This window comes from Orbicella faveolata, unplaced genomic scaffold, assembly GCF_042242905.1.
Source record: "Orbicella faveolata isolate gen_17 unplaced genomic scaffold, um_ofav_v1 contig_13, whole genome shotgun sequence".
Lineage (NCBI taxonomy): Eukaryota > Metazoa > Cnidaria > Anthozoa > Scleractinia > Merulinidae > Orbicella > Orbicella faveolata.
Window position 1 is genome coordinate 23,591,432 of NW_028301540.1, and position 72,089 is coordinate 23,663,520.

At 39.4% G+C, this 72,089-nt stretch overlaps 4 protein-coding genes, 1 long non-coding RNA gene and 1 pseudogene across 5 annotated transcripts in view; 1 reads left to right on the top strand and 5 right to left on the bottom strand.

The window, feature by feature from the left end:
- Nucleotides 1-2,815, bottom strand: part of LOC110040479 (uncharacterized) — a 79,932-nt gene extending 77,117 nt beyond the window's left edge. The window contains exon 1 of the mRNA XM_089285853.1: nucleotides 1,977-2,815. The gene's annotated coding sequence lies outside the window, so the exon portion shown is untranslated. The remainder of the gene's footprint in view (nucleotides 1-1,976) is intronic.
- Nucleotides 2,816-17,368: 14,553 nt separating this feature from the next.
- Nucleotides 17,369-17,797, bottom strand: LOC149115691 (uncharacterized). The gene has a single exon (XM_089285712.1). The coding sequence runs from the start codon at nucleotides 17,795-17,797 to the stop codon at nucleotides 17,369-17,371; it is 429 nt and encodes a 142-aa protein (XP_089141838.1).
- A 38-nt stretch (nucleotides 17,798-17,835) lies between these two features.
- LOC149115692 (uncharacterized) lies at nucleotides 17,836-18,255 on the bottom strand. The gene has a single exon (XM_089285713.1). The coding sequence runs from the start codon at nucleotides 18,253-18,255 to the stop codon at nucleotides 17,836-17,838; it is 420 nt and encodes a 139-aa protein (XP_089141839.1).
- Nucleotides 18,256-20,663: 2,408 nt separating this feature from the next.
- LOC149115693 (uncharacterized) lies at nucleotides 20,664-21,548 on the top strand (annotated as a pseudogene).
- A 2,317-nt stretch (nucleotides 21,549-23,865) lies between these two features.
- Nucleotides 23,866-40,783, bottom strand: LOC149115694 (uncharacterized). Its single transcript, XR_016206242.1, has 3 exons — nucleotides 40,617-40,783; nucleotides 33,942-34,152; nucleotides 23,866-25,587 (listed from the first exon to the last, which is right to left on the bottom strand). It is a non-coding gene; the product is annotated as an uncharacterized LOC149115694 (long non-coding RNA).
- Nucleotides 40,784-51,989: 11,206 nt separating this feature from the next.
- The window catches only part of LOC110058678 (uncharacterized), a 27,044-nt gene continuing 6,944 nt past the window's right edge, over nucleotides 51,990-72,089 (bottom strand). Inside the window, exons 3-7 of the mRNA XM_089285874.1 lie at nucleotides 70,981-71,253; nucleotides 68,284-68,364; nucleotides 66,116-66,601; nucleotides 63,002-64,321; nucleotides 51,990-54,444 (exon numbers count right to left, since the gene is read on the bottom strand). Of these exons, the coding sequence (XP_089142000.1) occupies nucleotides 53,930-54,444; nucleotides 63,002-64,321; nucleotides 66,116-66,601; nucleotides 68,284-68,364; nucleotides 70,981-71,215 (2,637 nt within the window). The 5' untranslated portion in view covers nucleotides 71,216-71,253 and the 3' untranslated portion in view covers nucleotides 51,990-53,929. The remainder of the gene's footprint in view (nucleotides 54,445-63,001; nucleotides 64,322-66,115; nucleotides 66,602-68,283; nucleotides 68,365-70,980; nucleotides 71,254-72,089) is intronic.

Genomic DNA, 72,089 nt, shown 5'->3' on the forward strand with positions numbered 1-72,089 from the left:
TCTAAAAACTATTTAAAAGACTATCTATTTAGCTAATATTTAGAGAGCTTAAAACATATCTTGCAATACAAATGAGCCAATAAAAGCTAGCACGTGCAAAAAACAGGTGTCGAACTCTGCAAATTACACGCGGATAACAGCGGAAACCACGCAGACCTATGACCTCTAACGTCTCTACTCTGGTGAAATGTCCTCCTAAAAACAGGATTACTGCTTAGCGAAATATTCAAAGATCCCCCTATTGTACCACACAAAAGGGGCAGATCCTCAAGAATATACTACTTCGAGCAAAACTCTCAAAGCGGCTATTACAGGTGGATAGGAGTTGTGTAGGCCTGTCACCCCATTGTTATCACGGAGTTATAGTGTTGCGTGACATGAAGCTAAGATCACGTTTGTCGAAAAACAGATGCTTATCTTGGGATTTTTAGCCATTTTAGGACTTAAAGTAATAGGAAAGTGCTTGTGTAATTGTTTTTGATTCGGTTCAGATAATCAGGTGTCTAGATAGCCAAAGTGCGTTCCAGATGTTTACTCCATACTAGACTCTATAATTTTGCACGGAACATTTCGACGAATATCTCAACTTTGGGACAACGCACGCACCTTAAACTTGAAGAACTGTCTTCTTAATTTATCGTCTATAATATCAAAATTTCTTGGCTTTATCCACTGAATGGTTTTTGATTTTATTTTTTATTGTGCGACGATAAATACACTCTATAACATGGTAGCTGGTATACATAGACCTACGTACGTACAAACATACATACATACATACCTACTTTATTTATTTCAACGCGTTAAACTCTTCAATGAATTATTATTTAGGTCTTATTAACCGTACCGAACAAGAGGTCTGTGTGGGAGAATCTTGACCAAGGTGAAATGAACCCAGAGTCACATACTCTCCAAACAAACTATAACGTTGTAACGTCTTCAACGAGAAACACCGAAATGGAAGCTTTAATTCTGTCGACATTTCACCAAGGCATTTTTCAGTGAAAATGAAAATGTTCACAGAATTTCACTTGGGCAAAAAGAATGTAGAATCGAAAAGGAAAACTGTGAGTCCCAAACTGTGCTGACCGGTGAACTACGAGAGACTCGTGGGCAATAACGCTTTTCATGCTAATATCACTTCCGCTTCCCTCCCATTAGCAATAAAGCTTTGCTAGACGTGGTATACAAAGACCATTCCTCTTTAACGTTAAGCTTAAAAATTAAAATTAACTTACTATGAGCTCTGATTTTTATTTATTTTCTTTCTTATCGTGAATGTAAAGGCTGTTTCAATGTTTCTATCTATTGCGTAATCACCGGTAACTGATCCGTCCGAACTGATATTTTTTGAAAGCATACACAACTCTTCATAATCACTTCGCGTGAGTTTAGCCAGCCAGAAAGTGTTAATTGCCTAAATGCCAAATGATTTGACACGGTAACCAAAACAGTAACTTCAAACATAACATTACAAGGTCAGCTGGTAAATTTTCATTCATGTTGTATTTTGAATTCGGCACGTAGGAATGTGTATTTAAATAGAACCAACTAAACATTAAAGCTGGGAATTCGTTATTCATATTTTTCTTCTTTTTTCAAGCTTTCTCTTTTAATTAATTTGACTATTTGAGATCTTGGCGCCGGGCTTTCGCGCGGCTTTCGTCTGTGCGCTGGTGCACAGCGAAGTCTAAAAGTGCCCTTATTGTTCCCTAAAGGAGTTTATCCTGCGCATATCAAGTGTCTTCTTCCTTTTTATGCATCACGTCCATTGGTCCACATTTTAACTTTCAGCAGAGAAATAGCACTCAGTGTTCCCTATCTTTGGGAATCCTACGATATGAGTTCTGAGTTTTACTGATAACTGATAAATAGGCTCACCTAGGCCTCCTATAGCGTGCATCGCCTCTGCAACGGGACTCAATGCAAACGCAAATTAATGAATGGTAAGTCGAACACATCTGACTTAGGCTTACCTCCAGCTAACCATGGAACTACGGCCTGTAGACTAGTGGTAAACTAGACTGTTCTAGTACACTCTGTGTGTTAACAATTACGTCTGTATGCTGGGACCAGTTTCCCCCAGTCATTGCCATTAGCAATAAAGCTTTTGCTTTAACAGATCTTTAACAGCACGAGAAGAGCATTTGGAGAAGAAACGCTTTAATGCCAAAAAGATCCTAACCGTCGCGTTACATGATACAACTGACGGCTAAGGAGGCATAAATTACGACATACCTATTCATGCTCTTATTCGCTCATGCACATTCTTGTACGTGCATTCTTGCACGTTTTAAACATAAATTAGCACATTATCACACCTTTCTGCCTGGTATAGACTGAAACAGAATTCTTCTTCCTCTTTTGAAAATTGAAATCAACTTAGAATTGCAACTCAGCGAGATCGTATCGAATGAAAATCCGATGAGAGCGGTTAAATTCTTTGTGGTTTAGAAGTGCAATGAATCGAGTCAACATTTCACTTTTTAACTTCCTGAACGTTTCATCTACATTCTTCGTAGTTGTACATTCACTGCGAACAAAGCTTTCCATTCAACGCCAATAATCTGGAACGAAAGAAGGTCATTATATGTCGAATCACGTCTAAACACACGTGAAAAAAGACTTAGGCAGGAAAAAAAAAAACAAACAAACGTGAGCGGACAAAACCGGGAATGGTGATAAATCAAGTAATCCTGCGATGATGAACGAATTACACAACATGAAACCTTCCTCTCCTTCTCCACCTAAACCAAATTCAGATCTACGAACTGAACTTAAATACACCAAAGTGCCTACGAATGGATGTTCAGCACGCTGGGCCGACGTAAATGTCTTGTTTACGCAATCAAAGCCATCACAATAAACTCTGAGCTTGCGTGGAGATGCTTGTCCGGGCGTAAAGGAACGTTTGATTAATCAATCTAAAACAGATCTTAAGGAGTAAACACCCAAATGATCTGGAATACTTGTCTGAGTATGTCGTTAGCAGTGGGAGCCACGTACAGTATCATCATGCTCGGCAATTGAAGTTATTGTGTAGAAAATATCGCACAAGTACACAGCCTAGGGTGAAAAAAACAAAAAAACAAAACAAAAGCGCCAGGAGAAACTTAGTACATGGAGCTAAGATAGATTGTCAGTACTTTAGGTGACCATGCACGGCTGCCAATGGCTTTAAGCTGTTCGTACACGCAACCAATCGCAAATTCCGTAAGTAACGACTTCCGAAAGTAGGGAGCCCACCCCCATCCCCCGAAATAGAGGGACTAGGGTTCAAAAGTACAATCAGTTTTCCAATCAATAACCTGAATAAAGTACGATGAACTGATGACGATTCAACAAGGGAAGGTATCGTTTATGCCAGGAGGCGTCATGAAGCGCCCTGGTAAAACAAACCCTGCAAAATTTTCATCAAGTAACAAGAACGTGCTAACAGGACGTTTTCTTCAAATTAAAATTACTAAAATTGACAACTTTGCATCATTTTTAACAGGAACGCATTAAAAGAACGTTTAATCAAATTAAAGTTGAAAACTCGACCAGAGCAGTTAAATATTTATAAAGCAGGCTAATATAGCAGCGCATTATGAACGGTAAAAATAGTTTAAGGTCTCTCACATCACGGTTGACATATGAAGTGCCCATCCATGTGCCAGCAACATAAATTTGAACAGAAACGAAGATTCAAAAACGATTTATAAGAGCTCAGTGTTTTTTACAAATTACACCCACAGCGTCAAAGGAATGCAGTCCTGTTCTCATAGAATTTGATTAAAAAACAAAACAAAACAAAAGAAAAGAAAAAACAAAAACAAAAACAAAAACATCAAGATAGCAGCGAGTTCCGTGTCACTAACGCCAAGTAGAAAAAGAGTCGCCCCTGAACACAGGCTGAAAAGTTTAGTTATTTAGAACGATCGGCTGTAGTGTCGCAATTGATGTGCATTCGTTAGAAAAAATGCTAAAAGCTGCCTCTAAGATGGTGCGTTTTTATCCGAGAGTGAGAGCAGCTGAAGGACCGTCTTTCAGACCTGTCCCTGCTGATTTTGCGAGACTAGACACCTCAACTAACGCGCATGAATCAAACTGAACTTGTTTCTATATCGTATGTTTGTTTGTTTGCTTTTGCAGAATGTAGCCATGAATAGATTGCTTAGGTCGTTGGGTTTCTAATTCAGAGAGAAAATAGATCCGTTTGACTGTACACATATGGTAGTACATGTTTCAATGGCAAAAAAAGCCGGCACTGCCACGTTAATCGTTTGGCTTCTTGTTATGGCGTTTTCTAAAGCCAATATGATAATTTAAAAAATATACTTTCTTTATCTGTTCATTTCAATCGTTTTGTACATCCTGATCGTGCGCGTGAAGTGAATTTCCCATAGGGATCAAAGATTATATTTAAGGACAGTGCCTACTAAATAAAAAAAAGTTTTTGCGCCAGGTGAGGACCACGCGGAACAAAGTAGATCTTTGTAAGAGCTATTGGAACCCACAAAGAAAAAAGGGGATAGGCACGCATTTTTTTTTTTTTTTTTTTGAGATAATTAGCCTTGAATCTCAACGGAAATGCTGACATCAGCATTTTTCTAAAAATAGAAGGAGAGGATATTTCTTCACAGATTTCCATGAGCCTCCTAAATTTAAAGCAATTAATCAACGAGCCCTCAAGGATCACCCAGACCTCAAGAACTTTAGTCGATTTAATCTTCACTCTTTTGCCCGAACTCTATGTATTTGGAGTTTTACCGATCGGCTTCTCCGATCACTCGGCTATATTTGGAATTAGGAAACTTCACAGAGTCCCTCTTCCACCACCGAGAATGATTGAGATCAGGAATTATAAACACCATAACCCTGCTCTGTTTTGTGACGATTTAAAAAATATCCTTTGGGATATTTTGGAACTTGAACAAACTCCCAATGAGGCGTGGCTATTTTTCAAAGATCTGTTTCTAACAGCAGCGGAAAAACACGCACCAATTGTAACACGCCGTGTTCGCGGAAGATCGGTGCCCTGGTCAACGCCTGAGATTAAAGATGTCATGAAAAAGCGTGATTATAAACATAATAAAGCGATATTAACAAATAGTGAGCTACATTGGAGTAATTACAAAAGATTACGCAATGCTGTCAACACCAAAATGCGTAAAGAGAAAGTAATTATTATTCCAACAAGCTCTCAGATGACCAGAATTCTAAGGAAATGTGGAAGACTTTAAACAACATCTTGTTTAAAGAAAAGAAATGCGCAAGCAACAATAACCCATCAAATCTGTCAGTGACAAAGTTCAATGAGTTTTTTACATCGATTGCTAGAAATTTAAGACTCTGCTTTTCCTAAAATTTTGGTCTCCAGAGTCGAGAGGGACCTTGCTCTACATGCTGTTAATACCAGTTTTGTACGCAATGAGCTGGCAAAACTAAAACTGTCAAAGGCTACTGGACTCGACAAAATCCCTGCAAAACTCCTTAAAGATGCAGTCTCCGTTACATCCAAGCCGGTCACTTATCTTATAAACCTTACTATATCGTCGGGTGAAATTCCATCACAGTGGAAGGAAGCCAGAGTAACTCCAATTTATAAGACTGGGAAGAAAGATGATGAGAACAACTATCGTCCAATTTCAGTTCTCCCTCTGGTTTCCAAGGTGATGAAAAGTGCGATTCAAGTTCAACTATTGTCCTTTCTTGATAAAAACAAAGTTCTCTCAGTTTTTCAATCCTGTTTCCGCAAGAAACATTCCACTGAGACTGCTGTCGTTTACCTGGTTGACGATATTTTAGAACACATGGACAAGCAACAGTTAACGGGAGCCGCATTTATCGATTTGAAAAAGACCTTTGATCTTGTTGATCACCACTGCCTTCTTCATAAGCTACAACACTATGGTGTTTAAAGGACGCAGTCTCGCCTGGTTCAGAAATTATCTAACTATTCGTTCGCAGAAAGTTCAATATGGTAAAGACTTATCATCCAGCCTTCCTTCAGACTTCGGCGTTCCGCAAGGTTCCTTACTTGCACCATTATTATTTGTTATTTACATAAATGATCTGCCTAAGTGTCTGATGCACTCGGAAATTAGCATATACGCCGACGATACAGTCATCTACTACACAGGGTCCCATGTAACACCATCAGGGAAAATCTACATGTACAAGAAGATCTGAAACGAGTTGAGCAGTGGTTGTCGAGTAACAGACCAATATTAAATCATAGCAAAACGAAAGGACTACTCTTTGGAACAAGGCAACTATTGAAAACCTCATCAGACTTTGTACTGCAGATCCAAGGAAAGGACATAGAGAGAGTGAGAAAGTTTTATTATCTCGGGGTTATACTCGACGAACAACTTTACTGGAAAGAGCATATTGACGCGATTTGCAACAAAGTCAACAAGAGAATGGGAATTTTAGCACGAATAAGATCTTGCTTTACTCTTAAAGCAGCGAAGTGTGTCTACAACACACTTATAGAGCCAATCCTGTGTTATACGGACACTGTGTGGGGTGAATTGTCAGCCACCTCCAGCAAAATTTTACAACGGTTACAAAATCGCGCTGTCCCCATCGTTTTAAGTCGTGACTCTTCCAAAGACACTTTTAATGTTTTAGGGTGGGTTGAGCTAGAAACAAAGCGAAAAAGACATAAATGTACCTTAGTATATAAATGTCTAAATAATCTACTACCTAAATATTTGAGTGACTTTTTGAGTGCATAACTACAATGCTCGCAAAAGAACAGATTTGCATCTGCCCAAACCCAAACTTAGCCTTGCAAAACGAACCTTTGGATATTCGGGCTTAGCTTGTTCTAACCTCTTACCCCGTAGCATTCAGAACGCCGAGTCACTTTCTTCTTTCAAATTTACTATTGACGCCTACAATTTTTAAATTATATATGCACTAGATTTTTATAAATCATTGCATGCTTGTCTATACTCTATACTTTTAATTATTAATTGTAATTTAAATTTATATCTTGTATTTTTTAAATTTTATCTTGTATTTTAAAACTATCACGATGTCTTGAATTTTTAATTATTATATTTTTAGTCCAGGGCCCCTCCGGATATCAGCCTCCTCGCTGAATGGGCCACCCTGGCTAAATAAAGTTTACCTTTACCTTTTACCTTTACCTTAGAATTTGCCTTTACATACAGAAAAGCAAACACTGCTACAACGATTTGAAAACTGAATGGTAAATGGTAACATAAAAATCATTTTTGGGATGTTCTTTTTCATAACAAAATTGTGGTAACAGCGCTTTTAGGATCTCTGACAGTCTTCTTCTGGTTCAGCTAAAATACAGTCTAAATACCTTTTGCTCGCAACCAGAAACTAATCACTTGCTGAATAGGCTTGGTACTTCCATTTCATAACATAAAACGTAGGGGCAACCACGCGTATTTTAAATTTATTGATCCTTTTTGAACTTTTCCCGGTGCCCGTTACATTTTTTCGTGTCGTCTCCCCAGCAAGTAAAACATTTGCGTATCTCGCACTTTCGACAGATAACAGGAAGTTTTTCAGCTGGAAGACGTTAACAGTTAGTGGTTAGCGACATGCTGCTATTCTGGTGTTCCTACTTTAGGTACAGGTTCATTAAACTTGAATTGGTAAAAAAAAAAATTGCTTTCATTTTAGTCGTGTACTTGGAAGGGTAGATGACTGCGTCATGTCAACCCAGCGTGCGTAGCGCTTTGTCGCTAACCGGCGTGGATAAGAAAGTATATCTTCATTCTGAGGTCAGTGGGACAAAAAAAAAAAAAACACGTGTAACGATAGCACGATAGTGGTTTATTCATCACGTTATATTAACTTTAATGTACTGACAGCGTTGTCTGCTTTCATTGGATAAGTTGTCTTTGATCATAACATTTTTCTGTTTTCATCCAGTTCAACAAATCAGAATTCATCATTGTGCAACATAACAATCTATTTGTCCACCTTGTGCCAAGATTCTTGGGCCCTGTGGAAAATTAGTTGCCATAAAATGATATAAGCATTTCTTGGTTACAGTTCACTAAACTGCCTTAAAGTAAAGCAAATTAATGCTGTTGCTGGCAGGACATTAGACTCTCTTCGTTACTTTACACTCCTTGATGTGCCACCTTAAAGTGTAGCCAAAATATGTTATTGCTGGAAATTGACATTAGACTCTCTTGGTTACACTACACTCCTGGGTGTTCTACCTTAAAGTGTAGCCAGATAATGTAATTGCGGGCATGACATTAGACTCTCTTGGTTACATTACGCTCCCGGGCGTGCCACCTTGAAGTGTAACCGAATAATGTTATTGTATGCATGACATAAGACTCTCTTGCTTACACTACACTCCTGGGTGTGCCACCTCACAGTGCAGCCGAGTAATGTTCTTCCTGACATGACATTAGACTCTCTTGCTTGCACTACACTCTTGGGTGTGCCACCTTAAAGTGTAACCGAATAATGTTATTGCGGGCATGACATTAGACTCTCTTGGTCACACTACATACCTGGGCGTGCCACCTTACAGTGTAGCTGAATAATGTTATTGCGGGCATGACATTACACTCTCTTGGTTACACTACACACCTGGGAGTGCCACCTTAAAGTGTAGCCGAATAATGTTATTGCAGGCATGACATTAGACTCTCCTGGTTACACTACACTTCTGGGTGTGCCACCTGAAAGTGTAGCCAAATAGTGTTATTGCAGGCATGACATAAGATTTTCTTGGTTACACTACACACCTGGGTGTGCCACCTTAAAGTGTAGCCAAAATATGTTATTGCTGGAAATTGACATTAGACTCTCTTGGTTACACTACATTCCTGGGTGTGCCACCTTAAAGTGTAGCGGAATAATGTTATTGCAGGCATGACATAAGATTTTCTTGGTTACACTACACACCTGGGTGTGCCACCTTAAAGTGTAGCCAAAATATGTTATTGCTGGAAATTGACATTAGACTCTCTTGGTTACACTACATTCCTGGGTGTGCCACCTTAAAGTGTAGCGGAATAATGTTATTGCAGGCATGACATTAGACTCTCTTAGTTCCACTACACTCCTGGGTATTCTGCCTTAAAGTGTAGCCAGATAATGTAATTGCGGGCATGATATTGGACTTTCTTGGTTACACTACATTCCTAGGCGTGCCACCTTAAAGTGTAACCGAATAATGTTATTGTAGGCACGACATAAGACTCCCTTGGTTACACTAGCTACGCTCCTGGGTGTGCCACCTTACAGTGTAGAACTACACCCCCGGGTGTGCCGCCTTAAAGTGTAGCTAAATAATGTTGTTGCAGGCATGACATTAGACTTTCTTGGTTACACTACACTCCTGGGTGTGCCACCTTAAAGTGTAGGCGAATAATGTTATTACAGGCATAATATTAGACTCTCTTGCTTGCACTACACTCTTGGGTGTGCCACCTTAAAGTGTAACCGAATAATGTTATTGCGGGCATGACATTAGACTCCCTTGGTTACACTACACTCCTGGGTGTGCCACCTGAAAGTGTAGCCAAATAGTGTTATTGCAGGCATGACATAGGATTCTCTTGGTTACACTACACACCTGGGTGTGCCACCTTAAAGTGCAGCAGAATAAAATTATTGCAGTCATGACAGTAGACTCTTTTGGTTACTCTACACTCCTGGGAGTGCCACCATAAAGTGTAGCCGAATAATGTTATTGCAGGCATGACATTAGACTCTCTTGGTTACAGTACACTTCTGGGTGTGCCACCTGAAAGTGGAGCCAAATAGTGTTATTGTAGGCATGACATAAGATTTTCTTGGTTACACTGCACACCTGGGTGTGCCACCTTAAAGTGTAGCCGAATAATATTATTGCAGTCATGACATTAGACTCTCTTGGTTACACTACACTCCTGGGAGTGTCACCATAAAGTGTAGCCGAATAATGTTACTGCAGGCAAGACATTAGGCTATCTTGATTACACTACACTTCTGGGTGTGCCACCTTAAAGTGTTTTTTGGTGGTCGGGAGGGGAGGGGGTGGAATTTTACTGTCGCAATCTTAATTTTGACACTCGTCACAATATTGATTGCCTGGAACAGGCTTTAAACATTTTTTTTTTTTTTTTTTTATCTTTCACGCAGTCGTTTTGCTTTACTGAAAAAATTCTTACTTTGGAGGAAACATAACCAAGTATCTTACACATCTCAGTGCTATTGCCTAACAGATGGACCTGCATTGATTTTTTTTAGGAAAAAAATGTTCAGGGAATTGTCAATTTTATTTATTCATTCCCCTTGAATCCGGAGTAGTGATTCAAGGTTTTAGCTATAATTCTGTGAGAGGCCGTCCAGTACCAAATATGGGGCCAAAGAGCCTATTCCGCTAAGGGGGTCTCGGGGCATGCACCCCTAGAAAATTTTGCAAAATTGAAGCGTTTTTGGTGCATTTTCCACGATTTTCAGCTGATAAGTTTAATGTATCGATTAGACTTGAATGAGAATGCGTCGTTTACTTTGTCGAAAACCTAAAATAGATTGAAACTGCCCATACTAAACGCATCAGTTGTGTTATTAAACTCCTCAATGATTGTCTTTGATTGTTCTGACGTTTGTCAAACAATCTCAGCGGCCATCTTGGGGGAAGTGTTGTGGTTCGCCATGGGTGTGCAAATCTGTGCCCACAATCGTCATTTATACATGTCAGTAGCGAAAATCACTCCAATATGTCGAAGATTTTAAAACACGATATGTGCTTAATCAATTGAAAACGAATCAAGCAGGATGGCTGTTTATACCACATGGCTTTTTTTTATCACTTTTAAACAATGGTTATCCATAAGGGTTTTTCTGCAAGGGTTTTTAGCTGCCAGTTTCCATGATGAGGTTGATGCGCACATAATGTATCAGCCTTGAAATGGAAAAATGTCTGTTTTCCTAATTGTAGAGAAAACCAGGTGAATGGGGATTACACTAGCACAAAGAAATTAAAACTGCAGTATAAAGTGGCTACTAAGTTGCCCTTCAGGCGAATACAGTTTGTAAGCCCGACCGTGCAATTCACTCTGCAGGAATTTTTTTATTCACTTCTTCTTTGCACGATTTTTTTTTTTCAGTCACCGTCCCTTGCATGAATTTTGTTTGTTTGTTTGTTTGTTTGTTTGTTTTTTCCACCACCGCCCCTCCTCCCCCATCCCCATCACTTTTCTAATGGTGCGTCTCTAACCACGTAGCAAAGAGAATACAATGATAGTACACATTAATAAACAACCATCAACTAGCAACAGACCTTATGGTTAGTGATAAACCAACCATAGTATGGCCTGCTGAAAAAATCAGTTGTAACTTTTTAGTAAGTGCTTCATTAAGTACAAAACATTGTCTATTCTTAACCTGGAAAAAGTGGTGAGGTCAAATTTGAAGGAACCTCTTAAATGGATCAAACTACTATAGCGAAATTAATACATCTACATCATCATCATCTCTGTCATTATTGATAAGCTGTGGTTGAAAATGACTGACTATTACTCTTCCTGGAAATTTTCTTAAAACGTTAGGACACTCTAAATGAAATATATTTCAACAATCCAAACTGGACTGACCTGAAATTGAACTGACAAGAAAATGCCTGAAATTTCTAGTTGTCGACAAACTACTTTGTTTTAAGTCTTGAGCAAGCAGTCAGCAAAATTAAGTTGCGAGAGGTCCGTCTAAATCACTTGGTTCATGTTGCAAAATTCAAACTGTTCAGGGAGTCAGTTAGCCTCGTAAGCAGACGCATTTGAGCTCATCACGTAATATCAGAGGGCAGACGATTGCGTGATGAGCCCAAAGAGCATCTGCGCAGGAGGCTAGGAATCAGCCAGGATTATTATTTTCATCACGGGACTAGTCCAATTTCCAAAATGACTGATATTGTGGTCCATAATACAGTCCAGACATTTCAATCAAAAGAACATACCGGTGTACGTTAGCTGACCCTGACCCTACTCCAGCAAAATCCACCCAGATTCCCTAATGACAAAAATTAAATTCAAGCGGGAAAATAAACTGAGATTGATCTCTCAAAGCATAAAGGCAGCACTAGTCAGGCTGGAACGACCATTGCCATTGAAAGGGCCCATTTAAAAATGGAAGTTATTAATTCCCCTCGGGATAAATCAGCTAGACTCAAGTAACATTGTCGGTAGACTTACCACCGTTCTTGACCACGTCCTTTTCGAATGGTGAGCAACTTCAATCCAGGCCGTTCGAGAAATTATTCAAGCGACCAAGTTTTTCATCCTTTTGAAGTGCGCTCTTTAATATCAGGATATTGGCTTAAGAAAACGGCCAGCAAACCAAACTCCAGATCCAGAGCATGCTTTGCTCAATTTGCCACGATAACAGGAGCTGTCGGCAAGGCAAAATGATCGAATTTCCACCGCGCTTTTCTTAAAATACTGCATCGGACTTATCAAACACGTTGGGTAAGGGTAGGTTGGTTGAAGAGATAAAAGCTCTCCCTTGGCGCCATCTTCGCGGTGAACTCGCTTCACGAGGTGACGTTGCGCTGTCACAAGAAAGAATGCTTAGGTGAAATAAGACAACGTTTTCCAGATGCCGACCGTAAGTGAGATGACACATGAGTGAAACCGCATGCGACAGATTGTAACGTTTTCCACAACCGCAAACCAAAAATCTCGGCGGGAAGAGATACTTACAGTAGAAGTCATTTGCGTCCCCTCATGATCCAGACATAAGTTGCAACTGTAAAGAAAATTCATTTTGAATCCAAAGAATAATCAAATCCTCCTCCTTTGTGCCTCAGTTTCGAAACTGGGTTTGATTTGCATGAAAATGAACCTGTAGACGGAAGTCATATAAATTGTTTCGCACTTAGACTCGTTTTGAAACAGAGACAAAAGGCAACTCGGAAATGGCCTATTAGATTAATGTAGAAAGGCAGTTGAATAAAAAGAGAAGAGGAATTGATCATTGTAGAGTTCTTCTTGGTACTGCAGAGAAAAACAGGAAAATAAACATCTATTGGTGACATGTGATGCATAGGTTCTGATGTTTAAATTAATATGGTTGCTTATTGAAACCCTTTATGTGGCTGAATTCGTTCTTTGGTAAAATCATTCTATAATAAATCATTATATATTACATATTTGAAATAGATTTCAACAGAGCACAACAACAAAAATCAAGATGAACACCGCTTTTGATAGGAAGAGTTTCTTTCTTATTAAGTCCACTGAAATACTGACTGCCATAATGAGGCACATAGAAGATTAGAGTAGACATTCTAGCCCACAGTCTCCTATGCATGCAGAATATATATTTTGTATTAACTTACAAATTGCCGCTTTTCATGTGACGTCATCATTTTCCAAAATAAGAAATTACCAATCCTTGTGAAGTTTTAGTTTCATCAGATGTAAGACTCTCTAATTACTTGATGTTTTGTAGCGTTTAAGCTCGACAGGGTTCCTCATTTTGAAATAGGGTACGTTTGAATTTCCAAGTTTATGCGATGCGTGGCATTAAAATGGCGGCCCAATAAGGCTCTCGAGTGGTCAAAAAGATGAGTTATTGCTCAAGTTTTTGCCAATTAAACAGTTGCTGCTCTATAAAAAGTGTTAATTTCAATGTTTCGGAGCTCTAGAGTAATAATTTTTTGTTTCAATTGCAAAACTCGATGACAGATGTTTCTGTTACTTTACGGCCGCCATGTTTGTGTCCCTCCGAGGGGCACAAACATGGCGACTTCATACAAAGCTCTATAAATTTGAGTGAAACACTTCTCTGAATAACGGGAGAATGAAAAACTGCACAGACCTAAATCTTGGCGAGGTTATTTGTATATCAATCATCTTTCATATCCCAGCTTCTTGACTTAATTTATTGAATAGGGGACCGTTCATTTTTTATAAGGTAGGGGGGGGGCTGGTGGGAATTGGGGGGGGGCCATGCGAAAAAAAATGGCTTTCGAGGGGGGGCCATCCCAAAAAAACAAGGGAAAAAGGGGGGGTCATGTGAAATATTTCAGTAAAACTTTAAAATGGCGTAATGTTTGAATATCAAAAAAATTGCTATAGAATAAACATAGAAGGCAGGATACAAATTTATTACAAACTCTCCTTCTGCTTTAAAAAAACGTTTGGCGACAAAAAGCATTTGTAGCTACTGAAAAGAAGTATTTAACACTTATTTTCGAATGCAACTTTCACTGGCACTCATCTTCATCTTCGCTGTCGTCGAGTTTTTCGTTGCCGCTTGTGCTGCTATGGGAGTCTCTTTCACCAATGCTGCAAGAAGCAGCAATGCTTTCCGTCAGAGTGTACTCTTCAGGGTACATGAAGGTGTAAACATAATCTCTGACTTCCTGCTCAAGGTTTGTGGTGATTCTGCTGCTTGCAGCATTGGTGAAATAATTCCCTTCCAAGAGCTGTGCGATGTATGGGCCATCTCTTCTAAATAACGACGTGGCAACATCCACAACTTTAATACACTATTCCGGGACGGCCGTTCTAGGAGGGTACACAAGGCATTTTGGAATTCATTTCCTAGCAGGTTTCCAACACAGATTCCATAAACTCGTTGGACGTTGTTTTCAGTCCGCTTCCTCTTTCTTTCATTTGACTTTCTGCGGTTTTCTTTTTTCCTTCTCCTTTTGTTGATGTGCTGTTTGAGTATGCCCTTGAATATGCTGTTATAATTGCTCTTCTTATTTTCTAGTGCTTCCACGTCCTGCGTGACCTTCGTCAACTTAGCTTCTATACGTTTAACCTGTTTTACATTAAAACTGTGGGCAAATTCTTCGCCCTACTTCAAAGCAAGCCAATTGGACTGAAAGAGTGTGGAATCGTGTTCCTTTACATCTTTCAATATGACATTCAACTTTTCCACCATTGCTCTGTGCTCTTTGATGGAGAAGTTCAGTTTTCGTCCATCACTGGGCTTCAACTGGTACCCTGGCATGGAAAACTCACTCGCCCTTTCTGAACAGCCTTCCGCACTTAGAAAGATTGCTTCTTTTGCTTGTAAGATGTCAAACTGCCTGGATCGTTCAGCTGTAAACCTTTTCTTAAACGACTCGTCGCTTTCGCCATTATTGCGCATTTTGGAATGAGCCTCTTTCATGATGCTCATGTAGTAATGCACTCTTTTCCCGATTGGAAAAGCCCTTCATGGGTATGTTATGGTTTAAATTTAGTTTTGGCTAAAATTTTCAAACCAATTGGATTTCCATTTCTCTTTGTTCTGAATCATGACAATGAACTTGAGACATTGAAAATTAAGAAATTTTAAACCATAGATAAATTTAAACCATAACAAGTATGCTAAAATTTATAAAAAGTAATCCACTATTTGCAAGATTTGAGAACACTCATAGCTTTTTGTTCTACCTGCACAGGGCAACATTTATACATGCCTGTCATTAGAGTAGAGGGAAAAACTTTCCAAATAAAGACATCTGTAAATTAAATGTAACAATGTGTTTCACACAACACATCAACAGATTTCCAGTTTTCTCACAACACTTTGTACTTGGTTCAGTATCACAATGCAGGAGCAAGGAAAGACTCTGTTCCAGGCCACTGTTACTTCCGTAAGATTGAGAAGTTTATGAATGAGCACTATGAGGAGGGGGAGAACTACAGGGAGTTTCTAAAGTTGTCCTGTCAAGAAAAGGAAGGAGAAATTTGTTCTCTTTGTTGTGAATGGACTGGACCACCCATAGAAAGATACCCTAAACCAGTTCCTGGCCATTCCTGCCTACCGGAATACCACTACCTCTCCTACCAGAAGACCCCAAAAGAAGGGCGTGATCCAGATGACTGGCAGCTAAGGGTCCAAGCGAAGAAAGAGCATGGAAGTGGCAGGCTGGTTTTATCTGACCCAGAGAGCGTTGCTCTATTTGCAGATAAGTTTATTGTCAAATCAAAGTTTGTGGTGGATTATCTTCAGCATCTTGAAGTGCTGGAATTAAAAAGGAAAAAGAGAGCAGGAGAAAAGGCAAAGTTAAGTAGGGACGCAAAGGATAAATCACAGGAGGATTATCCTTGTACTGAGTTGTGCGAAGATCTAACCAAGCTTAAAAAGCTCCGTGTTCCAGAACTAAACAAGTACTTGAACCACCACGGGCTGAAGCAGCATTTGAAACGCAGCAAGAGTGAGAAAGTAAAGGCAATTGTAAGACATTCATGCTTGCAGCAGAAGAGTCCTCTCAGAGCTGGCCAACCAACACTGAGAAATGCCAGGATATTGACACAAAATGACAACAGGGCAAGTGCTGACAGCAGTGAAACGGATGGAAGTGACAATGATGAGTATGACAGTGATGCCATTGACTCTGGGGGAGAAGATGACTCAAGTGACGTCATTCTTGCATTCATCAATTCAGATGAGGAAGATGCCAATGAGAGGCCAAATGCCACACGCTCAGGGCGAGCCATAACTAGGAGATCCGAAATTGACTTCTCTTTCTTTTGATTTGTTTTTTTAAACAACAGCTCCCTGTAGTATAAGGATTCTAATTTTGTCTTCATAGTGAGCACAATAACGTGAAGTAGGGGGATAATAGAGAAATATTAAAAAAGTTGAAATCTAAATATTGTTTGTTCAATTTTTTTTTTTGGGGGGGGTCATCCCAAAAAATTACCGCTATAAGGGGGGGGGGCCATATGAAAAAATTGGTAAGCTGAGGGGGGGTCATGCGATTTTTAAATGGTGCTTCCCAAATCCCACCAGCCCCCCCTCCCTCATAAAAAATGAACGGTCCCTAGTTATGATTTTTATTTTTGATGGCGTGACACTGCAAACCAGCCATAGCATAATCTTCACGGCAGCAGGACACACATGTAGTAGAAGTACACCATGATAACAGCCATATTAAGAATTGAATGAAATTCAACAGGTATAAGCTGGAACAGTTAGGATAGCTTATACTTCAAATAAACATTGCAGATTTGTATTTAATATTATTAGAGACAGATTAACACATTTTTGTTCCTTACTGATGGGCTGTAATAGTTTCATTTAATTGTGGTCCCAATATATAGACTGATGTTACTCTACATGTATATGTTCATGTATATGAACATGATGTGGAGCTACTAATTTTAAGTTGAATTTGTATTTCTGTATTCCACTGTAAATCATTTCTGAGTTTTGACACATGTAGTGAGTTCAGGTGGATTTCACTTGTTGACATTCTTGACGTTAAGAAACCTACATGAAGTTCAAAAGTGTTACCGACTCTGTAATTATACGTGCAGTTTTAAATATATGCTTGTAACCGATGTCTTTCGCAAAGAATGAGTTTCAAAAGCTCAAGTGGCAGCTGACACAAGTGTTGAAAGTATCTTATTCCCTTTGTAAGCAGGAGTATTCAATACGTATAGCATCAGTTCCTCCTCACCTCCTCATCCTCATCTGGCTGATGAGGACTCTTTAGGCCGGCCAGAAGATCACGCCACCCATCCCGGTTTAAGGCCGATGCAGCAGCAGCTCCCCATGTATGCCATCCGACCTTGTTCCGTTCCCTCTCCACGGTCCTTCTCCACGTCTCTCTCGGTCGACCTCTCCTCCTCTTACCTTCAGGTGCCCACGTCAATGCAGTCCTCGAGATGTTGTCAGGACTTTTCCTCAATCCATGCCCTAACCATCGCCATCTTCTCACTCGTATAAGGACTGACACCGGCGTACTCCCTGTGGTTTCGTACAGCCCTTTGTTGCTCAAATGGTTGGGCCAGAATCTCCTCAGCACTCTCCTAAGGCATGTGCGGTGAAACACATCCAGTTTGTTGAGATCAGTTGCTGTCACCCTCCACATTTCGGCTCCATACAACAGCACGGACACGACGTTCGAGATCAAGATGCGCAACTTGGTCTTCTGGCTGAATCTCCCTGACCTCCAGATAATCTGAAGTCTGTGAATGCAGTTCTCGCTAGTGCTAGTCGCCACTTGATGTCTGCTTCTGCGCCGCCAAGTTTGTCAAGTACTGAACCTAGGTACACGAAGGATTCCACATCTTCCACCTCCTCTACTTCTATCCTGATGTAGTCCGTGCATCTGTGGTTCATCCTAAGCGTCTTTGTTTTGCGCGGGTTGATCTTAAGCCCAACAATGCCGGCGGTGGCTGCTAGCCTATCGGTCTTCTCCTGGCGATCAGCATATCTGCTTGAGATTAGAGTAACATCATCAGCATAGTCCAGGTCTTCTAGGACTGATGTGAATTTCCTTCTCAAGCCGCGTCTCCTATCATTTGTGCGCCGCGTGCCCCAGTCCATGATCAATACAAAGATGAAGCCAGACAACACACACCCATGCCGCACGCCACTCTTTACTTGATTACGGAAACCGAAAAAATAGCATCAGTTGTGGTGTTGTTAATATTAACATCTGCTTACTGTCACTTGCATATTATGTTGTAGTTGTTACTGCAGTGTTCATCTGTTATTTACATATGCACAATAGTACAACTTCACCTGCAATACGAAATAAAGATAATAGTCACATATTTTAAAAGGGTATAAAATGAATGCAGAAAAAATTATACATGTATGTATTTAATTTGCTGCCCTTTCCCCTCCCTCCCCGCCAACCAGCCCCAACAAAAATAAGCTACAGCTGTACTTACCTGAATTGGTGTCCGAGTGATATTTCTTGCTTTTCTGAAAAGGGTTTAAGAAAGAAAATGCCAGTTATAAATGGCATGCTTTGCTTTAAGAAACATTGGAGCTAAAATAATTTCTTTAACCTGAAAAAATTATCCTTATGTACAACATCTACAAATCTGGCAGAGTTACATGTAATTTTGAATCTCTATGAGGACTAGGAATTTAGGAACATGAAAAGCATAGGAAATTCAAACCATTCATTGTTTCTGCTAATAAATGTTCTGACGACTGTTTTCTACATGTGATTCAAATAGTTGCTTGATACATTTAGATATTTATTTGGTATGTAAAATTTCATATTCAGCTTAATTAATTATAGTGATCTCATATGATACACCTAATGAATTTTTTCTAACAAATATTCCTACATATATGGATTGATCACTGTAGTACGTAGGACTTAAGTGTACCTGCTGATTGTACACATTGTGGTACATGATCTGTCTGTGTAGTCAGTAGTATACTGGTTAATCAACTGGAACCATTGTAAGGTATTTTGTTAGACCTTTTTGTTCTGTATTTACCTGCATTAGATTAATATTGAAATCCCCAAGCAGCGCAGTTGGAATTGTAGGTTCTATATATACTGAGCTGTGAAGATGAGTAAAAGCATCAGTTAACTGTGAAATTGTTACTTTAGTTTTCGAACAATAGATACCAATGTCCAATGACATGAATATTTGGAATTGGTTAGCTTAAAACCATAAGAGTAATTTCCAAATTATTCAAGTTACATCTGAATGGAATTTTAGTACAATTTATTCAAATCATTCGTAATGTACACAGCAGTTCGATAGCAAGTTCTTACCTAAGACTGACTAAAGTCATTTCTGTAAAGAGCAAATTCACGAAGCTGATATGCATCATCTCTATTTGACAAGCAAAGTTTTCATTCAACAAAAATGTTGACATCAGTTTCTTGAATGTTGTAATCACTTCGCACATCATCTATGTGGGGTTGGAGAGATCTAACATTCTGAAACAAGATTGTTTTTGTTTGGGGTGAATTGTCAGTCTGTAACACTGCTAAAGGCACAAGGCTTGCTCTTAGTCAGCTCATTTCACTTTTAACTCACTCACTAACCTTTATTTTGTTTTCATTCAAATTAAGCTGAAGAATACATATGTAGTGCAGAGCTGTTTTTGTTCTTTTGCAGTTGTTCAGCATTTGGTATTTGACATTTGTTACTTGGTAAAGATTATTTGACATTCGTTTGGCATTTGTTTGATAAGTATTTGACAGTTCTCTCTCAATCTAACTTTCCACAATTGTAGCATTTAAGATAAGATAAGATGAGAACTTTGTTAACGTGTCGAAGTCGCTAGCATAAAATGTATACTAATTGGGGACACCTAACTACGATTACTTATCTAATGATTAATAAAATATGAAATACATGTACGTATGTAAGTGTTTTAAAATATATATAAAGCAAACAATGATATATGCAGTAAGATCAAGTGTTAGTTTTTACATAAAGAGCAGTCGCTACAAATACTGTCCAGCAGGCTAGTGAAATCAACCAATTTGATGCGCTTTTTAAAAGTATGCAATGATTCAGAAGATCGAATAGATTTGTCGAGTTTGGACCAAATGACAGAACCTAAACAAGTCAGGCTTTGTTTGCCATGAGCAACTGTCCGAAATCTGGGTATAGTGAAATCAGAATATGGGTATGGTGAAATCAGAAATCAGAAGTCCCAACGAGAGGGGAACTCGACGTAAGCTTCTTCGAAGCTACACGAAACTACACGTCTCCTGGGTTGCGATAATGCTTTTGTCCCCGAATATCACAGATAGCCCAAGCTCCTTTGGGAAGCGTCAACATGACATTGCGTATCTGCGTTATTATTAGAGTCTATGTGGGAATATAACGATCCTACAAAATAGTTCAAAATAAGAGGGGAAAACGTAATAAAATCGACTTACCTGTCCTGTTATTTGTATGACTGTTTTATTATTATTATTATTATTATTATTATTATTATTATTATTATTATTTATTAGTTTTTTTTTAATGGCGTTTGGAGGGGTTTCAGAGCGATTTAAGTGGGTTTCAGCGTCTCTGTATCCCTCTCCCTATAAAGAGAGACAAGGTAGGGCACTCGAGTGACGGAGTCCAGCAGATCGACCAAAGGAATCCAACCATAAATTCGCCCTAAAGGATCCGATCGCCTCGAGATTCCGCCAAGAACAACGCTAGTAGATGCCCTAACCATTGCTTTTCGTCTCCCTGTTTCCCCGATGTTTTACCTTATGTCCAAGAGGTTTCGGAGTCTCTCAGCCGCTGCCTAGAACAACAAGGCATTCGCACCGTCTTTAAGTCGGACCCGACACTTCGGTCACACTTACTGCGACCAATGGACACCGTCAACCCGGCTAAACAGGATGGTGTTGTCTACAGGATTCCCTGTGAGTGCAGCAAAGTCTACATCGGGGAAACAGGGAGGCCCATGCAAGAGAGGATCAAAGAGCACGACAGGGATATATGACTCCCCCGTACCCAGACCTCCGCCGTTTCTGAACACGCCCACGAAACCGGCCACTATCCTATCTGGAATAAGGTCAAGTTTATTGATCGCCCCCCACTGGTACACACGTATGGTCAAGGAAGCTATTCACATAAGACTTCACCCTAATAAAATCAACAGGGATAGTGGAATTGACATTCCTGATGCGTGGATGTCCACGATCAAAATACACAATAGGAGAACGGTACAACAACGGACTGCTGAGGGAACATCTCCTCGCCGGAACAATGGAACAATAGGAGGATCGAAATGCACCAATCACAGTCGACCTTTGTAATATAAATGATACCGTGCAATCAGTCGACCTTATCACCTGAAGACTAGCAGTAAGCAGTCGAAACGTCGCGATCTACATCCCAAGTGACTACATCGTGAGACAAATGATAATACACTTTCTTATATTATGTATAATTTGACAATTGTTGCGATGGAAACCATTCAAGGATAATACCTATAAGTCATATATAAGTTATGATTATTGGAATTGGGTCTGCAAACTTCGTTTGAAGTTTGCAATAACTAAAAATCAGCGTATGTAACATTTTCAGCTTTGCGTTTAACTGTCAGTAGGCATCTTCTTACCAACCAGAAAACTCCAATGATTCAACGGCGGTTAGATTATTGGTTGATATCAAATAATATACAGGAAGAGGTTGATAAGGTCGATATTATCCCTGCTATTAGATCTGACCATTCCGCCATTACGTTGTACATTAATGGTATAGAGAACTCAACCTATGGACCGTCTTTTTGGAAATTCAATGCAAGTTTGTCAGAAGATAAAGAATATGTAGACCTAATTAGAAACAAAATCGGTGAATGGGTAGACGAAAGTAGAGAAATCGAAGACCCGCGGGTTACCTGGGATTATTTAAAATATAAAATACGCTATGAAACGATTGGTTATAGTAAGAAGAAAGCAAAAGAGAGAAGGTCAGAGCTGGTAAATTTGGAAATTAGACTAAAAGAGTGTCAGCGAAAATGTGACGAACACCCAAGTGCTGAAAATCTCTGCGATTTAGAAGTTCTCAAATCAGAATACGAACGCCATTATGATTATATAACACAAGGAGCAATCATAAGATCTCGGGTGAGTTGGTATGAAGAGGGCGAAAAGAATAGCAAGTATTTTTTAAATTTAGAAAGTGCTAAAAAGAAAAAGACATGTATACGGAAATTATCCGTGGATAATGATTCATATATAACAGACCCAAAAGAAATAATGAAAGAGATTCATGATTTCTATGAAAAACTCTATGATAGAGACTCGTATAATTTAGGTGAGAATTCAATTGATCGTTTCCTTAATGAAGTGGATACTAAAAAATTGTCTGATGAAGAGAAAATGACTTTAGATAAACAACTTACTAGATCCGAACTGTACGAAGCATTGAAGACATTTCCGAAAAACAAAACACCTGGAAGTGACGGTTTAACTGTGGAATTTTACTTGGCGTTCTGGCATGTGGTTGCAAAGTATCTCGAAAAGTCTCTAAACTTCTCTCACCAACACGGGCAACTATCAACTTCGCAAAAGCAGGCAATGATTACCCTATTGGAGAAAAAAGATAAAGATAGACGATTTATAAAGAACTGGCGACCTATCTCACTGATCAACGTAGATGTTAAAATTGCATCCAAAGCGTTTGCTAGAAGGCTGGAGCCAATCCTGCCAGAACTTATTCACCATAATCAAAATGGTTTTATCAAAGGAAGGTCTACATTTGATGCAGTTAGAACAATCGATGATTTACTTGAATTGGCAAAACTCACAAATACAACAGGTATTCTAATGGCAATTGACTTTGAAAAGGCATTTGATTCTCTGGACCATACATATCTATTTAAAGTATTGGAAAAATTCAATTTTGGACCGTATTTTTTACAATGGGTAAAAACATTTTATACAAACATATCCAGCTGTATCTTAAATAACGGCTTTACTACAGATCTTTTCTGTATCCATCGTGGTGTACGACAAGGTGACCCTCTATCACCTTTATTATTCATCTTAGCTTTGGAAGTTCTCGCATGTCAAATCAGGCAGGATAAAACCATACAAGGAATAATGGTCAAAAACGTGGAGATCAAACTCACGCTTTTTGCAGATGACATGACTTGTTTTCTAAAAGACATAAATGCATATTCGCGACTTTGTACAACTTTAAAGGTTTTTTCATTGCATTCTGGTCTCCGAATTAACGACGATAAAACAGAAGTTTTTGGTATCGGCCCACATAAACTAGTACAAAATGACTTTACTCACAAAGTGCGAAAATCAATCAAGATATTAGGTACCGTTTTTGACTATCACAAACCATCACGAGACAAAGCAAACTTCGACTCAATATTCAAATCTATTAAAAAAACGCTGAGTATGTGGAAGTGGAGGGGTCTTACCCTGATTGGTAAGATTCAAATAGTTAAGACCTTCATTATTCCAAAATTTTTGAGTAAAGCGACTGCAATCTCAATATCAAACGATCTTGTCAAGGAGATAAACAGACTGATTTTCGGTTTCATTTGGAAAGGTAACGATAAAATTAAACGGACCGCGCTTATCAATGATATTGAAAATGGAGGACTAAAAATGCTTGATATTGAATCCATGATATCGGCTCAAAGAGTGATGATCTTAAAAAAGTATCTAGGAGAGAGCAACAGCACTTGGAAAACTATTTTAGATGATTTCTTTTTTGGAAATATAGGTGGAAAACTCATCCTGTTCTGTGATTTTGAAACTAGTAAACTACCGGTTCATCTTCCAATATTCTACAAAGAGTGTCTAGAGGCATTTCGTAATTTAAAGAAATCCAAGGTAGCCACCTATGAGGATGTTGTAGACCAAATTATTTGGAATAATAGGAATATTGTGATACACGGAAAATCTCTTTTTGAAAAACATTTGTTTACTAAAGGAATTGTTAAAATTGGTGACTTGTTATCCGATACGGGTAAATTTCTTGAAAGCCCTAAAGTGTTGGAAGCGAATCTATCTCCAATCCAGTACTTCAAATTAATAGGAATTGTAGATGCCATACCAAAAGAATGGAGATTAATTATCAAAGAATCACATATTCAACATCAGCAACTATATCCTCAACAGCATTTGGATACAGTGTATATTTATATCGACGAAACCAAATCGGATCTGTTAAAAGCCTCTTCAAAACTTTTGTATAAAGGATTTAAAACAAAGAAACAAACTCCTCCAACCGCCAAAAGGAAGTTGAAGGACAAATATCCAGAGGTTATAGAAGACTGGAAAAAAATTTATTCTTTACCATTCACTGTCACACTTGAAACAAAAATTAGAGAGTTCCAATATAAATTATTAAACGATATAATTTTCACAAATGAGAGGTTATTCCGTTTTAAAATGATTGAATCACCAATGTGCACCTTTTGTTTGAAAGAGGTCGAGTCCCTCGAACATTTGCTCTTTTATTGTGATACAACAAAAGACTTCTGGCGGGCTTTTTCTTCTTGGCTTTCAAACCAGAATGTATCTTTGGACACTTTGACATTTGAAAATATATTGTTTGGAGTGTTCAACAACAACGAAGACTTTATTATCCTGAATCACTTGATACTGCTAGGAAAGTTTTTTATTTATAAATGTAAATTAAATAAAATTAAACCAACATTAACAATATTTTTAGCAAAGACAAAAACCGTTTATTACATTGAAAAAAAAATAGCTACCAAAAATAACCAACTTTATAAACATTACAAAAAGTGGGAAAAACTAATGCCATCTCTTAATAATAGTTGAGCTTAATTTGTAATTTCTCCTTCTCAGCATGTCACTAACTTACTTTCTTTTTTTTTTTTTTTTTTTTTTTTTTTTTTTTTCTGTATTTGGGTAGCTGCACTATTGTAAACAACGCATTGTATATTCTTTAGGTATAATTAGGCTACGATTAGTAATTATAATTTGTTGTATGTAATCTATTGTAGTTATGACGTATTGTAAGTATTGTAACTAGTGTTATGTCTTGTGTTGTATTGTATGTATTATAACCCAAAATGTTGAAAAAAAATAAAAATTACAAAAAAAAAAAAAAAAAAATCTTCTTACCAATTCTGCTTATTTAGACTAACCAAGTGACGACATTTAATCACATTTAATCCTAGTAAAGCTACTCATTTGGCATGGTTATTACACACCAAAATAATCTAGAAAAATCAATGTTGTCAAAGTGTTAGAGTGATAGACTTTGTCCCTCGTTTTGGTACCAAATGGCTCTTTCCAGGGTCCTGCCCCATGGACTACGTATACTTCGCTAAATCTATACATTAGAGTTCCAGCTCTTTGCTCTAAGCTAAGCGTAATATCGCGAGCCATACGTCGTATTTTTGCACTTCACTTCAAAGGGCGGTGTAATTCGGTCTCTACTACTTCCTTTCCTGTAGAGATAGAAACAAGAGAGTTTTATTTTCTATATGCATTCATTTGTAATAACAGAAGCTTTTTCTTTTCTTTTCTTTTTTTTTTTTTTAACAACTATTTGTTGTTATTTTTTCACTTGTTATCTATCTAGCCTGCTCTTATTGGCTGCAATAGATCACGTGGCATATTCTGCTAAGAGTCGCAATAGAGAGCTAAGATTGACGTAAACGGCAGAAGGCAAAACTGCGCACAAAAAAAATTATATATATTTAATTCTATATGCATTCATTTGTAATAACAGAAGCTTTTTATTTATTTTTTTTTTTAACAACTATTTGTTGTTATTTTTTCACTTGTTATCTATCTAGCCTGCTCTTATTGGCTGCAATAGATCACGTGGCATATTCTGCTAAGAGTCGCAATAGAGAGCTAAGATTGACGTAAACGGCAGAAGGCAAAACTGCGCACAAAAAAATTATATACATTTAACCGTTCAATCAATCCAACAGGAAAATATAAAATCTTCCATTTACAGCCGGGGGACGAGTAAGATCAGTCTCGGAACTGGTTTATTCAAAAGCAATGTTCTAAGCCTGCAGGGTGTAATGGACTGAATCCTCCAAAACAAATGCCTGAGGAGAATACTTGCAATCTTTCTACAAAAAAAGATCTCTAGTGCTGAAAGTGCTTATAACCCCAAACATATTTTTAGTGCTATTAAATCTTTGTATTTTAGGGAGAAAAAATATCCTAAAACGTTTTGTTTTGGTTTAAAACTGCGATTGGCTATGAACTTGTTAAGATGGGATTATAAAGCACACAACCCGAGTGAAAAGGAGGCTGGGGTTAGTTTTGAACTGAAAAGCAGAGTACCGAATTTGCGTAGCCTGAAAGTCAATAAAACTAGATAGGCTGCAGTCCGATGGGAGATTTTGTTATTGCTTTGTGCTTCGAGGTGCATATGGTCCTGACGTCTACAGTGTAAATTGGAAATCAAGATCTTTGAGATATGACCTAAGTAACTATTAGTAATCAGAGATTAGCGAGGTGCGTTCGATACCCTCGGAGGGTACTTAAGGAATCAGTTGATGAGGTGTGCTGCCGAGGGATGCAACATGTTTAGGCTACAGCAGCAGATATTCAGTTGACATTTGGCCACCTGACCGCAGGGTGATCTATGTTTTGAACACAAATCTAGCCATTTGCCGTCGACAATCTTCCCAACTCGTTGCGTGTAAGGCATCTTGTTTGAGCAAACCATGGTCGTTTTTCATAGGTGAGCTACATAACCCGGAGCTACAATTGCAGTTTAGAGAGTCTTTTTTTTTATCCACCACGCAAGAGTTGCTTGTCGTCAAACGCGACCGGGTTGACAACACAGGAGTCTTGCACAAGTAAATGTTAGCTTTTGGAGACTTAGGACTCTTGAATAACTTTATGGCTGATTTGAGAAAGGATAAATTTCTTAATTGCCGATGACCTCCACGCCAAACCACTAATTTTTGAGGACGTCATTTGCCCCTGCATGGAAATGGACAAATGGCTTGCGCGAAAAGTGACATAATCCAAGGGCGAAGGACTAACGACGACTAAGAAAAAATATCTTAGGCCGGGTTGTTCGAAAGCCGGTTAACTTTAATGGATTAAACGTTAACTGAAGTGTTATTTTTTCTCGTTTAAAAATGTTCTTCACCTCTAACGGTTGGTGTAGTTTAAGATTACTACGGCTCAAAACTGAAGGGTAAACGTGCAAAGTTGCAAAACTGAAATCAAAATTCTCGCTAATATCGGGCTTTGAACAACCCGGCCCAGAAGACTTTTGCTAGCATGCACAAGACACCCAGGAGATCGCTCGAGACTAGTAAGCGTCATCCTTTGTCGACAGCAATAACTTTTCTTTCCAATTTTAAATGTGCATTTGTTTGTTTCGAATTTGTTAAGCTCGATTATAATGGGTGGGTTTGATTTGATTCACACAAATTCACTTAGTCTAAGCTGTGAGTCCAGAACGCATGGAGGTTTCCTTAACATTTACACAAAGGGAAATTGAAAACAGTGTTCGTAAGTAGAGTTGCCCGTTTACTAAAGTGCCTCTTTGCGGAGAGTTGACTGTAGTTTCCTCACGCTTTATGAAGGTCAGCACACACGAGAGGACTAGTCACTACGACTAGTCCCCCAGTCACTAGTACTAGTCCCTGCAAGCCGCAGGTACAAGTCCTATGGTGCGTGCCGACCTTTATCTCTGAAACGAAGTTTGTGATCCTCCCCCCCCCCCCCCCCCTTTTTTTTTTGTTTTTTGTTTTTGGTACTTCATTTCTGAAACAAGTAATTCATTGCCTGTCCGCAGTAAAGTTTGAACGAATATCGAGTAGAACCTTTTCGCACGAACGTCCTTAAAAGTTAATTGGCGTCAATAAACGAATTTCCAATCTGCGTTATAATGCTAACAAAGATGTGAAAATACCTCGAAACCAAAGAATGAGTTCTTGTCCACCCTCCCTGAAACAAGTCGCGGGGACAAGTCCCATCGTGTGAACTTGCCATTTTTGCTTAGAAATCTAGTCGCAAGGACCAAACTGCGGTCCCTGCAACTAGTCCCACGAATTCAAACCAGTTTGAATTTTTGGGACAAGTCCCTGCGACTTCTTCCTCAAAACGCCTTGTGTGAACTGTTCGTGGGACAAGTCCTTGCGCATGCGACCAGTCCCTTCGTGTAAACTCTTCATGGGGGCTAGTCGCAGGGACTAGTCGAGGGATTAGTCCACTCCTGTGTGCCGATCTTTACCTCTGAAACGAAGTTGGTGACTCCCTTTTTTTTATTTCTGGAACAAGTAATTCATTATCTGTCCGCAGTAGAAGTTTGAAGAAAATCTGTCGAGTAGAACATTTTCGCCCCACCGTCCTTAAGACCAGGGGATGGTAAATATTGAGAATTAGTTGACTTTCAAAACAAAATCACGGATTTCTTCATATTTTGCCAGGAGAAACCCTTTGGTGAAATATTTTCGAAAATAAGATTAAAACTTGCCAGAGACTTTTTGACTTCGAGAAATCCAACAAAAAGTAGAATTGGGGTTTTCGCGCAGCGGCTGCAATAAATTCAGCCGAAAACTAGGACATATTTACATCACTCTCAGAGAAAGACGGCTCGGTCTGTTAAACTGATCTTTTACATGTATGTTATAATCACTGCAGTCACGTACGGTATATCCGTATGGGGAGGCACGAATCGCTCAGATGACTTCGACTCACTCGAAAGACTACACTCCAGAGCAGCAAGGCTTATTTCCAATTTTCCTAGAGACCTACCATCAGTTGAAGCCCTCACCAGGGCCAAATGGGACACTCTAAGAACCTATTATAAGAACTCCATTCTGAAACTAATTTATAAAATGTACCACAATGACTCACCACCCTGTATGACTGCACATATTGCAAAATCACAATCCTCCTATAATCTTAGAGACAGACTTAAGCTGGAAACCCCTCATTTTAAATCAAATATCAAGAAATCCTCCGTATCTTACAGGGGTACAATTCTGTGGAATTTTCTACCGATTGGATGCCGAATGGCGAACAGTGTAAACAGCTTCTCTAAGATGATCAATAATCTTACTTTGGTCAGGGACATTAGCTTTGCGAATATATACTGCAGAAGATGATTCGACTGGCCATTGGTATACGTTTATTAGTCACATAATGTTAATAATTAGGTAATTATTATTAGCTACAAATTTTTATGTAAACTAGATTACATCTTACATTGTAATTTTTTTTTTTTTAATTCTTATTTTGTAATTATTCTTTATTGTTTATTTATACACGACGCCACAAGCTGCAAGCTTAATTACTTATCGTGTTTAAATAAAGGTTACTTACTTACTTACTTACTTACTTACTTACTTACTTACTTACTTACTTACTTACTTACTTACTTACTTACAATTACAACACAAAGGTGTACAAATATTGCCAAGAAGTAAGTTTTACTTAGGTTTAGCAGCACCCGATGATTGCTAGTTTTTGCACTTTGAAAGAAAAAAAAAAAACTAAAAATAGGGCATTTTTTTAGGGCATTTTTTTAGGGCAATTTTCGTACCTTGGCGCACGGAAATTGTAAATGAAAAATACATTTTTGCAAAGCCCTATTTTTGTTTTAAAACATGTAAAAAATTCAGCTTGGGCAATTGAAAGGCTGTATAGTAAAGCATGTGTAAGATAAAGCTTTTTACCCGTAATTTACACAAAAGTTGCGAAGATCACGCAGGTACAAATAATTTTTACCGGTGGATCTAGACGAAATTCAAGGCTCAAAAAAGCACTCTGGTACGTGGCTTCGCCCAACGAGACTACACTCAAAGGAAGATCAATCATTTCAACTACACATCGGGCGAAAAAAATGGAGTAAATAAAACGGCGAATTCTGAGAATATGTTCAAAGCAGGTCACTTGAGTAATATGGGCGACCCTTTGACCTTTCATGTCATTCGGAAATCAACACACGGCAGCTCTTAATTTGACTTTCATTCGTCGGAATACACGTTTCGCTGCTTTTTTTTTCTTTGCTTTGAAAAGATATCTTCAAGTAGAAGAAGTCTGGCTTTTGATTTTAAAGGCATCTACCGGCAAAATAATAAGTACAGCTGGCCTATTTTTGAAACTGGACCCACTTTGCAGTCAGAATTTTACATTAAAATTTGCTTTTAGAAAACGGCAGTATTAACAAGGAAGCAACAGTCACATCATGTACTTAATGCTAATGAATTTTTCCTTACCTTAGAGAGTATTTCCTGACATGAGACCACGGCAATTTTAGGAAAACACAGAGAGAAATCATCGAGCCATGTCGCACGCGACAGTATAACGTAACGTAACGGGGAGGTATTGGAGGTTGAAGGACCGGGGTTGGGAAAGGGCAGGAGTGTACTTATGGTTTCTCGTACTTCAACTGCACGTTTTGATGGGCGAGTGCATTTTTTAGGATGTGTCTTTAACAGGCAGCTCAAAAAGGTTGATATAAGTCAGGATATGTTATTTCCTGGACTGGATCAAAGAAGTAGATTGCCGGTCTCACTACAGCAGAACCTTCATGACAGAAATTTTCACTGCGTTAGTTGAACTCGATGATTTAAGATGGCTCTGATAATACAGCATGAAAAAAAACGATTAACCGGCTCTGAGCAAAGATTTATCGGTTACTTTGATGCAGATGATGATACGGGCGCTTGTGCCCATGACCGCTCCACAAAATGTTGGCGACACAAAGATGAGTGCCTGATTTAGGGTGACACCGTCATTCTGGAGCAACTGGAAGGCCAATAGCAAGTCAAAGGAAATCTGTGAGAAAATTCAGGTTATGGCAGCGACGTTGTAATGCGATGGAAAAGATCAACTTTGCCCCCCTGCGCCCAACCCTCAGGTAAGAACTCCATCTACCACGCGGGGAGGCTCTACTCAAAAAACGTGTCGGAAGTTTCTGAAAAAGGGATACCTTGTGTCGACTTAAGGTATTTTAAAGGGCAACACTTTTTATGGATGGTATATGAAAGAGTTATCTTGTCAGTCAAGAAAACAAATAGTGAATCAAATGGTAAGTTTAGACGTCGGGTGGGAGGCTGGAAACCTCCCCATGTGAAACTTCCCTCGGATTTCTCCTGACCTCTCCTTATCCTGGGCGGGTAAAGATTGACTGGTGGGGCGTTGAAAATGCTAAAAAAGTGACCATGGTTCAGTGAAGCATAAAAGAAGTGGACCAAAATTTTAACCTTGGACAACAAACCGTTAGCTAGAAAAACCCTGAAAGCGTGACCGCGAAAGATATGCGTTTTGCAAAGAACGCAGATAGGTGGAAGCTGTTAGCGAAGCGCGCATTCCCCTCTGCAGAACAGATACAGTCATTCATTTTAGCAATGACATCCAAGATACATTATGAGTGATTTTAACTGTTAAAGTTGGAAAGCAACAGCGAGAATTCTGTGATACCCACCAGGTTGCACTTCACGAAACACAAGTTTAGCACTTCTCGGCTCGGTCATCTTGAACCTATCCAATATGAATAAGGAAGGTACTCCCGTGTAAAAACACTTAGTATACCCATGCTTAAGACTGCAAGTATTTCGTATGGTACGTGAACACAGTTTTTAACCAAGGTGCAAGGTGGAGAACATTTTTGCATAAGGGGACTATCAAAAATTGAAAACCCGGCTATGTTCTGAGTCTACTGCGTGCTAACAGTCCTCATGTCGTAAGTTGCAATTATTGTTAGCAGCCAACAGCTATGTCCTAGCAAAATTCACGTGGTATTCACGTGGAATTTTGCAAATTTCACGTGTCACATATATAAAATTCTAGCCGCCTTTATCAATTTGACAAAAATGACCAGGTATTCAGTTTGGCCAACGCGAGTACAAATTTGTGACGTAGACGTTCTGCTTGTGTACTGATATACCTGCTTGATCCAATCAACGATATACCAAATCTTTACAAGCACAGACAGTTTCAAAGTGCTTGTTAAAAGACACATCGTAAAAATGCACTTGCCCGTCAAAACTTACAACGCCTGTGCATTGCCTTACTCCCGATCCCTCCACTCCCCTCGCCCACTACATGTAAATCCCGGCTAACGCCCGTTACGTTACTGTCACGTGCGACATGGCTCGGTGCTATTCGCCCTTGTGTTGCTAAAACTGCCGTGGTCTCCTGTTGGGAAAAACAACTCAGGGGTTTGGAGGGGGGGGGGGGTGGGTGTTACTTCCAGAAAAGTTGGGTGGGAGTGTGCGGCCCACTTCCCAAAACCTATTTATGACCAAAACCTGCAATTTTTGCTACCCTATTTATGACCTGACCAAAAATTCGACAGTCTATTTATTACCGTTGAGGCTGACCTAATTACCCTAAACGTAAGTTATGAGGGGCTTTTGTTGGCGGTCTTACTGATAGTGATGAAAAAGTAGCTTCTTCAACAAACATACCCAATTCAAGACTAGAGTGCTAAAACCTGAAACGGCTGAAAAACCCTACCCTTTGGGGCCGCTAATACCTACATAGCTCAAATAAGGGAGTAACCCCCTCCCCCCGAGAAAAACAGTCACTAAGGTAAGGAATAATTCCTAAGCATTCAGTACATTATCTGATTGTTGCTTCCTTGTTAATACTGCCGTTTTCTACAGGCCAATTTTAATGTGTAATTCGGCGATCAACTTCAGCTTATCGTAGTAGTCTAACTGCGAAGTGGGTCGACTTTCAAAACTGCGCAAGCTGGTCTTATTATATTGCGTTCAGATGCCTCCAAATTCAAAAGCCTTACTTCTCTTACTTGAGGAGATGTTAACAAATCGGACAAAAACAACGAAACGTGTATTCCGACGAGTGAGAGTCAAATTAAGAGCAGCTGTGTGTTGATTCCCAGATGAAACGAAAGGCCAAAGGTTCAACCTGTTTTAAAAATATTCTTAGTATTCGCCGTTTTATTTACCACATTTTTTTTTTCGCCCGATGTGTAGTTGAAATGATTGATCTTCCCGGGAGTGTAGTCTTGTTGGATGAAGCCAGGTACCAGAGTGCCTTTTTGAGCCTTGAATTTCGTCTAGATCCACTGGTAAAAATTGTGCTTTGCGTGACCCTCGCAATTGTAGTGTAAATTACGCGCAAAAAATCTTTTCTTACACATGTTTTACTATTCAGCTTTTCAGTTGCCCAAGCTCAATTTCTATATGTTGTAAATCAATAACGGGGCTTTTCAAAAATGCATTTTTCATATTTACAATTTCCGCGTACCAAGGTTTTGAAAAGTGCCCTCAAAAACGTCCTATTTTTAGGCCTTTTTGAACATACAAAAACTACCAATTTTGCGGCGCTTCTAACCCGAAATGAAAATGCACTTGGCAATATTTTTACATCTTTGTGCTGTAATTTTGATACCAAACATACATGTAAAAGATCATTTAATAGACCGATCCGTCTTTCTCTGAGAGTGATGTGAATATGTTGTTGAATTTACTGCGGCCGCAGTGCGAAAACCGCAATTCTACTTTCTGTTTGATTTCTCAAAATCAAAATATCTCTGGCAAGTTTTAGTCTTATTTTCGAAAAAACTTCACTAAAGGGTTTCTCCTTGCAAAATATGAAGAAATCCATGATTTCAGTTTTAAAATTCAATTATCGATATTTACAGTCCCCTGGTCTGAAAAAATAACTGGCGTCAATAAACGAATTTCCAATCTACGTTGTAAATGCTCACAAAGATATAAAAATACCTCGAAACCAAAGAATGGTTTCTTTCCTCTTTCCAAGAACTAATACCCCATCAAGATAAAATTTCGGTTGATTGCAGGAATGCAGCTCCCTGAAAATACAAGCACGGCAAACTTACCATAAACCTGTGACTACATTAGTTTTAGAGGGGCCATTTTCTTGTGAGTCCAAAAAATCCAGAACATCCGCAATCACTACGATTTCTTTCCGTGATGAAATCAAACGTATAACGGGCTTGTTCGATGGGGCAATGTTATCGTTGCACTCTTCTGGCATCTTTTTACTTTAGACTCGAGGGCCGTGTAATTCGATCTGCACTTCTTCCTTTCCTGTAGAGATAGACACAAGAGAGTTTTATTTTCTGTATGCGTTCATTTGTAATAACAGAAGCGGTCTTTTTTTTTTTGTTTTTGTTTATTTACAACTATTTGTTGTTGTTTTTTCACTTATCAGCTATCTAGCGTGCTCTTATTGGCTGCAAGACATCACGTGCCATTGCCTGCTAAGGGCCGATTTTCACTAGCGACGGAGTTGTGGTCAGTATCGTAGTCGGTGTCGTAAGAGAGGCTACCGCCTAGTGAAAATCGAAAATGGCAGTCGCAAGCGGAGTCATACGCTCGACGGAATCGGAGTCGGAAGAATCAGAACGTTTCCATTTCTTCCGAATCCGTTTTAGACTCCCTCGCTTATGATCCAGTGGAAACTAGATTGTCGGAGTCAGAAGCAGAAGCGGATGAACCAACCAGTCACAGGGCCCGGAATCGAATATTGTGATTGGTTTATTCTTCCGCTTCTGCTTGCGACTCCGACAATCTAGTTTTCACTGGATCGCAAGCGACGGAATAATAAGCGGAATCGGTATTCTGCTTCTGACTCCGTCAGTTTGATTTTCACTAGATCGTATTGCTCTACGCTTCTGATTATGACTCTGACTACGACTCCGTCGCTAGTGAAAACCAGCCTTGAGAGTCGCAATAGAGAGCTAAGAATGACGTAAACAGCAAAAGGCAAAAATGCGCACAAAAAGTTATTTACATTTAATCGTTAAATCAATCCAACAGGAAAATATAAAATCTTCCATTTACCGCTAGGTAACGAGTAAGATCAGTTTGAGAAGACTCGTTTATTCAAGAGCAATGTTCTAAGCTTGGAGTAACGGACTGAATCCTCCAAAACAATTGCCTACGGAGAATACTTGGAATCCTTCGACAAAATAAAAGTGAAAGTGCTTAAATTGTGATGTCAGTTATAGGAGATTAATAAAGATGACACTTCTCTAATTTTTAAGTCCATGCGTTTTCCCAAACCTCAGATATTCGTCGAAATATTTTGTTCAAATTTACAGAGCCCAGTATTGTTAAAGCAACCTTTGGGGAAATTAGAGTGATGATAAAAATAGTTGACAGGCCAAACACGACTCCTATTGGTCAAGATAGGAAAACGTTTTTCAAAGATCTCCCTTTCCTGTATGCAGGGGAGGGTCTTTATAGATCTCCTTTAGCAGAGGCTGATTTTGTATTAAATACCATTTACTCATAAGAATGTTTTTAAGATTAGGCACAGATAGGCGATATTCTGTAACAAACGACAAAATTCTTTTGCGCGTTTTTTTTTTTTTTTTTTTTTTCTGTATTTTGTATTTTGTAGAGCCGACAAATATAAAGACTATTAAGACCTTCCCCTGCTTTCACCTCAACATAGTAGCAACTGACGAGATTCTCTGAAAGAATCGAAACTGCAGTCTTGCTTGAGAGAAACTATGGAGAAAGAAACAATCCTAAAGGAAGACGGGCTACTTTCTAAAACCGCATTATTACATACAGAAGACTCTGCTACTTATCCTGACGACTCGCTGCTAAACTCATAAGATGAATTTCCTAGCGCCTAAATCCGACGGTCAACGGACAAACCAAAAGAGCGCCAAGACGAACAACCACCCAAACCGCCTAATAAGCGCCGCGGTGACACCCCACGTGGCAGCTACGAGCACCCACCAAAGAAAAGACCCCGCCGATTTCCACAAGAAAATTAAAGGCGGAGAACGGTAAGGAGAAGATCAGAAAGTCCGAAGAGTCCATCTCTAATCTGAAAGCACATTCTGATAAAGGAACTTGCCCAAAAACTTTGCGTTACGACGCAAGGGCGAATATTTCGCCCGATGAAGAATTCAAACAAGACATTGCCTTATTCAGAAAGAACGCTCACCAGAATTATTCAGGCGCTCTCATTAAGTTTCACTACAGGCGAGTAGAGTGGAGTAAAACCAAACTCCACAGGATTAAACAGCTAGAACAGCGTAAAAGCAATGATGAAAAGCTAACTAAGAACAAGGCACATTCAACGGTCCGTGAACCGAGGGTTAATGCAAACAAACACGAAAAGAAAGAATTGAAAACATCCAGAAAAGAATGAACGAACTCAAACAAATGATGTTAAAGATTCAGAAAGAACAGAATAAAGAAAGTGAATCTTATCTCAATGTTTCATTTATGCCTACAGATCATTTAAAAGGGACAGGGCTCCAAAGCGCGTCATTCGTACTAAGAAATGCAACGAACGGAGAAAAATACTTATACGCGATCAACCTCTCTCTTCTTCCCTCGAGAAATTACCCTGGTTGCGGCTGGTCACGAGTCTGCTGGATTTTTACAGATTGCAGAAAAATGATTGAAGGGAGGGGCGGGACAGTTAAAGTTTGTCTCCACTGAGCTCACCTACTGAGCCCGGTAGGGAGTGAAATTGGTAACCCTCTCGTTGTGGATCGGCCAAACTCACAGCGGAGGCATTGACACATTCGATATTGGAGTTGAATGCATTCAATGCTCGGCTCAGAGGTTAACTCTGCATTTGGCTGAATTTTTCCCATCGATAGTTGGAAGATCTTTGGAATTTGTGGCGGTGAAAAAAAATTGGCAAAGAATATGGAAATGACGACCACAACAATAAATGAACCACGCGGTGAATTTAATTTTATCATTCAGCGAAATCACAACGTAGGTATTTACTCCTTCGTTTAGAGTTAAATACGTCGTATGTTCGCCTACAAAGGTAGTTTTGAATTTGACTGAATTACTCCCATCGACAGTTTGACGGTCATTCCATTCTCTTGCGGCAAAACAAAACAAAAAAAAAACCAACAAAAAAAAAAAACGAAGAACATCAACAACGACTGCCTGCTTAATACTAATAAGCTTGATTAAGCAGCTTATATTATTCCATCGGCAAAATCACAACGGAGGCATTGATGCATTCGTTTAGAGTTTGATACGTCCAGTGTTTGGGTAAGAGTCTAGCTTTGAATTTGATTGAATTCATCCAATCGAAAGTTTGATGGTCTTTCGATTCTCTTGCAGTGAAAAATATTATAAAGAACTTGACAAAAACGACATCGGTCGCGCTTTTGCAAAATCCAACGGCTTTCGTCTTAAAACTGTTTAGTGGTAAGTCCAATTTTCGGTCAAGAAACTAGCTTCTAATTTAGCTGAATGCATCCCGTCGATAATTTAACGGTCAAGGAGCTTGAACAAAACACAAATATCAATGTTAAAAAGGCAGATAAAGGACCACAACTGTCATTACGAATAAAGAGGACAAAACACGGGAGGGACAGGTACTACTGGACCACGAGTCCATAGCGCTACTGATGGTAACAGAAATATCTCAAAGAGTCAAGGAACTCATTAAAGCGCTCTACCATGGTAACCATGTTGATGAAATGACAGAGAAATGCCTCTCCCTAACGCCAAATCCGCCACGAATTCCAGTTTCCTTACCCTTACAAAGATTAACAAACCAAACCCGGTCGGAAGGCCAATGATATTGGGCTGCGATAGCACAACAGAACGAATCTCATCATTTGTTGATTACCTCTTTCAGCCTATTGCTAAAGTTTAGGAGTCATACCTTAAAGACACAACAGATTTCTTAAACTTAATAGAGAAAATGAAGGTCGCAAAGGACACAATGCTAGTGTCAATGGACGTTACAAGCCTATATACTAACATCCCACGGGAGGAAGGAATCACCATTGTATGTAAAACATGCGAGACATTCCACCTAAACAAACCTCCCATGCCTACCCTCTACCTCAGAGATATGCTTAGACTTATCTTAAAAGAAAACTCTTTTCATTTTAACGGCAAATTAGCTTCAAACACACGTTACCGCAATGGGTAGAAAAATCGCAGTCTCTTTTGCCAACATTTTCATGGCCGCGGTAGAAACAGAAATCATTAACCGCATGCACTTAAAGCCGCTCACTTGGAAAAGATATATCGATGATGTCTTTTCTCTATGGAACGTAAACAAAGAGGAAATAAACACGTTAATAAAGCTAGCAAACAACTGTCGTCCGACCATAAAATTCACGGCTGAAATTTCAGATACGGAAGTAACTTTCCTGGATACATGCGTACGTAAGGGCGAAAGATTTAAGAAGGAATCCATTCTCGATGTGCGCACGCCCTTCAAACCTGACAGAAACTCTCCAATACACACACTTCACCTCCTGCCACCCTCCAGGCGTCAGGAAAGGCTTTATCAAAGGCGAAGCCTTGAGACTTCTGAGAACCAACTCTTCAAAAGCTTCATTTGAAGAAAACATTACACAATTCAAACGCAGATTACGCGACAGAGGTTATCCAGATAACCCTTTAGAAAACACTCTCTCAGAAATTAAATATAACGAAAGAATGTCGGCTCTACAGAATAAACAAAAAAACGCGCAAAATAATTTTGTCGTTGGTTACAGAATATCGCCCATCTGTGCCTAATCTTAAAAACATTCTTCTGAGTAAATGGCATTTGATACAAAATCAGCCTCTGCTAAAGGAGATCTACAAAGACCCTCCTCTGCTTTCATATAAAACAGGGAGATCTTTGAAAAAGTACTCGTTAGAGCAAAGCTTTGAAGATCAAAGTTTTCCTATCTTGACCAATAGGAGTCGTGTTTGGCCTGTCAACCATTTTTATCATCATATGTCACCCTAGGTATGTACCTTCGCAGAATTTACTTCGTGAAAATTGAATTTCCACTATCAAGCGTAGGGTGCATGATCCAAATAAAACAGCACGTACAGTATAAAAATTATAAAGAGTAAGTTTACAGAATAAAATCAAGGAAAAAGTTCCAAGGTCTCTAATAAAAGTTGTTGTTGAAAATTCTATACGATTAAAGTATTGCAAGAAATAGGTTTGCAAACTCCCAGCTTCGTAGGCGGGATTTCCAGTAAGAACTATCCATCTCGAGAACATGCTCTTGGTACGAACATAATCTCACGAGGTGCCGCTGCTATTGTAAAGAATCTTTTCTTTATTTGGTCGAAGTGCGATCTAGAATAAGGTAATTAAACATCGCTATCAAAATCACTGAAAAGGTCAGTAAAAGAGCAAGGTTTGATTGAAAAATTGGACAGGAGACTAAAAATGAGTGAAGAAGTCTAAAACGACTAATTCCAAAAAAAAGCGCTTCCAAAATCTAGATTTCAATTTTTATTGCATTTTCTCGATCTACACCCGCGAGTAAACAAACGAGTTGCTGAACAACGCAGCTGAACCGAAAACGTGTAGTATAGTAACAGTGCTCGCAGAACATGAATGGACCAAGGTACTTTACGAAGAATCGGTTCACAAATTATTTAAGTAGATACTGCATTCAAAATAGTTAAGTTACACGGCACCATCTCCAGTGCAACAACAGCCAAGTAATTTACATATATATCTGCGGACACAACAACAACGATAAGAGAAGACAACATTTGATCAGCTAATCAAGAGGCACGTCCGTAATGTCACTGTATCCCAAACACCTAAAATATTCCAATATTATATTTCGAATGACCCAACACCTATTTCTTAAAACATTACCATTACCTTTTTACTCATTATTACACACGAATAAATATGGCTGGATATTTATATCTTGCTTGCATTTTTATTGTTTTACAGTATGGAGCCGCCATGTTAGTGTACCTCCGCGATACACCAACATTTCGGCCGGAAAATAGTGTAAATATCTGGAACCTACTTTGGCTATCTAGGCGACTGATTATCTGTATTGAACAAACAAGCATTTACATAAGCACTTTTCCTAATACTTAAACTTCTGAATGGGCTAAAAATCACGAGATAAGTACATGTCTTTCGACAAACGGGTTCGTAGTTCTATGTCACGCACTGCCATAACTCTATAATTCAAAAGGTCTCGCTTGCTTGAGAAAAGCAAAAAAAAACAACAACAACAACAACAGCGACAAAGGCTAAGGAAAATAGACTGAAACGTTTATAGGCTGATATAAAGACCTTGACTCATTTCACTTCCTAAAGACCTGCAAACGGGCAATAAGCTATTAATCGATTCCAAGAAATGCAATCAAAGGCAGAATAGCTTGAGCACATCGATTCGATTGAATTTCGTACGACTTGAAATGCTGAACATTAAGGTCAATTGCAATATAGCTAGTGCTTCTTAGTATAACGACTGCCTGGGTACATGCAGTAAGGCGTCTAGTTATTTACATGTAGCTGCAGTGTAACTAACTTTGATTTTAATTTACCTTAAGTGATACTTCGCTAGTGTTTGTATGGCTTGTTTTCATTTTTTCCTGTTGTCGTCGATACTCCAGAAAATATGTGGTTGCGAGACACAATGCCTTTGTAACACGACGGAATTTGATCGAAAAAGCGGCCGCGAGCAGCTTAGGAGAACGGAGAGTTGTTCATATTTAGGAAATTTAAAGTAGGTTATGTATAAATTTGCAAGGTCTTTAGACAGTACTCTTCCAGATTCGTTTACCTTGTCTAGTTAGTTTTGCCTTCGTCGGGTCAATGACTGGCTAGCTCCTTGGGCAAGCAAGAAGAAAGTTCCAAGTAGCAACAAATAGAAGGTCAATTACTCAATGCAGAATTCGGGTATGTGCAATGACTCTTTTATAGGGATGGGAACCTTGTTTTAACCAATAAGGCAAAGTTCCACTAAAAGAATTTAATTTCAACAGGGTTATTTCCCTAGCTTGTAATCCCCCGTAATCACACTTAGCTATGACGTCCATTTTGAGGATCGTAAGGTAGGAAAAAATACATCTAAGCCCAAAACAAAAAAGGGCTAGCGTCTGCTTAATAGGCTACTGTCTTGAGATAATATAATAGAACAAGAAAACGAAATACGAAAATCGAAGTTCAAATTCCGTTTTTCAATGTGTTAAAGAAAATAGAAGATTAAAAACGGAAATGACAATTGCAATTCTGCTGTACGAAGTCATGGGAAAACGAGAAACGAAAATAGAAGTTCCAATTTCGTTTTCAATGTAGTAGGAAAACGAAAAACAAAAATAAAAGTTCGAATTCCCTTTTCCGCGATGACGTGGGTAAATGAAAAACGAAACTGGAAGTTCGAATTTCGTTTTCCCACATCATAGGAAAACGGTTGGCACTAAGGTACACGCATTCGCGCCATGTCCATGATGATTCATCGATTACTGTATACACCTCGGCTAATTTTAGAACGGTTGTGTTTTTCTGCACTAGACACAATGTAAAAGCGCTAAAAAAGATAGGTAAGTACTTCATAAACGGCAAAATATGATGTCACGCTGTAATAGTGTCAACGAATTAAAAAGAAGACCCTAAGTGAAAATGCTTAACCAAATCGATATGTCGCCGTTACTCGTCAGTCTGCTCAAGCGGGCACCCGAGCCGTTCAAAACAAATATTTGGACCAATCCTCTTCCAACGAACAATGGCGTCGCAAAATCTTCTTGTTTCGTTTGGTGTAAACAAGGTTGTTAAAACTTGTCGTGATGTGACTAAATATTTGAGTGGCGTGAATTGGCCGACTAGAAAAGCGCAGTTCATGAGTAGCCGTGAAAAGCGCTTGTTGCCAAACGGATGATTACGGAAGACTGACTCCCAGATGCAAGGGATCAAGGTAGTCAACTTCGACAACAGATTTTAAAGAAAAGTCAAACAATCCATACATATGATGGGACAATTTTCAACTTACTTTAAGAGCTCGCGGATTCCTTATTTTACGCTAAACGGCTCGCGGATTCTTTATTTCACGCTAAACGGCTCGCTTCGCTCGACGAACATTTTTCCCGCCCTCGCTGGGAGCCTGTTCGCGGGCTATCATGGTAATACTCCCTCAACAAATTGTCGAATAATACCTCGATCGAGTTGGCGCTTGAGTAAAAAAACTGCAAAAAATGCTAAGCGTTTTGAAGAAAACAGGACATGATATCAACATTTGATGCTTGAAAGGAACAGAGGTCAAATATGAATTATTTAAAAAGCGAATTATGCATGTGAGATCTCTTTACATATGCGCAAAGTCACAAATCGCTGATAATTTGCCCCCCTTGACAAAGATTCATTGTGTAAAGTGGTACCACTGACATATTAAGTACACCTGAGATCTGAGAAATATAATGATGAAGTTAACGGTATCAGTAGCGTTAAATGATGTTCGTTATGCAGAAAGAGAAAGTTAAGTTCAAGACGCCTCACGTTACACTCAAACATGTCGGGATAAGCCCCTACTTCAACAGGGCACAAACGAAAGCCGCACGGAAAACTAAGAATGCAAGTTTAGCTTACAAGCAGCCAAATTAAAACACGCAGGATGGCAAGCAAAACGGGAAAAAGAACGAATAGCAAATCAGTTAAATAATTTGAGTTTAAAAGTGCTGTTGTTAATGAAGTGCATATTTCTATGTTTTACTACCTGACCCCTGTTCAAAATATAACTAGGTAATTTTCGATCGTTTATAGTCATTTCCAATAGAGGGTCGGTATGGCTATCCAACAGGTGTAAAACATACAGCAGCAGGCAAAACGGCCTGTATCGACCTCGTTTTGACTAAAATTGTTAAGTGGAAACATAAAATGCTGACTCGATCCAATGCGCTTTTGCTCTGTGATGAATTTCACTGGTGTAATATGATCATCAGTTGATACTATCTGGTGCAGCGAGCATGCAAGACTTAATTGCCAAAGTAGAGTGTAACAAATGGTCTAGTAGTTTGTCACTTCTCTACCAGCTGTAGTTCACTGGCTAGCTAAGGGTAGATCTTGTGTTCGTTCCCCTTCAGGGATTCATAAATTTATTTTTCATTGTGTCCCGTTGTAGCGGGGATACACTTAATAGAAGACCTAGATGGAGATCTTAGAGTCTCAGCAATCGGCGCTAATTTCCCAGCTACCATTTGAAATTTCAGCCTATTTTTCAGCTATCGTTCAATGTTGCAGAAATCCTGAATATATAATTTGGACCAATTTTCAGGCATTAGTGAAATCTCAATCATGTCACGGTACTGATACATTGTCTCTTCAACAAAAAATTACAAATACACGTAAACTGTTGCACAGAAAAGCTGTGACGCTGTCGTTTAGCCGGAAAAAAAAAAAAAAACTGGTATAAATTTAGGCGAGGTGGATGACAAACACCGGGAAATCTTACGTCGCCAGCGACTCAATTTGCGGCGTGACCCGGAAGTAATGAAGCTGTTACCTAAATTGTTCTCATTGTTGGACCCAGGGGATGAAGAGGAAGTAAAGGCGGAGGCTACACGTGGAAGCATGGTCGAGAAAATTTTCAGTGAACATTCTGCCCAAGAAAGGACCGAGGGCGTTTGACGTCTTGGTGAGAGGACTGCAAGAGAACCAGCCATTCTTAGTTGCTCCTTTACTTCGGTATTCAGGTATTAAAAGAACATGTTGTTTTGGATTGGGCAAAAATGTCAAGGCTATTGTGGCCAAAATTTACTGGACGGAGGAATGAAAGGACGTAACATTAGAGTTGGTGTTTCTTTACACTTCATCAAATGTGACGCAAATAAAAGGGGCTAACGGTACTACATAAGTACCCGGCCCTAAGAATTCCTTCTGCAGTTATTTTCTCACTGAACATATTTCGTTTGTGAAACTCGAACGTGCAGCAAAATTCGTGACTGATTACGCTTCAGCGTTCATTGCACTTGAACGGCAAATGTCGCAAGTACCCACGAGTTACTCTACCATAAATTCTCATAACTATGGCGTTATAATTTTCTTACCACCAGTCTCATCGTGGGTTTTTACGTATGATGACTCTTTATTTTCTTACGTGTGACAACTCGTTATTAGAGATGACGATGCAGGCCAATCGTTTCGCGTGATAAAAATCGGTGAAATATGGCAGACGCAAACATACAGTAATAGGCCATTGTGTCACACGATCTTTAGCAGTCAGATGAGTGTAAAAGAAAATTAACCTCATTTGTTTTTCTCCCTCTAGGAAAGGAGGAAATGAAGACCAAATCCAACTGCTGTAGAAAACACAGTTGCAAGTTAAAAGAGAAAGCTCATGCCGTTACGAAGGACCAGCAACAAAAAGAAGTCATGGAGTCGAGGTTTCAGATGTTGGAGACCACATTTAAATGACTGGAAGAGGAACTGTCAATAGAAAAATGTCAGAAAAAAGAACTGGTAGGGAACACAGCACGCTTGAACAAAATGTACGACGAAATGAACGAAGTCATACGTATCGTTAAGAAAATATTAGAAGAGCGTAAAGAACCCGTCGAAACTCTGTCAGATAGCAGTGACAATGTATTGAACGAAAGCATTTAGTAAAGAGACGACGCGTTGTTATTCACGACAGGAAGAATTCATTGTGGTTGATAGAATCCCGAATGCTCTCGAACGTGAGAAAAGTTTTGAAAGATCAGAGAACTTCAGTTTTCCCGACACAGCGACATCACCTGAAGGACTAAACGAGTGAAGGTGAGTTTGCAGTTGATGTATTTCTTAGACCTTTATTTGCGACCAGCAAACCAACAGAAGTGTCTGTACGCCCTAGCAGAATATCAGGAGGTCGCTGTTATGGGAAGATGATCAGACCTGATTTCAAAGACAATAAAACTCGTCAGGTTAAGCTGGTTTAGGATGCCGGTAGCGGGTATTTGCATCTTGAATTAATTATTTCACTTATATGGTAAGAACAAAGGAGTGTTGGTCGGTCGCAGGCTGCATATAGGTCGGTCAGTCAGTCAGTCAGTCATTCGAAATTGACATTGGCCACTGCCCATTCATCGCTGGATATTTTTTAACTCTTGTATGACGGTGTACGAGTATTCGTTTTGCTCATTTTGAACCTTTGCCTCTGTAATAGCTCAACAGTTTTTGCAGTTGCTTGACGATCAGGCGGGCTAGGCATAATCAAACTCACAGTACCTACACAGTTTCTTCGTGGGGAGGCTAAAAGAAGCTTTGTTTCAGGAATCATGGGAATTCAGTCGTTACAAAATCTGTCCTTCCCATCCCTGCTTGGAGTGATCTAAGATGTCTATAGCTAGCTTGTGCTGTATAAATGACACTTGATATAGAAACTCTTATAGCAGCTCTTGGGGACAAATAAACCATTACATATGAGCATTTGCATGCGCTATGAAAACTAACTAATCATTTTTTCGATTCAAGAAACCAAATGTGCTCACGATGCGGCTATAGGTTGGAGGAAGAACTCTACCCACAAAACAAAATCCATCAACTTGAACTCAAGATAAAAATCTTGGAAAACGAGAAAAGGCATAGAGAAATGAAAATCACAGAGTTGAAGGAGGCGAACGAAAGACTTAACGCGTGCGACCCTTTTAGCGCACATAAATAAACTGGAACAACACCTTGATAACTTCAGTAGGGAATGAGAAAAGATTAACAGAAGGCTAGAGAAAGCTGCACGCAGGAATAGCTTTTAGTGACCTGCCTATGCTCATGCAATCGAGCCTCTCCTCTCCTCTCTCTTTGATTTCACCTGATTTGTAAAGCTTGGTTCTTTTGTTTCAAGAAAAAGTCGACTTTAAATGAAATTAAATTGTGTGAGGCATATTTTCAAAGAAAGTTCTGTCATGCCTCCTCATCTCAAACACGAGTTTCATTCGTCTTATCACCGCATCCTTCCTTTTTCTAGAGTTGCTACGTTTAGATGAAATCCAAAGATCATTCAGCTTCAGTTTATAGCCGCGTGATAGTGATTTATAGTGAAGGTATACTGAAGTGTGTAGTGAATTATTCCGCTAGTGCATGCTTGTTGAATATGGCACTATACTTGGACGCTCGGTTCAATTGTTACCTCGAATCCAGTGCACTTGTAGAATATATAATATACATTTTTATTTTAAGGTTTAATTTCCCTATTTGATTAAGAATACAATCGATCATATGTTTTACGCAATTTCTCTCAATTTGGCAGTTTCTATCCTCAATTTCTACAGTGTAAAGCAACTGAGAAATGTTAACAAAATATGGACATTGTTAAGTATTGTGGCGTAGCCAAACAAAGTCACAGGTAGATGCAAGTGGAGAACTTATTAAGGGAGCGTTTCTTAGGGAAAATCCGAAACTCACAATCCGGGTATTCGAATCCTGAACGGATTTTGCGTTCCTCTATAAATTCCGAAAAATAGATTTTGAACCTGAAGAACCAATTCCCCGAGTGAGAGCAAACCTAAATCCGGAATTTTCAGGATGATAATGATCAGTTCGTTTCTTTGGGAATTAATGATTCGAAAAGAGACATATTTTCTCGGCGTCTTCGCTGTGAAAATTGAAGACCGCCAATTATAATTGAACAATATCAATACGGTACGTTTTGAAATGTATGTACGGACTGATATATCATTCAGATTATAGTTACTAGTATGAACACAGCGTTACACTGGTTTCTAGGACTGGCTCAATATATATATATTTTCTTTTTGCCACGATCAATCTCTTTTGGGTCACGTGGTCCGACCGGAAAAGTATTGCGGAAGGGAATTCCCTTAGTATTTTTGAGAGAGTGACCGGTTTGGAAAAGCAACTGAGTGAACTTTTGGCTTTTGGTTTAGTGCCAACTGGACAAGTGAAACGCTTTCAAAGAGCAGGCAAGTAAAACAACTCAAAATATAAGTTTGGGAAGTTTTGGGAAGCTAACGATAGCGCTCGCTCGATCAAAGAACACGAAAATGTAACAAAATTTTGGGTTAAATGTAATTTCTATTTATTTTATTTTATTTTATTTTATTATTATTTTTTTTAATCCAAGCAACTAGTTTGATTGTTGTGCAATTTCCTTGCGCGAAAACATCCGAAAACCTGCAAGAAAACATTCACTGTAATTAACAAGTTCCACGTAGGTATAATTGAAAAGTAAATGCCATGCGAGATTAAGTTTAACCCACATTTACTTTTTGCCTCGAGTCCACGTGAACGTAACGTGGACAGGAGGATATGAAGGGACACGGCTGCATTCCTGTGTAATGATTCTTCTCATTCCTCATGTAAGATTCCTGTGTAGTTCATCGTGGAATCCTGATTTTGGCTACGAAAGACAGGCATAAAACGTTTGATTGACGATTGGTTGGGCTATTGATTTTGGAAAGACGAGTTCAACCACGTTGTACAGATTCACGACACTACATTTACTCCTTTTGTTACGGAACTGGCTTGTCGACCTTGGAGACTGAACATTTGTGACAGGTTGTTTTAGCGTTTTATTTTGTTTCTATAAGAGCAAATGATCACGCCATTTGTGTTAACTTTCGGAAGCAACGGATGAAATTTTTCCTTTTAGTCTCGTGGATATGTGAAGCATCCACGAGATATAGTGGGGGTTTATATGAAAATGAACCACGGCCTGAATCCGGGTAGACATACAAAAATTTTCGAAAAGATCATATACGACCAGCTTTACGAGTATCACTTTTATTTTTAACAACTTACTAACTCGCTGCCAATTTGGGTTTCGATTCCTACATAATACACTTATTTATTTTATTTATTTATTTATTTATTTATTTATTTATTTATTTATTTATTTATAACTTTATTTATACACGGGTAAAACATCAGGACTTAAAGTAAATACTAATACTTACTGCATTGATTGAAGGCACAAATAGCCAGTTGGTCAACATCGACAATGGTCTGGTTAATCTTAAAAAAGTCGTTGATACTATTAACCATAACCTCCTCATAAGTAGCTTCATAAGTATGGTGTTGACACGAGTAGTCTCAAATGGTTTAAATCATATCTCTGCGACCGTAGCCAAAAATGCAGCATAAATGGCTATTTTTTGATTGTTGCCCCAGTTTAATTTCCTGTCGTGTCCCACAAGGTAGCAACCTTGGACGACCCCTATTCTTAATTTACATTAATGATCTGCCCAAATGCCTCACTTCAGCCTCTGCGAGGATGGTCGCTGACGACACGAATATAACCTACGCTGCCAGTACAATAGCTGACCTTGAAAAGGTCGTTAACTCAGTACTAAGAAAACTTAATTGCTGACTTGTAATCAATAGGCTAAGCCTCAATGTTGCTAGAACTAATTTTTTGGTAATTGGGTCAAATCAACGAATACATGCTCTCTTGAATAACCAAATTAATATTGATATCGACGGCAAATTTATGGAAAAAGTTAAAGAAACCAAATCACTTGGCCTGGTAATTGGCGAACATCTTCCATGGACAAGGCATATAGGCAAATATAGGCACGCGTGACTGGCTAAAGTAGCGCACTGCTGTGGAATAGCCTACCCGTTTATTTACGGAAATCACACTCTCTTGGACACTTGGGAAATTGACCAACTTTATAACAAATGTCATTGAGGCTCCCACACGGCAATCTTGTAAAACAGTGTACTCATAATTGAACCAGTCCTTGTGTCTCCCAAGGACTGGTACCAAATCCGCGAATTTGATTTGCTGGAATCGATATTGAAAGCGGTCTAGATTTTCCCCTATAGACCGGCATCTAGATCGGTAATGCTTTGCAGTGAAAAAGTTTACCGGCGCAATAAACCACTTGGGATGTTGGGAGAACACGAAAAAAGCTTGTAAATCACGAGTCGTTAGGCGAGTGATTTACAGGCTTTTCGAGTGTTCTCCCAAAATCCCAAGTGGTTTAATGCGCCAGTAAACCCATAGAAAGAGTGGTCTATTGCTTAAATAAAACATAGAAAAAGCGTGTTTCATTGTTTTTCGCCACATTACTTCTATATCATAAAGCAAATGAAGAAGCCTAAGCCGTGTATTACACTGTGACGAAACACTCGGACATTTGAGAACACTCGAGAAGTGTAGAAAACACTGGCCTGCGGCTCTTGTTTTCCACATTTCCTTCGTGTTCTCAAATGCCCGTCGTGTTTTATCACAGTGTAATACACGGCTTAGGCTTCTTTATTCGTCAAGTAAAACGCTCGTGTCTATATAATAAAATAAAGGTATTTGTAATTGTACTGTATTGTGTTGTATACATTTTATAAAGACTTGAAACCATTCCTGAAATGCTAGTTAGCTACATGTACATGTATCAGTCAGGGCAGTCATTAAATTTTGAGTCACCTGTTAGTTGACTTGATCTTCACACCCACTACAAACGTTTTACATTGTATGTGAATTGTATAAATAACAGGCAGGTAATCAGTAACATCGAAAGCCCATCAAAGATAGTCAGCAGTAAGAGGTTATGGCTTTTATGGCCTTAATAACAGCCCCGTCAGTAAACAGCAAATGGCTATTTTATTGCAAATAGTATCTTGTAGAACTGTGTAGGTTATATCTAATAAACGTATTCAGCTAACTGAGTAGAATTAGTCTGCAGTTTAATATCATTCTTCTATTTGATGTGAGTCATGTGACAGAGCAAAACAATGCTTACAGGCATTTTCACCAAAGAGTGCCTCATTTTCTTGATTTGTAGTCGACAGACACAGTGGTTGTTGATCAATGGTATCAATTATTGTAAGGTCTGGATTTTCCTCCACATCACTTGTTTTGCGCTACAAGCAATGGGATGTGGACATTGTCTCAGATCATTTGTGTAAGCCAAAACACCATTTGATTCCAATTTGTCATAAATTCTATAGTATCCATAATTTGTTTCAATGTTGACAAGTAAATTACAGTTGAAACATCGCAAGTATTAAATTCCACCATCCCGGTTGAACATACACCTGTATCATGTGATAAGATTTTGCGCTTTGTGACAGCCGATCGTACGCGCAGATTAACCTTTCCATGTAGTTAACACCTCCAGTAAGCTCAGCAATTCGACTCTACACAGCACGAGTACAACGATTCAGTAACGCATGATACCCTTGCATCAACGGAGAAACTCGCTCAGCAGGAACACCTGTATGAAATAACAAAGGATACACAAGACATTTCATCGCTAAAGAAATCAGAAATTTTCGATAAAAGGAAAAAACAAAACAAACATGACTGCGACAAAACGTTTGAGAAATCGGAAATAACTTACCTTGAAAATTGCAAATCACTCGCAAATGTAAGCAGTACAGGGATTACGCAAAACAAAGCAAGGGCGCAGGCGACACGAAATGAAAAGATACACCCAGCAGACTGCAGGAACCCAGGCAATGGCCGCCATCGAAAGATCACTCAAAACTACTAGTACTCAGTCTACTTATAGGGCAAATTATGCTCCCTGAGGTCTGTCACGTGTCATCCCACCATATACATAGATACATAGCCACGAGATTTATCCTGAATTATAGGGTTGTATGCATTTATAATGCATAAGCCCTCAAAAATTGAGCTCACTCTTTCATCAATCGACCTCAGTGAAAAAAGTATTTGTTACTCAAACACGGGGTCCTCAGTGATTAAAACTGATAGAAACTTACAATTTCAGTTAGTGAGTTGAAATAAAAAGAGAAATAAAACTGTGCTAAAACTAAAACGCCCCATTTTATATTGCTGATGGGAGAAAGGTTGTGTTAAATTGATCAATAGTAGCTTCCTACACAGACGCTCCTTTGGATTGTCGCAGCCAACGAAACAGAGAGCGTCTTCGTAGAAGACTAATGGTAAGTGGGATTTGCCTCCTTCTTGCACTTGGGAGTGGGATGTAAGACGCTAGAACTGAGATTGGCCACTGGGCTTGGGATTAATAAACACAACTGGGAATAGGTAAACCAAACCAACGTTCACAACCTGAATAAAATGTTTGTGGATCAAACTTAGTCTGCAATCTAGGCGTATTTGTGATGGTCGAGTGAGTGCATTTTAATAGGGCGAGCATCAAAAGGGCAGGCTTGGGGAGAGAGAAAAAAGTATCGTAGACAGCAGAGGTAAGGCTGAATGATAAGTGACGACCCTTCCACTTCCTCGTATTCTTGTCCAAACCCTTCCCACACTGGCTATCAAATACGCGAACAAATACATTCAGTATCTTACCTCCCTCCCCCCCCCCCTCCCCCCCAGCAAAATTACCTTGACTGCAGCCTCGATAAAATATGATATGAACCCACAAAAGTGCAATTACGGCCTGTTTAATCTCATGCAACTTGCTAATTCACAGTAGCTAGATCTTTATCAGAATCACTATGACTTATTTTTTTTTGGGTACCTATATTTGACGTCAAGAATTGGAGCTATCTAGCAGCCATTCTAGGAACCGTAAACTTCACTAATGACACGTATTCCCAAAAAGTGAAATATCTGTTAGCTTCAAAGAAAAACAAAGTATGGCCAAAAAAAGGACGTTCAAAATTAGATCGGGCAGTATTGGGGAGTTTGGGGCAAGTCAATTTAGAGAGGAATATACAAGGGCAGAAGAATTTTGCATCTTAATCGTATCTGTAACAAAATTCTCTATCGTGATTAGTTCTCCACGCGCCCATTTGTCACGTAATCGGCGCGCGATCACGTGGGTGACCAATTACAGGTATCCAGTTTGAACTTGTCGTAATTGAAAACCTGTTATTATACATTGAACTATCTCTTTTCTTCTTGGCCGAAATTCCAAATCAGCGCCTGTGATGTCATGTAGCTGCAGATTATACAATAATTATGTCAAGGACACTCAAGGTCGCAGGTAATCCATATATGTAATGTATGACCGCGGTGCATGATTTCTAAGGAAAGTCATGTCAAGTTTGCGCGCTTTGTGTTGCTTGCCGTCAGTGAAGAGGCAAAAATATGACTTCCATTTTTTTTTTCGTTCAATGTATAATAAAACAATTATTAAATTCGGCTTCTGTGATATCCAGAATAATCAAGGTCTCAGTAAGGGTTATCAGCCTCAGCCTTCGGCTGATAACCCCTACCTCGACCTTGATTATTCTGGATATCACAAAAACCTCATCCAATAATTGTTTATAATTGGATACCCACGTGATTCATACGTCAATTACGTCCACTTTAATGGTTTCCTTGGCACCGTTTCCTACACTTTTCAAAACCTATGAAAAGCGTTACAGACGTTTTCGCGCAAAGGAAGTTCTCAAAGGGCATTTTTAATTCCGAAATTTGTTATAGTTACGATTAATTAGTAATTAGACCTCGTGTCGCACAATTCAGCGAGTAATCGTGCTCGTAATTTCAAATCGGCCCCGGGCTTCGAGCTCGTCCGATTTTTAAATTACTCTCGCGATTAGTAACAGTCATTGGACCGAGTAAAGTACAATTCAAGGAGAAATCGCGCGAGTAATTTCAAAATCGGACGAGCACGAATTGGATACCTCTAATTGCACACCCACGTGATCGCGCGCCGATTACGTGACAAACAGGCGCGCGGAGAACCAATCACGATCGAGAATTTCGTTATAGATACGATTACTCCCTGAATTTTACTCCACTCAGTCCAATTACTATTACAAATTCTTTTTTCCCAACACGTTTACCGTATTCCAAATTCCCTTCTGCGTCACAAGCTTGAGAGAGTATTTTTGATGCATGATTCTTAGAGCCACGCTGCCAGCAGATTTGAGAGTATAGTACTACATGAAAAGACTCGCCTCGTCGCTCACATTAGCAAGAAGAGAAAACTTTGAATGCAATATTCATAGTTGTACCTAGTATTGCTTTTGTCTTTAAAAAAATATTGATCAAAGTCCACTATATCTAAATAAACCACTCAAATTCGGAATTTATAACAATTAGGCAGGAATTTTTTGGTGTTTTTTCAGATAACGTGACTGAGTTATTACATAGGAATAGCGACTCTTTTGTAGGTCTGCCTGGAAACTAAGTGCTTCAGGCAGGATTTCTATAAATTATTTACAGTGGACGCTATTTAATTAACTTCTGGTTTTAAGAGACCACTGATAAAGTAGTAATTGTTATAATCGGACACACAGGAAATCTCGAGTAGCAGTGTCCCTAAATTCTTTAAATGCGAATTGTGCACACTGTATACACAAACTATTTTCACAGAGATTTTTTGAATGGCTTAACCTTAGTACAGAAAAGCGCTAGACTAGGGACTCTAAGTATAATTGAGAATTGACTTCCAAAACTGAGATCAGAACAAACAAACCAGAACAAACCCTTTGGTGAACTATTTTCGAAAATAAGACTAAAACTTGCCAGAGAGTCTAGGATTTTGAGAAATCCAACCAAAAGTAGAATTGCACTTTTTGCACTGCGGCCGCCATTAAATTGAGCCGAAAACTTGGGCATGCATATTCACATCACTCTCAGAGAAAGACGGCTCGGCCTTTTAAAATTGTCTTTTACATGCTTGTTTTGTATCACAATTAAAACACAAAGGTATAAAAATATTGCCAAGAAGTGCATTTTCACTTTGGGTTAGAGGCGCCTGAAGATTGCTGCTTTTAGCACTTTGAAAAAAGCCTTAAGATAGGGCATTTTTGAAGGCAATTTTCGTACACGGAAGTTTTAAATGAAAAATACGTTTTTACAAAGCTCTGTTATTGTTCTACAGCATATAAAAACTTCAGCTTGGGCAATTGAGAAGCCATATAGTGAGAACTGTGTAAGAAAAGGATTTTTACGCGTAAAAACTGCAATTACGAGGGTCACACAAGCACAAGTAACTCCATGTCGCCACTTCTCAATTTAGCCGACCGTCTTTCTCTGAGAGTGATGTGAATATGCCCAATTTTTCGGCTGAATTTAATGGCGACCGCAGCGCGAAAACCGCAAGTCTACTTTTTGTTGGATTTCTCAAAATCAAAACCTCTCGGGCAAGTTTTAGTCTTATTTTCGAGATAGTTCACCAAGGGGTTTCTTCTGGCAATTCTTGATATTTAGAGTTCCCTGGTCTTCAGTTGATATCCTTAAAATTTTCATAGCTCGTAGTGTTATACAGGACTTAAAACAGGTTATATCTTGGCGAGTGTTCCGTATAACTCGAGTCCAGATAAATAAATTCCATATTTGCCAGAGGAATTCCTGCCTGTCTGCAAAATACGGAAGTAACCAAAGGCCCCCACTTCGCCGTCGACTGTCCATCTGCCTGTAAAATATGGAGAGGGATCACGGAACTGTAGGGGGTCATTTGGATCCTTAGCACTGTTAAGATCTGTCCATATGAGACCGTCTATGGATCCCTGAAGCTTCCATTCTCGAAGAATTGATTCACCATCTTTTTTTCCGTGCCTTAAAGCGTAGTGTGTGATAACCAAGCGATAATTTTCGCCCAAGTCAACACACCACCAGGAACCCTTCATCGCAGCTGTTCCACTCTCTTTGCCTTTGCTGTGGTGAAATATATCACTTGCTTTTCCCGGCCCTTCAGACGATCGGGTAGCAACAAGTTTGACTGAGCTATCTCTATTCAAGGTAGATAAGACGCCAGTAGAGCTGTAAAATTCCTTTCCACTAGGTAGGAAAGCGCCTGTATATAAGTAATAATCAAAGAAGACCTATGGTCAAACTCGTGGATTAAGTAATCTAGAGATGAAACATGTTGGTGAACTTGTTATCACTGGTGTATTATTAAAGGCTGTTAAAACAAGCCGGGTTCATACCACGCATGGTAGCACTTATCTCACAAAGGGTACGCTTGATTCGTTCGCTTTTGTTACACACAAATTACAAACACCTACGTCCAGAATATAGCTAGGGTGGCAAAATTGCAGCTGAACATGGAGTGGTAAAGGCTAAGGGTTCTTGGGTCACAGAGGACACTCCTGCCCAAAAAAATCATAGAGTACTCCCCCCTCTTTCCCCACACCCAGATCATGATGTTGATTTTTGTCTGCCAGGTGGGAAAATTTACATGTAGTCAAGTCGTACGAGCTTACAGATGATTTTCATTACATTTCATTCAAGGCTATAGGTAAGGTTTCTTATGAGACAGCACTTCTTCAACACTTTACTTCTTCTTTTCGCGTGTCTCTGTATATTATTATCCGTTAAATACATCAAAATAAATAGACTCTTTTGCAAGCATTTTCAGTGTTGATCCGAAAAATCTGTCGACCCATAAATATGTGTTCCAACCAGCTCACAGGGGTTTTCTTTCCCTCAGTTATCTTTTCATTCAAGAAGAAAAAGCGTAAACAAAAGACAGGGTAGAATTCATTTTTAAAAGCTTATCAACATCAAGTATTTGGGAATTTCTTTCTAAGTTTTTGTGCATTTTACATCCCACTTAGAGATCGGATCAACGTACTAAAATAAACACGACAAGTATAGAGAACACAACTTTAATCTCGAAACTTAACTCGATGTCGGTTGAACGTGGGCAACTCAACATGAAAAACTTCATACAAACTGCAAAGCTGCGAACGAAAGTGCTGCTTGAGTGAACGTTGGATCTCACAGGAGAACTATAATCAGCCAAACTTGAAAAGTAAAGGGATAATAAGTCAAAGACTACTGCAAGGCTGACACAACGTGGTATATTTAAAACAATATTTCGGCTGGCCTCAGGTTTAGATGTTACTAAATTACAAAAATGAAATTACAATATTATATTGTGGTGCCGATGTTTGTCCTGTTTTCAATAGCTGTTTCGTTCATTGAAAATTGTTCGCTTCGCTCATATAAGTTCATTAAGGTCGACGAATAAGACAAATTCTCATCCAAGCTTACCACATTAGCATATCAGGTCACTTTCCAGCAAACAAATGCTCATCTCCTGGTCATGTTTAACGCCTGGACGAGTCAAAGGTTTATGAAACTCAGCCTTCAAGTTGGCCATAGTACTAATTCAAACATTCGAACTCCACTTCAATTTAACGAAACACCTAATGGTCGTGTGAAAAATCATGAATTTGGGCAGAAAGCCTAGCGGTGACTGAACGGTTAGTATTCCAACATGGCTTCAGGCTCGGTTACTATTCCAATATGGCGTCGGGCTCGGTTACTATTCCAATATGGCGTCCGGCTTGGTTACTTTTTGGCATCGGACTCGTGCGCTCTCGTCCGGGCAGACTAATTACGAACAGTGTCTACACTTGAGTGAGCGACACACTTACATATCGGAGTCCCCGCAACAAACACGTTTCTATACGCTTCGTCTATCCGCGAGTTTAAAAGCAACACTGATAGTGTCAGTGGCATAAAAAAATAGGCGTTCCATATGGGGTATCTGGGCTTACTGGGTGAAAATTAGCCTTCGACTGGCTGGGAAGTATATTTGTATTGCTGCCAAAAGTATTGTTTGAGATGGTTTGAATTGAGAAGGCTTGAAAACGAGGCCGTAAGTGGGTTGTTCGGCTTGGATGTTTGTGTTGATCTGCCTCCTCCTGTCTCCAATGGAAGGTTCAGATTTTGAATCAAGAATATGGTTACCCACTCTTACTGAAAGATTTAATTAGCCCCTAATGTTACATCCTAACAACAACCATCCCCACCATCAAAAGCTTAAATTTTGGTCCTGATTGCATGTCCACTTAAACTTTTAAGAAGTTTGGTTAAGCGTCCTAGCAAAACTGAAAAAAAAAAAAGAAGAAACAACCGTTTAAAGAGTGCGTTTTTTTTGTTTACTTCTCTGTGATTTTGTTTCCTGACGGTTCCAAAAGAGTTATTTCTCTGAGAACCCTTCCGGTCTATTTTTTCTCTTAAGACTACATTGACATTGAAAATTCACCAAAAAGGGATTAAGAAAATATCAGAAACAGTAACAGATTCTAACGAATTAAAGTTGAAACCTTTTTTGCACTTAAGTGTAGGATTTCGTGCTCGAACAGAACTCACTGCACTCGCCAGGTGTTACTAGCGAAATGGTTGTAAAATTCTTGACAGGGAGTTTTGTTCTTCGTCAAATTTAATTCAGAATGTCCGTGTCAAAGATTTCGACAAGACACTGCCCTTACTTTTGCTTGACGCGAAGAAATAGACCCTCCTTTAATAGTATCATTTAGAGTGTTACTTTTACCACTTAGTTTTAATTTTTCATAGACGTGTTTGCAAGGCAAATAGGGCTACCCTGGCAGTAGGGTAACCATAGCTGAGCACTAGGGTAACCCTAGCGCCTGGCTACTCTACCTGCCTTATAGACGCTCTTCTAGGGTCAACTCGTCTAACCGGGGCAACTTTATTTGGACTCAAAGAAATGAAATATAATAAAATACCGTCAAAGCAAATGAATTTCAACTTAGGAAACATCATTTTAAATCATATCTGGTTTTGTTTTGCTTGAGACAGAAAAATTTTAAATAACGTCTGAAGAACCTATCAATGAGCGATTGTTCAGTTGGGGATCATGTAAGCGCGTCAAAAAGAACGTGAACTGACACAGACGTACTGTACATTACTAGGTAGGGCAAGAAGTTTGAAGTGAAAATAGAGGGTACATGATTAAGGTGACATATATGATGGTAATTAAACTGAGTGGAGTGCAATTTGGTCTGAAATCATACGCGTGATTTCAAAATCGAATGAGCGCTCAGCGCGAGTTCGCTTTGAAATCACAGGCATGATTTCAGTCCAAAATTGTACGACACGAAGCTCAATTACCACTTTGTTAGATCCATTTTCAAATCGCCTTAATTAAATTTTAGATTTTGATGTATTGTTCCGTTTAGCCGGTTTGTTAAAAATAGCGGAACCGGAAACACCTTTGCATCTCATTTAGTATGCAAAACGATGTCATGTGACGAAAACTCATTCGAGTATATCAAAGGAACAAGCAGTTCTGAAGTCAGAACAAAAACAGTCTGCTTCATACATAAAATTTCAATTCTCGTCGTCTGAATCAATGATTGAAGGCCTTCCTTTCCTCTGTGATTGAGGCTTAGACTTTGGAGAAGGAATTTGAAGGTGCAGCCGGTGTAATTCTGCGATGGATTTCTTTCGAGTTGTGAAACTCCCTCGAATTCACGATGTCCACTGGATAGTTTTTCTCTTTTGAATACCCGTTCAATGGCTCTCTGCATGATTTTAAGAGATTTCAGATCATCATCATCTCCGTTTCTTTTTGTGACCTCAACGTAGAACTCGGAACCTTGTCAAGTTCTTGCTGCGCCATTTGTTTCAAGATATTTTCAAGATGGCTCGACTGCACTAGGAAGACCTGGAAGACGTTCGCTCATTCACTATTTTGTGGATCGGGCCGTATTTTGACTATGTTTATTCACAGTGACAGAGTTGAGCTCTTGTATTGCTTCTTTTGAAACTACAGGAAACGTGGAAACATCTACCTTCTTAAGAGTGCTATGAATTTGTTGTTGTGTGGTTTTCGTTTGTTTACGTTTTCTGGACTCGGTATCATATGGATCTTAAGCAGATGATGAAGAAAAATCGCCAAAATATTCGTCAAAATGGACACTGAAGGTTGGAAACTTCCCTTAAAGTAGGTCTTCAGCCTGAAGGAGCTCATAATCGTAATTCGGAAACTAAATAATTAAATTTGTCAATTGTTTTGAAAAGAAAAAAGAAAACCAACAACAACAAAGTTGGCAATAATAGTTGCAAAATTCACCACACGATAGCTTTTAGTCTTTCATTTTCCTGAAATTTTATTGGTCACTTTAAACTAACCTTGAAATCTGATTAGTTATTTTGTTTTACTGCCCCATTCTCGTTGGCTGAGAAAAAGATGCGATATAGAGAAAAAAATAGTGCGATTCGTGAATAAATCGCACTGCTGCGAGCCAATCAGATTGCAAGGATAACCAGTGATTTCAAAATGGTTTTAATAAAATTATTTATTTATTTCCATATTTACGTATTTATTTTTATTTTTTTGTTTAGAAAATAGCCCAAAATAAAAAAAAAAGCGCGTTGATTGGTTAAAAATTCTGTTTTCATAACTCGATAGAAACACGGAACAGATGTCGTAATCACGTTGTTCGATACTTTCTTTGGGCTGTTATCTGAAAATATATAAAAAACACTACCGAGTTATAGAAACACCTGAGAAAAATCTCGCGTAGCTGTCGACTCGTGTTTCTCGTTCTCCTTAACTTCCACTCGTGTTGCTTCAACTTGATAAAAACACGGAATTAAAACCTCAAAAAATGCTATAAAATGATAAGTGTTCGACAAAGTTCTGTTTACCTTCGTCAGAGTAAAATATCTAGATGAATAATTTAACAGAGTCTTAAGACATGTTTTGAACCCTAAGGAGCACAATAAAAGGCAAATAGGCCTTAGGGAGAAACTGGCGCTTATTTACAGCATCGGAATTTATCGTGGAATGTCAAGATTCTAAGGAAAAAAAAAAACGTTTTCGTCGGTTGCTGACGCTACGTTCTAGTACTTCTACGTGGCTGGGATGGATATTATGTCCAGTCGTTTTCGCGTGCTGTTCAATTGCCGATTCATTGTTCCTCTTGTACCAGGCTTGTGCTCTGCCCCTCGAGAGTTCCAAGATCTTTTGCTTTCGTCGATGTATACCAACGAACACGATCTATAATTGACTTTGTAAACAATTCCAGTCACCTGATTTACGCTTGGGCGCTCTTTAGGTTTCTTGAGTATATCACCAAGTATTTTGATCGACCGAAAAGCGGTCGTAACTTTCTTTTGGCCCAGAATACGCAGGATTCTTTCATAGACTCTTTTAGCATCCTTAACTTGATTAAGGCAAAAGCTGTTGTGCCACCCTTGTCTTGTTTCTCTCTCTCTCTCTCTCTCTCTCTCTCTCTCTCTCTCTCTCTCTCTCTCTCTCTCTCTCTCTCTCTCTCTCTCTCTCTCTCTCTTCGCATGGCTTCTCGATAAATTTAGCCGGGTATCCATTGGCTTTCAGATCGCTGACAACGCGTTGTTCGTCACTGCTTCCATGCTTGGTGCTCAATGGCAGGCTCCTGGCTGGGTCCATGAGATCAGAGTTTTCACAACTGCTCTGTTGCTGTGTGCTGGAATATGCGAGTCAAATGATGGGTTCGTTTGCGTGGCCTTACGGTATACACTCACTTCCACTCAGTCATCTGGGAGAAGTGTGGTATTAGTGTCCAGGAAAGCAATTGTTGGGTGACATGTGGACGTTGACGACGTCTCTAAGGTTAACTGAATGCGGGGGTTTATAGAGTTGAGGTGCGTATGGAAGGGTTCTACGTCGTCCTTCTTTAGACAGGCGTTGGAGTCGTCGACGTACCGTTGCCACAATCTCGGCTTGATTGGTGCGAGGCTAGGGCTTCTTCCTCCACTTGCTCCATTTGTTAACTCTGCGATGACAGCTCTAAGGGGTGAGCCCATAGCGCATCCAAACACTTGATGATATTGCGTTCCTTCAAATGTGCAAAAAGCTGTTTTTTAACTCGAGGGAGAGCAATGCAAAAGAAGGCTCTGATCCTGTCTCAGGTTTGTATGCGTTTTCCAATCAATAGTTTCTTGGGGTTTCCGTTTTACGATACCTATAGTGAGGTCAACTGTTATCGAATTGAACAGGGAAACCACATCGAAGGATACTATCAGCTCATCATTGGTTACTCTTTGACTGCTCATGAAATTAGCGAATTCATTGACGTTCTTGACGGAATAACCGTTTTTGCTCTAGAGATGTTGCAGGATGGAGGCCAAATGCCTAGAGAGAGTTGGAGCACCATTAATGCAACTGCTGATCGGACGCAGTTGAAAATTGACGCATCTTGGAAGGGTGAAATGGTTTTCCCGTTACTGCAGTTGTATCTTACGGATCTTTGGTAAGCCATAGAAGGATTCTAGAGTGAAAACTTCCAGTACTTCGCTTCAGTTAGATCCCCTGCCTTTTTGAGATACAAGAGGCGTGGAGGCCCTACATGAAGTAAGACGATTGGAAAAGAACTTAACAACACAGGTGCCATGCAAACTATATCTGCGTTATCCACACCAAAGCAAAGAGAGCGGTATTTTACCACAATTCACGCTGTCCCGACTGCCAATCGACAACCCCAAGGCTTGGGACGGTACACATAAGACGGGCTAGAAATGCTTACGCTTTCTCATAAAGGAATGTCACCGTAAACTACAGATTCTCGATTAAGACAAAGACGCGTTAAAATCAAAAATCGAAAGCAGAACCTCAAGATAGCGCTGCGGAGGGTTAAATTAGGTACCGACAGAAATGTGCGAGTCTAAAAACTTAAGTTGAGAAAAGAAATCTAAGAAAGTTGAAGGAAACCTCGACGCGAGGCGAAGAGGATATTAAGAGAAGATGGGTTGTTAGCATCTCCGAATAGGAACTGGAACTTCGCATTTACACCATGGCATATACCGACTAAAGAAATCCTCGCTTCAGTTGAATCTGCAATGCATCGTCTGCCACACGAACGTCAAGACATCATGAAAAGCGAAGTTCACAGCACTCTAAGGCAAGGCAAATCCCCCAAAAGGAGCGGAATCTTACAAGAGAAGAGTAAAAAGCCTTCAGAAAACTAAAGAGCGATGAGAGCATCGCAAGCGTAAAAGCTTACAAAGAAAACTGCGCAGTTGTGCTGAACAAAAAAACATTATAGCAGCAGGTTTCGTGAAATGCTCCAGGATAAGAAAACCTAAGAGCCAGTCACAGACAAAAGACAGAATCCGACAGCTTAGGTAGAACAAGACCTTCAGAACAAACTCTCGTATCTCAAAAGACGAGGGGATCTAACTGAAGCAGAGTACTGAAATCAAGATTCCATCCCAGCATCGTTCTATGGCTTACCAAACATCCATTTAGATACAGCTGTAGCAACAGGAAAACCATTTCACCCTTTCAGGAGGCGAAAACGTTCAAGTGCCTCTGCGCCCCAGCAACAGTTGCATCGTGCCCCAACTTATCGTTTCTCTAAGCATTTGGTCTCCATCCAGAAACATCTTCAGAGCAAAAACGATTATTCCGTCAAAACGCAAAGGAATTCGCAATGATGAGCTGATAGCATCCTTCGAAGGGGTTTCCTGCTTCGATACCAGTCGACCTCACTATAGGTATCGTACAACGGAAACTCCAAGAAACTGTTGATTAGAAAACGCATGCAAACCTGAAACAGAATAATCAGAGCCTTCTTTTGCTCTCCTCCGAGTTAAAAAAACAGCTTTTTCAGTTCACGTTTGAAGGAACGCAATATTATCAAGTTCTTGGATATGCCATGGGTTCATCTCTTAGTGCTGTCATCGCAGAGTTAACAATATAGCAAGCGGAGGAAGAAGCCTTCACCTCATCATCAGTCAAGCCCAGGTGGTGGGGATACTCCAACGCCTGCCTAAAGAACGTCGACTTCGAACCCTTCTATAAGCAGCTAAACTCTATAAACCCACACATTCAATTCACCTTAGAGATGCCGTCAGCGCCCACAGGTCACCCAACAAATGCTTTTCTGGACACTAATACCACAGTCCTCCCCGATAGTCGAGTGGAAGTGAGTGTATACCGTAAGGTCACTCACACGAACAAGTACCGATCGTTTGACTCCTATAGCCCAGCACAGAGCAAGAGAACAGTGGTGAAAAGTCTTGTGGACCGACGCAGGAGCCTGCCATAGGCACCACGCAGGGAAGCAAAAGAGCGCCCAAGCGAGAATCAAGTGACTGGAATTGTTTTCAAAGTCAATTGTAGATCGTGTTCGTTTGTATGCATAGGCGAAAGCAAAAGATCTTGGAACTCTCGGGGGGGGGGGGGGGGGGGGCAGAGGTCAAGCCTGGTACAAGAGGAACAATGAATCGGCAATTGAACAGCACGCGGAAACGACTGAACATGATATTCATCCCAAGTACGTAGAAGTACTACAACGTGGCGTCAGCAATCGATAAAAACGCTTATCATCAGAATCTTGGCATTCCACGCTAAATACCGATACTGTAAATGAACGCTAGCCTCTCCTTAAGGCCTATTTGCCTTTTATTGTGCCCCTTAGAGATCAAAGCATGTCTTAAGACAAATTATTCTAGTTATTTTACTCTGAAGAAGGCAAAGAGAACTTTGTCGAAAAGTTATCATTTTATAACATTTTTAGGTCAGATCCAACATTTCTTAGGGTTTTAATCATCAACTCTGACCGCTCAAACAATATTTACAAACACGGAAAATGTGAGTTAATACTTACGGTTTACAGCGTTCTTGTATTTATTGACTTCCGCATCTAGTACTTTGCAGTTTTCACATTCCTTAGTTTCCAATTCCTTCCGGAATCTCTCGTTCCTCCTTTCCAGCGCTTTAATCTTCTTTTCCAGATCTCCAATCTTTTGAAAAGAATTCGCGTTTGCTTTTGCGATGCTGTCGTTATATTCCATGCGAAGTTGTTCTACTTCACATTCTTTAGTTTTGATTTTCGATTTGAGGCTGTTGTTCTTCGTTTCCAGATCTTTAATCTTTTGAAGGGAATCCTCGTTTTCCTTTTTGAGGCTCTGATCTTCCTTGCGAAGTCGCTCTGTTTCAGAAAAAAGTCGATGATGTTCGGCTTTTACTTTATCGCATTCTCTTGTTTCACGTTCCGCAGTTTTGATCCTCGATAAAAGGTTGTTGTTATTCGTTTCCAGCGTTTTGATCTGCTTTTCCAGATCTTTAATCTTTCGAAGGTAATCTGCGTTTTTATTTTTGAGGCATTTATCTTCATCGCGAAGTTGCTCTAGTTCAGGGGAAAGTCGATTAAGTTCGGGTTTTGGTTCATCGTGTTCGCTTGTTTCACATTCCACAGTCTTGATTTTCGACAAGAGATTATTGTTCTTCTTTACCAGCGCTCTGTTCTTGTTTTCTAGCTCCTTAATCCTTTTAAGGAAATCCTCGTTTTCTTTTGTGAGACGCTCAGTTTTGCGTTTAACTTTCACTTCACTTTTCTTTTTCTCGTGTAACTCTCTCTCTATTCTTTTCTTGTCGCTAAGGAGTTGAGACTCGATCTCTTTTTTCTCTTCCCTTAGGTTTTCAATTACTTGCTTCAGTTCGTTTACTCGGACAGGAACGAGTCTTGCATTAGCTTCCGTTAACCTCGCCTCTCTGTTCTGTTTCTCTGCTACCAAAGTCTTCTTCTCTTCGTTATGTTTGAACTTAAGGTGCGCCATTTCTGTCTTAACATGATGGAGTTCCTCCTCCAATTCTTTTACACGGACGGTATCCAACCTTTCTAGTCTCGTGTTAGCTTCCCTTAACTTCGCGTCTCTGTTCTGTTTCTCTGCTACCAATGTCTTCTTCTCTTCGTTGTGTTTGAGCTTAAGTTGTTCCATTTCTGTCTTTAGATGATCGATTTCTTCCTCCAAATACTTTACTCGTACAGAATCGAGTCTCTTTAGTCTTGCATTAGCTTTCCTTTCTTCCTCTGTTTCCAAAGTCTTCATCTCTTTGTTGTGTTTCAACTTAATTTCCTCCATTTCTGTTTTTGGAGCGCCAAGCTCTTCCTCCAGCTTGTGATACTCTGAACAACTTTGATTTCCTGTACAAAACAACACTTTGTTAGTTTTCAAAACGTATGCTTTTTTAAACAACTGGTCCTTAAGCTGGAAGTTTTCAAAAGTTGATTGTTGGCGAGGGGCGACCCCCTAAGCCAAGTATCAACGTTGACAGAAACCGAGAGGAGTTGTCTAGTAATCGCATCAGGAAAATCCTGATGCGAGATTTCAAGTGACTTTAAATTAGAACCTAATTTGAAAATAAAAATAAGTATTGGTAATCACATGGTGACAGGTGACACTATTTCCTAATTTCACGAGTATACTATTTGTCTACTTTTAAATATAGTGGGTGACAAATTACGTGTACAATCCTGGTTTTTTTTTTTTTCCCTTTACTATCGAGAAATTTCGCGCCAGCATTTCCGTGGCAATTTTGTAAATTAACGCTGACATTTTGCACCCTCTGCTATGGTAATAGTAAACAGCCGAAAATGACAGGACAATACTAAGGAACAGTACTTTTTATGCATGCACACTAGTTATCTAGTTTGAGCACTCTGGCATGGCTTAGACGATACCACAAGTGAGGGATCGTTTGGGGTGAACATATGGTTTCTCCTCCATTCTAGCATCAGCACTGTACTGATGAGGCCCACTGAGAAGGCCGAACATCGCCACCACAACGTGCATTACGATGGCCGAACACAATTTTTGCGCGCGCTTTTGCTGATGCAATTCAGCGCGCGCACAAGGATTGCAAAAAACAAACATGCCTTCAATAGAGCGATCATTTTATTTACTCAACACCCGCACTATCTGTGCCATTTTTTTCTATAATTGAACGCAGTGTATTGATGGCTTTAGTCTTTTATGACAAAGATATGTTAGAAAAGGTAACGATGCAAAGAACCCAGCGATTCTCAGCTTTTCTTTGTTACCGAGAGAAACCAGTTAAATGCAGCGCATGCGTAATAAGTCAAAAAATTGCGATTGGATGAAAAATTGTACTGTCGGAATACGCCTATTTCTCGAGAACCACTTTGGCACGAATATACTTTAGGAAATAAGTAACTGGGGTAGTAAAAATAATTGAATTCTAACAAAGGAAATTCTAGATATTCCAGTGAACCCTCCACAAGGGATGACTAAAGATCTCTCTGTTAAATTATTAGCAAAATGGTGTTAACTTGTGAGAATCGCTACAAGCTTGTTGCATGCAAATTATAAAGAAAATCTAATGATTAAATTTTCTACAAATAAAGAAACCAATTTTAAAGGCCTGTTTATATATATTCATGTTGCCATGGTAACGGCACATACGTCAGCCTAACCATCAAAAAACCAAAGTTTGTGTTGTTAACTTGCTGCCATTTTTGGCGACCGCGGGATCAAGGGTTTTAGAGAAAAAGGTGAATGAAACACAGGTATCAAAAACTGTGTTCAGCCACCTTAAAAGGAAAATTTTGTTGTCAGAAATTAGCTATGTTTGCCATCTTTTACATCTTCATACATACACTGTTATAGACAACTGTGATTCATAAAACTTAAAAAGAGCTCTAACTTGTAACTCTGCCTTTGAGTTCTTTTGTAATGACCATATTAATCATCAATCATCACAATCAAGAAATTTATTTTTACACAAGAACTTGCGCGGTTTGCATCAAGAGATGCATCAAGAGGCTAAAAAGGATATAAAAATACTTTCAAACCAAAGAATTGTTTCTTTGGTGCTTACAAGAACAATTAGTTTGGAAATCGGCCACCCCATTACGGGAAAATGTCTTCCGTTAACCGCGAGCATATAGTTCCCAGAAGTACCCGCACGAGAAACTTACCTTCAAACTTTGACTGCATTTCCTGTCTGCCCAGACTTACAGGGAAATCGTCGGGCTCGACGGCATTCGGTTTTCTGTCCGCAGCCAACTCGTTCTCACAACTAGCGGTTTCGTTCAATACGGTATCATTATTGCAGTCTGACGATTTTACGATTAACATTTTGCGCTTTCCTGGAATCTTTTCACAGTAGTCCATTTGATCGCGTTCTTTTCCGAAGTGTTCCATCTCTTCCACTTCAACGTCTTTCACGCTGTTTTCAAATGACGCTTTGAGCTGTTTCACTAAGGTCTCTATATCCTGAATGGCTCTCGTCTCCATAACTTTGTTACCATCTTTTTCCTTTAGCAATTCAGACAGGCTTTTGACGTTTTCTTCAAGCGTTTCCAGTCTTTGCTCCGTGCCAGCTGTCATATCTCTAACTATCTGTCGCATTCTGGCACTGTGGATTCGAGCGCGGTCTTTATCGGTCTCCACCGCTTCCTTTCCTGCCGGAGTTACGAAGAAGATAGTTTTATTTCCTACATTTTCTGTACACATTCATTCGTAATAACAGAAGCTGTCTTTTTTAATTTCATTTTTTATTGTTTACTTACAATTAGTTTTTGTCATTTTTTCACTTATTATCTATCTAGTCTGCTCTTATTGGCTGCAAGAGATCACGGGGCATTTTCAGCTAAGAGTGGATGACGTTAACGGCAACAAGGAAAATTGCCCACAAAAATTATTTACATTTAATCGCGAAATCAATCCAACAGGAAAATATGAAATCTCCCGTTCACAGCAGGTATAACGAGTACGATAAGTCTGAGAACTAATTAAGACTCGTTTACTCAAAAGCAATGTTCTAAACTTGGTGTAATGAACTGAATCCTGCAAATCTATTGCCAGAGGAGAATACTTGGAATCTTTCGACAAAATACGATCTCTAGAGCTGAAAGTGTTTATAACGCCAAACATATCTTTTAGCGAGATTAAATCTGTGTATTTTATGGAGAAAAATGTCGTAAAAAGTTTTTGTTTTGTTAAAATTGCGATTTGCTTTGAAATTGTTATGGTGGGATTATAAAGCACACAGCTGAGGGGAACAGAGATTGGTGCCAGTTTTGAAGTGAAGAGCAGAGAAGTAGATTCGGAAGAGTATGGAATTTCCGCAGAATGTCAATAAACCCAGGAATAGTGCGTTCGATATATTGAATGTGTGGCTGCAGTCCGATGGGGACTGTTATTATTGGGGATTATTTTATTATGGGGGATTTTATTATTGCTTTGTGCTTCGATGCGCATAAGATCTTGACTTCTACAGTGTAAATTGGAAGTCAAGATCTTCGGGGTATGACCTAATTAACTAGAAGTAGTCACAGATTAGCGAGATGCATTCGATACCTTAGGAGGGGTACTTCAGGAATCAGTTGATGAGGTGTGCTGTCGAGGAATGCAATATGTTTAAGAGGATATTCAGTTGGCATTTGGCCATCTGACTGCTGGATGATTTATGTTGTGACTACAAATCTGGCCTTTTTCCGTCGTTTAAACTTGATGAATTATTAATGAGTTTGAGGAGTAAAAATGTATTATGATGGGTGATGCAAGGAAGATTATCATCCAAACTGAATCAGATTCTAACACCAGTTGATGTAGAGTAATGTCATTCCACAGAGAAAGACCTTCACACTGCATACAGAGCTGAATTAAATAAACAGAATCGCCTCAAAGAGTCGAAGAAAGAATTTCAGAATATCCTGACTTGGGATAATTATTTGCATGATAATTCGCAGACGAAAGTCTGGACTCACTTATGAGTTTTTCAGGATACTTTCCGCCCACTTGTTTATGATTGATTCATATTACATTCATTATCATTGATATTCTGTTGTCTTTTGTGCCCAGCAGACAGAGCTCGGCGGTCAATACTAAATGGCAAACTATTGAAAATTTACTAAACAAAATGAAAAGAACATTTTGTGCAAATATTGCGTTGATATACTACTAATTCCTAGCTTTCCTCTAGGAGAATAGGGCCATATAGCGTTGATATTGGTCTGCCAAATTACTCATGTTTCCTTTGGAAAGTACATCCCGGCTTTTAAAGATGTATCCATATAAGAAAATGTATAGCATTTATATATGAACTACGCTAAGTTTAAAAAATAAGTCTTATAAAACGTACCTGTGCTACCTGTAAGTCTTCTTCGAAGGTCTGCGCTGTTTTCTCGTTCAATTCTAAGTTCAGATCTCAATTCTTTGTTTTCTGCAGTGAAAGAAGAGCAGTAGACCCTATTAATGTTGCACCGTTACGTAATGACAACATTGATTTTGAAAAAATGCAAAGTACTGTGTGGGCGGCAAGGCAAGGAGTCACCCGGACACGTTAGGGCCATTTATACGAGAAAAATAAGTCACGGATTCCACCAGCCGCGGCTTACATAAGACGCGAACTGAGCCATTTATACGAGCGCGGCTTATATAAGACACGAATTGCTCGTATATATGGTTCACGGCTTATTCGTGACTAATGCCTCGCTTTTGTGTTGGTTGTCGTAGCAATCGCAGAATTGCGCGAGCTCTCGCGCGAGCGCGGGAAAATCTTGCGCTTGCGAAGTGTAAGCTCGAGTCTTACGTCAGCCGAAAACAAGCTGCGATGCCATTTATACGAGTGGTTTCTTGTCTTATATAAGCCACGACGTATTTAAACCTAGCTCAAAACCCTCGTTTACACAAGCTGCGGCTTGTGTCCTTACACAAGCGGCGGCTTATGTCATCCACGACGTGAACTGGTTAAAATGTACCATTTATACGGTAAGTTCGGGTCTTATTTTCGCGGCTTAAATAAGACGCAAACTTACCGTATAAATGGTACATTTTAACCAGTTCACGTCTTACACAAGCCACGAACCATTTACACGAACGCGGCTTATATAAGACGCGAATCGCTCGTATGAATGATTTACGGCTTATTCGTGACTAATGCCTCGCTTTTGTGTTGGTAGTCATAGGAATCGCGGAAATGCGCGAGCGCAGGAAAATCTTGCGCTTGCGCGGCTTATTTTCTTCGTATAAATGGCCCCAATAGGGCCATTTATACGAGGAAAATAAGCGGTAGCTTACACAAGCCGCGGCTTCAATAAGACGCGAACTTACCATATAAATGGTACATTTTAACCAGTTCGTCTTACTCAAGCCGCGGATAGCATAAGCCGCGGCTTGTGTGAAGGAGTTGACAGCATTCCTTTTAATGATACAAAGGCCGTCATCCACATAGCGTTTCCATACTTTAGGTTGTAATTCAGACGTGTTGATGATCACGTCTTCGATCGTTTCCAGGCACAAGTCGCCACCACAGGGCTGACGGGGCAACCCATCGCGCAACCATGGATCTGTTTGTATATCTTGTCATCATAAATAAAGAAGTTGTTAGATAAGACAAAGTTCAACAATAAAATGATTTCATCGGCTATTCAGGCTCGTGCGTGAAGAAAGTGTGTAAAAAAGGTGTGAAAAGGAATGCTGTCAACTCCTTTCACACTACACTTAATTCCATCGATCCACACATCTCATTCACTATTGAGGAGGAATCTGACCAACAGATCGCTTTCTTAGATACTTTGGTTTCCCGCAAGGATAACAGGATCACTATCGGTGTATATCCAGAGCAACCCACGCGGGCAGATTTTAAATTTTTTCTTCTTACCATGACAAACGCCACAAGATTAGCAAAGCCGAGACCCTCTTACACCGCGCAATTAACTCCTTGGTACATCGCAAGGAAAATATCGAAATCAACCACGTCGCTGATGCTCTACGAGCCAACAACTATCCCTCCTATTTTATTTCCAACATCTTGAAGCGTAAATTTTCCAAACCACTCACACAGAATCCCCTGAAGAATTGTTTTGCATGTTTTTTTGTTTTTTGTTTTTTTTAACGGCTTGGGCCTCAAGAGAATCCTAACAGTTTTGCTGTCCTTCCCTTCATCAATGGTGTCACACAACCACTAAGAATAATTCTTCGAAGGCACGACATTCAAGTTGTAAATAAGCCCTTCATGTCTTTGCAACACGAATTTCCTTCTCCCAAATTCAGACCATCTATTGAACATCAACCGAGTGTGATTTATAAAATACCCTGTGCCGATTGTGATTGTTGTTATGTTGGCGAGACCGGCCGGTGTTTTGAAACTCCTAAGAAAGAATATATCAGGAATGTCAAAACGTGTGCTGATGGATCAAACATTGCGAAACATGCATGGTCATTCGACCATCCTATAGATTTTGACAATTCTAGTGTCATCGACAAAAACTCTTTTCGCATTAGAATAACTTTGGAGGCTTCGCACACCTCTGCTACCAAGCATGCTGACAATAATTCTAAGCCGATTCTAAACCAGTATAGTATTCTCTTCAAACAATAGTCACTTCACTTACACATTTTCTTTGCTTTTGTTCTTCTTATTATTTTCATCTCGCCTTTTCTTTCATATATTTTATCATTTTGCATTCAATTTTTTTATCTGTCGAAGGCTGTAGATCTACAGCCGAATGCTCATGTTCTTTTATAAAATTTTTAGCCAGCGAACGTTTTTATTGTGATCTTGATTATGTCTCATCCTGGCTGCGCTCCAACCTTAATCCCTAAATTATGTTAGAGATCTTGAAGTGGCATGGAAAAGTTTCAATTTTTAATAGCCCTGTTTATTACCACGTGCAAGAGAGCAGTGAGAGGTACTGAAAGAATAACTTTTGATGCCTAAGAACACAACACAGTGACCCCAACCTGGGCTCCAACCCAGACTGCTTTATCTGGCGTCCGGTACATTCAAAACCACTAGACCACTGCACCTACATATAATATTATAGAAATTAATTACCTTTGATGTAACAAAACTTCTCTGCCAAGTCTTTGCGCTGCACAAGCTCATGTTGTAATGCGTTACACAAAGCCTGGTAGGTCGCATCAGTGCCTTTGCTTTGTTTCCAGTGCTTCAACATGTGGTATCCCTTTTCAGACAGTTGGTCATGAGCTTGATCTATTTCTTGAAGCTTTGTTTCACTGACAAGGCGACGCCCAAGCTTTATCCAATCTTTTGCAATGTCAATACCCATTTTTTATAATTCTTCATCTGTAGGTGTGCTGCTTATAACTACAAAGAGAAATAATTCAGTACAAATATATTGTTGATGCAGTGTCGCTGTTGCTCTCAATACTTTAGAATAAGGCCTTCCTTTCTTAAATATTCTATCGTAGCCATCCCAGTAAGGCATCGAGAGAACTTGTAGTATAAATCAGTATATACTTTACGAAAGAATAAAACAGATATTTGTCTACTGTCAAAATTAGTCAAACATCCTCACTCTGACACATGCGACTGCCCTGACACGGTAAGCTAAGCTATGGGAGGATACCCGCTCCCGCCACGGACACTCAGTTGCCAATGGAGGTCGAAAAGAAAGGAAAAACAAGGAAAAACACACATTTTAAACTTTATTTCTCCCATTACTCAGAACCCCATGTTCATCTGGTCCCAGTTGTTGAAACGTTGGATAACACTATCCACCGGATAAATCACTATCCTGTGGATAGCGTGGTCTATTTTGCCAACACTTATCCGTTAGATCATGTAACGATTTGTAGATTTAATACGCTGAATTGCGTAATTAACCCATTGAACAATTGGCGTTTAATGTGGAGTATATATGAAATAATTCATATTTGAATGAAACTGAAGAATGATCATAGCAGTAAATTTTGGAAAATTTACTGCGATGATCATTCTTCACTTTCACCTACAACCGCAATTCAAATATGAATTATTTCATATATACTCCACATCATTTCACTGCTCACGGGAAGATATGAACTCAGTTAATTGTCCTCGTTCCCAATGTGTAGCTTCATAGCTCAGTTGGCTGAGCATCGCACCGGTGTTCGCGGAGGTCACGGGTTCGAATTCTGTTGAAGCCCTGATTTTTTTTTTTT

Bases quoted from the DNA above. Each gene is read 5' to 3' on its own strand.
- LOC149115691 (XM_089285712.1), bottom strand. From the start codon at position 17,797: ATGTGGAGGGTGACAGCAACTGATCTCAACAAACTGGATGTGTTTCAC.
- LOC149115692 (XM_089285713.1), bottom strand. From the start codon at position 18,255: ATGGACTGGGGCACGCGGCGCACAAATGATAGGAGACGCGGCTTGAGA.